General features: G+C 39.1%; 18 non-coding genes across 18 annotated transcripts; all 18 read right to left on the minus strand.

The window, feature by feature from the left end:
- Positions 1-102: 102 nt before the first annotated feature.
- Positions 103-175, minus strand: TRNAF-GAA (transfer RNA phenylalanine (anticodon GAA)). Its single transcript has one exon. It is a non-coding gene; the product is annotated as a tRNA-Phe (tRNA).
- Positions 176-1,848: 1,673 nt separating this feature from the next.
- TRNAF-GAA (transfer RNA phenylalanine (anticodon GAA)) lies at positions 1,849-1,921 on the minus strand. Its single transcript has one exon. It is a non-coding gene; the product is annotated as a tRNA-Phe (tRNA).
- Positions 1,922-2,429: 508 nt separating this feature from the next.
- Positions 2,430-2,502, minus strand: TRNAF-GAA (transfer RNA phenylalanine (anticodon GAA)). Its single transcript has one exon. It is a non-coding gene; the product is annotated as a tRNA-Phe (tRNA).
- Positions 2,503-4,744: 2,242 nt separating this feature from the next.
- TRNAF-GAA (transfer RNA phenylalanine (anticodon GAA)) lies at positions 4,745-4,817 on the minus strand. The gene has a single exon. It is a non-coding gene; the product is annotated as a tRNA-Phe (tRNA).
- Positions 4,818-7,650: 2,833 nt separating this feature from the next.
- Positions 7,651-7,723, minus strand: TRNAF-GAA (transfer RNA phenylalanine (anticodon GAA)). Its single transcript has one exon. It is a non-coding gene; the product is annotated as a tRNA-Phe (tRNA).
- A 3,990-nt stretch (positions 7,724-11,713) lies between these two features.
- TRNAF-GAA (transfer RNA phenylalanine (anticodon GAA)) lies at positions 11,714-11,786 on the minus strand. The gene has a single exon. It is a non-coding gene; the product is annotated as a tRNA-Phe (tRNA).
- A 1,674-nt stretch (positions 11,787-13,460) lies between these two features.
- TRNAF-GAA (transfer RNA phenylalanine (anticodon GAA)) lies at positions 13,461-13,533 on the minus strand. The gene has a single exon. It is a non-coding gene; the product is annotated as a tRNA-Phe (tRNA).
- A 508-nt stretch (positions 13,534-14,041) lies between these two features.
- Positions 14,042-14,114, minus strand: TRNAF-GAA (transfer RNA phenylalanine (anticodon GAA)). Its single transcript has one exon. It is a non-coding gene; the product is annotated as a tRNA-Phe (tRNA).
- Positions 14,115-18,110: 3,996 nt separating this feature from the next.
- On the minus strand, positions 18,111-18,183 carry TRNAF-GAA (transfer RNA phenylalanine (anticodon GAA)). Its single transcript has one exon. It is a non-coding gene; the product is annotated as a tRNA-Phe (tRNA).
- Positions 18,184-25,076: 6,893 nt separating this feature from the next.
- TRNAF-GAA (transfer RNA phenylalanine (anticodon GAA)) lies at positions 25,077-25,149 on the minus strand. Its single transcript has one exon. It is a non-coding gene; the product is annotated as a tRNA-Phe (tRNA).
- A 1,668-nt stretch (positions 25,150-26,817) lies between these two features.
- On the minus strand, positions 26,818-26,890 carry TRNAF-GAA (transfer RNA phenylalanine (anticodon GAA)). The gene has a single exon. It is a non-coding gene; the product is annotated as a tRNA-Phe (tRNA).
- Positions 26,891-28,564: 1,674 nt separating this feature from the next.
- TRNAF-GAA (transfer RNA phenylalanine (anticodon GAA)) lies at positions 28,565-28,637 on the minus strand. The gene has a single exon. It is a non-coding gene; the product is annotated as a tRNA-Phe (tRNA).
- A 4,561-nt stretch (positions 28,638-33,198) lies between these two features.
- Positions 33,199-33,271, minus strand: TRNAF-GAA (transfer RNA phenylalanine (anticodon GAA)). Its single transcript has one exon. It is a non-coding gene; the product is annotated as a tRNA-Phe (tRNA).
- Positions 33,272-44,812: 11,541 nt separating this feature from the next.
- Positions 44,813-44,885, minus strand: TRNAF-GAA (transfer RNA phenylalanine (anticodon GAA)). Its single transcript has one exon. It is a non-coding gene; the product is annotated as a tRNA-Phe (tRNA).
- A 1,672-nt stretch (positions 44,886-46,557) lies between these two features.
- On the minus strand, positions 46,558-46,630 carry TRNAV-GAC (transfer RNA valine (anticodon GAC)). The gene has a single exon. It is a non-coding gene; the product is annotated as a tRNA-Val (tRNA).
- Positions 46,631-48,878: 2,248 nt separating this feature from the next.
- TRNAF-GAA (transfer RNA phenylalanine (anticodon GAA)) lies at positions 48,879-48,951 on the minus strand. The gene has a single exon. It is a non-coding gene; the product is annotated as a tRNA-Phe (tRNA).
- Positions 48,952-57,987: 9,036 nt separating this feature from the next.
- On the minus strand, positions 57,988-58,060 carry TRNAF-GAA (transfer RNA phenylalanine (anticodon GAA)). The gene has a single exon. It is a non-coding gene; the product is annotated as a tRNA-Phe (tRNA).
- Positions 58,061-60,316: 2,256 nt separating this feature from the next.
- On the minus strand, positions 60,317-60,389 carry TRNAF-GAA (transfer RNA phenylalanine (anticodon GAA)). Its single transcript has one exon. It is a non-coding gene; the product is annotated as a tRNA-Phe (tRNA).
- Between the last annotated feature and the right edge of the window lie 559 nt (positions 60,390-60,948).

Consider the following 60,948-nt stretch of genomic DNA (forward strand, 5'->3'; position numbering starts at 1 on the left):
GATTGTGTTGTAGATCAGTTGGAAAAAATTTGATGAATAGAGAAAAAGTACTACAGCTGATTCCAAGACCTATTTTGTTAGAAGCAAGGAACCTCTCAACTGTGCCGAAACCCGGGATTGAACCAGGGACCTTTAGATCTTCAGTCTAACGCTCTCCCAACTGAGCTATTTCGGCCTGCTTATAGCTTTGGTCTTCATACTTTAATTTAAACCATTTAACAAAATAGATGCAGGGCCTGGATTTTTAACCTCATATGGTAGAGATATGTTTTAAGGAGTCCTGTATCATTCCGCAATTAACTGGTACAATGGGTAAATAGCATTTTTTGGATCCAGGTTAGGTAGTTGTTTTTTAACTCTGAATGGACTAGCACTATATTACCCAGATATATTTGGCATGAGTAGGTAAGCAATGTCATCTGACTACTGACATTTGTGTTCAAGGGGAAGTGGAAGGTAATGCAGACAAGAGTTTACTTTACAAAAAAGCATGAAATGGGAAATATTCATTGTCAAACCTGAAGGTAAGAGAGGTGGAAGCAAGTTTAGAAGGAGGATATAAAGCAAAGTCTATGTTAAATTTATTGTGTTGTAGATCAGTTGGAAAAAATTTAATGAATAGAGAAAAAGTACTACAGCTGATTCCAAGACCTATTTTGTTAGAAGCAAGGAACCTCTCAACTGTGCCGAAACCCGGGATTGAACCAGGGACCTTTAGATCTTCAGTCTAATGCTCTCCCAACTTAGCTATTTCGGCCTTCTGATAGCTGGGGTCTTCATACTTTAATTTGAACCATTTAAAAAAATAGATGCAGGACCTGGATTTTTAACCTCATATGGTAGAGATATGTTTTAAGGAGTCCTGTATCATTCCGCAATTAACTGGTACAATGGGTAAATAGCATTTTTTGGATCCAGGTTAGGTAGTTGTTTTTTTAACTCTGAATGGACTAGCACTATATTACCCAGATATATTTGGCATGAGTAGTTAAGCAATGTCATCTGACTACTGACATCTGTGTTCAAGGGGAAGTGGAATGTGATGCAGACAAGAGTTTACTTTACAAAAAAGGACGAAATGGGAAACATTCATTGTGAATCCTGAAGGCAAGATATGTGGATGAAAGTTTAAAAGGAGGACAGAAAGCAAAGTCTATGTTGAATTGATCATTTTGTAGATCAGTTGATAAAAATGTTAATAGAGAAAAAAGTACTACAGCTGATTCCAAGACCTATTTTGTTAGAAGCAAGGAACCTCTCAACTGTGCCGAAACCCGGGATTGAACCAGGGACCTTTAGATCTTCAGTCTTACGCTCTCCCAACTGAGCTATTGCGGCCTGCTTATAGCTGTGGTCTTCATACTTTAATTTAAATCATTTAACAAAATAGATGCAGGACCTGGATTTTTAACCTCATATGGTAGAGATATGTTTTAAGGAGTCCTGTATCATTCCGCAATTAACTGGTGCAATGGGCAAATAGCATTTTTGGGATCCAGGTTAGGTAGTTGTTTTTTTAACTCTGAATGGACTAGCACTATATTACCCAGATATATTTGGCATGAGTAGGTAAGCAATGTCATCTGACTACTGACATCTGTGTTCAAGGGGAAGTGGAAGGTAATGCAGACAAGAGTTTACTTTACAAAAAAGCATGAAATGGGAAATATTCATTGTCAAACCTGAAGGTAAGAGAGGTGGAAGCAAGTTTAGAAGGAGGACATAAAGCAAAGTCTATGTTAAATTGATTGTGTTGTAGATCAGTTGGAAAAAAATTGATGAATAGAGAAAAAGTACTACAGCTGATTCCAAGACCTATTTTGTTAGAAGCAAGGAACCTCTCAACTGTGCCGAAACCCGGGATTGAACCAGGGACCTTTAGATCTTCAGTCTAACGCTCTCCCAACTGAGCTATTTCGGCCTTCTGATAGCTGGGGTCTTCATACTTTAATTTGAACCATTTAACAAAATAGATGCAGGACCTGGATTTTTAACCTCATATGGTAGAGATATGTTTTACGGAGTCCTGTATCATTCCCCAGTTAACTGGTGCAATGGGTAAATAGCATTTTTGGGATCCAGGTTAGGTAGTTGTTTTTTTAACTCTGAATGGACTAGCACTATATTACCCAGATATATTTGGCATGAGTAGGTAAGCAATGTCATCTGACTACTGACATCTGTGTTCAAGGGGAAGTGGAATGTGATGCAGACAAGAGTTTACTTTACAAAAAAGGACAAAATGGAAAACATTCATAGTCAAACCTGAAGGCAAGATAGGTGGAAGAAAGTTTAAAAGGAGGACAGAAAGCAAAGTCTATGTTGAATTGATCATTTTGTAGATCAGTTGATAAAAATGTTGATAGAGAAAAAAGTACTACGGCTGATTCCAAGACCTATTTTTTTAGAAGCAAGGAACCTCTCAACTGTGCCGAAACCCGGGATTGAACCAGGGACCTTTAGATCTTCAGTCTAACGCTCTCCCAACTGAGCTATTTCGGCCTTCTGATAGCTGGGGTCTTCATACTTTAATTTGAACCATTTAACAAAATAGATGCAGGACCTGGATTTTTAACCTCATATGGTAGAGATATGTTTTAAGGAGTCCTGTATCATTCCCAATTAACTGGTGCAATGGGTAAATAGCATTTTTGGGATCCAGGTTAGGTAGTTGTTTTTTTAACTCTGAATGGACTAGCACTATATTACCTAGATATATTTGGCATGAGTAGTTAAGCAATGTCATCTGACTACTGACATCTGTGTTCAAGGGGAAGTGGAATGTGATGCAGACAAGAGTTTACTTTACAAAAAAGGACGAAATGGGAAACATTCATTGTGAAACCTGAAGGCAAGATAGGTGGAAGAAAGTTTAAAAGGAGGACAGAAAGCAAAGTCTATGTTGAATTGATCATTTTGTAGATCAGTTGATAAAAATGTTGATAGAAAAAAAAGTACTACAGCTGATTCCAAGACCTATTTTGTTAGAAGCAAGGAACCTCTCAACTGTGCCGAATCCCGGGATTGAACCAGGGACCTTTAGATCTTCAGTCTTACGCTCTCCCAACTGAGCTATTGCGGCCTGCTTATAGCTGTGGTCTTCATACTTTAATTTAAATCATTTAACAAAATAGATGCAGGACCTGGATTTTTAACCTCATATGGTAGAGATATGTTTTAAGGAGTCCTGTATCATTCCGCAATTAACTGGTGCAATGGGCAAATAGCATTTTTGGGATCCAGGTTAGGTAGTTGTTTTTTTAACTCTGAATGGACTAGCACTATATTACCCAGATATATTTGGCATGAGTAGGTAAGCAATGTCATCTGACTACTGACATCTGTGTTCAAGGGGAAGTGAAAGGTAATGCAGACAAGAGTTTACTTTACAAAAAAGCATGAAATGGGAAATATTCATTGTCAAACCTGAAGGTAAGAGAGGTGGAAGCAAGTTTAGAAGGAGGACATAAAGCAAAGTCTATGTTAAAACGATTGTGTTGTAGATCAGTTGGAAAAAATTTGATGAATAGAGAAAAAGTACTACAGCTGATTCCAAGACCTATTTTGTTTGAAGCAAGGAACCTCTCAACTGTGCCGAAACCCGGGATTGAACCAGGGACCTTTAGATCTTCAGTCTAACGCTCTCCCAACTGAGCTATTTCAGCATTCTGATAGCTGGGGTCTTCATACTTTAATTTGAACCATTTAACAAAATAGATGCAGGACCTGGATTTTTAACCTCATATGGTAGAGATATGTTTTAATGAGTCCTGTATCATTCCCCAGTTAACTGGTGCAATGGGTAAATAGCATTTTTGGGATCCAGGTTAGGTAGTTGTTTTTTTAACTCTGAATGGACTAGCACTATATTACCTAGATATATTTGGCATGAGTAGGTAAGCAATGTCATCTGACTACTGACATCAGTGTTCAAGGGGAAGTGGAATGTGATGCAGACAAGAGTTTACTTTCCAAAAAAGGACGAAGTGGGAAACATTCATTGTCAAACCTGAAGGCAAGATAGGTGGAAGAAAGTTTAAAAGGAGGACAGAAAGCAAAGTCTATGTTGAATTGATCATTTTGTAGATCAGTTGATAAAAATGTTGATAGAGAAAAAAGTACTACAGCTGATTCCAAGACCTATTTTGTTAGAAGCAAGGAACCTCTCAACTGTGCCGAAACCCGGGACCTTTAGATCTTCAGTCTAACGCTCTCCCACCTGAGCTATTTCGGCCTGCTTATAGCTGTGGTCTTCATACTTTAATTTAAACCATTTAACAAAATAGATGCAGGACCTGGATTTTTAACCTCATGTGGTAGAGATATGTTTTAAGGAGTCCTGTATCATTCCCCAGTTAACTGGTGCAATGGGTAAATAGCATTTTTGGGATCCAGGTTAGGTAGTTGTTTTTTTAACTCTGAATGGACTAGTACTATATTACCCAGATATATTTGGCATGAGTACGTAAGCAATGTCATCTGACTACTGACATCTGTGTTCAAGGGGAAGTGGAAGGTAATGCAGACAAGAGTTTACTTTACAAAAAAGCATGAAATGGGAAATATTCATTGTCAAACCTGAAGGTAAGAGAGGTGGAAGCAAGTTTAGAAGGAGGACATAAAGCAAAGTCTATGTTAAATTGATTGTGTTGTAGATCAGTTGGAAAAAATTTGATGAATAGAGAAAAAGTACTACAGCTGATTCCAAGACCTATTTTGTTAGAAGCAAGGAACGTCTCAACTGTGCCGAAACCCGGGATTGAACCAGGGACCTTTAGATCTTCAGTCTAACGCTCTCCCAACTGAGCTATTTCGGCCTTCTGATAGCTGGGGTCTTCATACTTTAATTTGAACCATTTAACAAAATAGATGCAGGACCTGGATTTTTAACCTCATATGGTAGAGATATGTTTTAAGGAGTCCTGTATCATTCCCCAGTTAACTGGTGCAATGGGTAAATAGCATTTTTGGGATCCAGGTTAGGTAGTTGTTTTTTTAACTCTGAATGGACTAGCACTATATTACCCAGATATATTTGGCATGAGTAGGTAAGCAATGTCATCTGACTACTGACATCTGTGTTCAAGGGGAAGTGGAATGTGATGCAGACAAGAGTTTACTTTACAAAAAAGGACGAAATGGGAAACATTCATTGTCAAACCTGAAGGCAAGATAGGTGGAAGAAAGTTTAAAAAGAGGACAGAAAGCAAAGTCTATGTTGAATTGATCATTTTGTAGATCAGTTGATAAAAATGTTGATAGAGAAAAAAGTACTACAGCTTATTCCAAGACCTATTTTGTTAGAAGCAAGGAACCTCTCAACTGTGCCGCAACCCGGGATTGAACCAGGGACCTTTAGATCTTCAGTCTAACGCTCTCCCAACTGAGCAATTTCAGCCTTCTGATAGCTGTGGTCTTCATACTTTAATTTGAACCATTTAACAAAATAGATGCAGGACCTGGATTTTTAACCTCATATGGTAGAGATATGTTTTAAGGAGTCCTGCATCATTCCCCAGTTAACTGGTGCAATGGGTAAATAGCATTTTTGGGATCCAGGTTAGGTAGTTGTTTTTTTAACTCTGAATGGACTAGCACTATATTACCTAGATATATTTGGCATGAGTAGGTAAGCAATGTCATCTGACTACTGACATCTGTGTTCAAGGGGAAGTGGAATGTGATGCAGACAAGAGTTTACTTTACAAAAAAGGACGAAATGGGAAACATTCATTGTCAAACCTGAAGGCAAGATAGGTGGAAGAAAGTTTAAAAAGAGGACAGAAAGCAAAGTCTATGTTGAATTGATCATTTTGTAGATCAGTTGATAAAAATGTTGATAGAGAAAAAAGTACTACAGCTTATTCCAAGACCTATTTTGTTAGAAGCAAGGAACCTCTCAACTGTGCCGAAACCCGGTACTGAACCAGGGACCTTTAGATCTTCAGTCTAACGCTCTCCCAACTGAGCTATTTCGGCCTGCTTATAGCTATGGTCTTCATACTTTAATTTAAACCATTTAACAAAATAGATGCAGGACCTGGATTTTTAACCTCATATGGTAGAGATATGTTTTAAGGAGTCCTGTATCATTCCCCAGTTAACTGGTGCAATGGGTAAATAGCATTTTTGGGATCCAGGTTAGGTAGTTGTTTTTTTAACTCTGAATGGACTAGCACTATATTACCTAGATATATTTGGCGTGAGTAGGTAAGCAATGTCATCTGACTACTGACATCTGTGTTCAAGGGGAAGTGGAATGTGATGCAGACAAGAGTTTACTTTACAAAAAAGGACGAAATGGGAAACATTCATTGTCAAACCTGAAGGCAAGATAGGTGGAAGAAAGTTTAAAAGGAGGACAGAAAGCAAAGTCTATGTTGAATTGATCATTTTGTAGATCAGTTGATAAAAATGTTGATAGAGAAAAAAGTACTACAGCTGATTCCAAGACCTATTTTGTTAGAAGCAAGGAACCTCTCAACTGTGCCGAAACCCGGGATGGAACCAGGGACTTTTTGATCTTCAGTCTAACGCTCTCCCAACTGAGCTATTTCAGCCTGCTTATAGCTGTGGTCTTCATACTTTAATTTAAACCATTTAACAAAATAGATGCAGGACCTGGATTTTTAACCTCATATGGTAGAGATATGTTTTAAGGAGTCCTGTATCATTCCGCAATTAACTGGTGCAATGGGCAAATAGCAGTTTTGGGATCCAGGTTAGGTAGTTGTTTTTTTAACTCTGAATGGACTAGCACTATATTACCCAGATATATTTGGCATGAGTAGGTAAGCAATGTCATCTGACTACTGACATCTGTATTCAAGGGGAGGTGGAAGGTAATGCAGACAAGAGTTTACTTTACAAAAAAGCATGAAATGGGAAATATTCATTGTCAAACCTGAAGGTAAGAGAGGTGGAAGCAAGTTTAAAAGGAGGACATAAAGCAAAGTCTATGTTAAATTGATTGTGTTGTAGATCAGTTGGAAAAAATTTGATGAATAGAGAAAAAGTACTACAGCTGATTCCAAGACCTATTTTGTTAGAAGCAAGGAACCTCTCAACTGTGCCGAAACCCGGGATTGAACCAGGGACGTTTAGATGTTCAGTCTAACGCTCTCCCAACTGAGCTATTTCGGCCTGCTTATAGCTGTGGTCTTCATACTTTAATTTAAACCATTTAACAAAATAGATGCAGGACCTGGATTTTTAACCTCATATGGTAGAGATATGTTTTAAGGAGTCCTGTATCATTCCGCAATTAACTGGTACAATGGGTAAATAGCATTTTTTGGATCCAGGTTAGGTAGTTGTTTTTTTAACTCTGAATGGACTAGCACTATATTACCCAGATATATTTGGCATGAGTAGGTAAGCAATGTCATCTGACTACTGACATCTGTGTTCAAGGGGAAGTGGAATGTGATGCAGACAAGAGTTTACTTTACAAAAAAGGACGAAATGGAAAACATTCATAGTCAAACCGGAAGGCAAGAGAGGTGGAAGAAAGTTTAAAAGGAGGACAGAAAGCAAAGTCTATGTTGAATTGATCATTTCGTAGATCAGTTGACAAAAATGTTAATAGAGAAAAAGTACTACAGCTGATTCCAAGACCTATTTTGTTAGAAGCAAGGAACCTCTCAACTGTGCCGAAACCCGGGATTGAACCAGGGACCTTTAGATCTTCAGTCTAACGCTCTCCCAACTGAGCTATTTCGGCCTTCTGATAGCTGTGGTCTTCATACTTTAATTTGAACCATTTAACAAAATAGATGCAGGACCTGGATTTTTAACCTCATATGGTAGAGATATGTTTTAAGGAGTCCTGTATCATTCCCCAGTTAACTGGTGCAATGGGTAAATAGCATTTTTGGGATCCAGGTTAGGTAGTTGTTTTTTTAACTCTGAATGGACTAGCACTATATTACCTAGATATATTTGGCATGAGTAGGTAAGCAATGTCATCTGACTACTGACATCTGTGTTCAAGGGGAAGTGGAATGTGATGCAGACAAGAGTTTACTTTACAAAAAAGGACGAAATGGGAAACATTCATTGTCAAACCTGAAGGCAAGATAGGTGGAAGAAAGTTTAAAAAGAGGACAGAAAGCAAAGTCTATGTTGAATTGATCATTTTGTAGATCAGTTGATAAAAATGTTGATAGAGAAAAAAGTACTACAGCTTATTCCAAGACCTATTTTGTTAGAAGCAAGGAACCTCTCAACTGTGCCGAAACCCGGGATTGAACCAGGGACCTTTAGATCTTCAGTCTAACGCTCTCCCAACTGAGCTATTGCGGCCTGCTTATAGCTATGGTCTTCATACTTTAATTTAAACCATTTAACAAAATAGATGCAGGACCTGGATTTTTAACCTCATATGGTAGAGATATGTTTTAAGGAGTCCTGTATCATTCCGCAATTAACTGGTACAATGGGTAAATAGCATTTTTTGGATCCAGGTTAGGTAGTTGTTTTTTTAACTCTGAATGGACTAGCACTATATTACCCAGATATATTTGGCATGAGTAGGTAAGCAATGTTATCTGACTACTGACATCTGTGTTCAAGGGGAAGTGGAAGGTAATGCAGACATGAGTTTACTTTACAAAAAAGCATGAAATGGGAAATATTCATTGTCAAACCTGAAGGTAAGAGAGGTGGAAGCAAGTTTAGAAGGAGGACATAAAGCAAAGTCTATGTTAAATTGATTGTGTTGTAGATCAGTTGGAAAAAATTTGATGAATAGAGAAAAAGTACTACAGCTGATTCCAAGACCTATTTTGTTAGAAGCAAGGAACCTCTCAACTGTGCCGAAACACGGGATTGAACCAGGGACCTTTAGATCTTCAGTCTAACGCTCTCCCAACTGAGCTATTTCAGCCTTCTGATAGCTGTGGTCTTCATACTTTAATTTGAACCATTTAACAAAATAGATGCAGGACCTGGATTTTTAACCTCATATGGTAGAGATCTGTTTTAAGGAGTCCTGTATCATTCCGCAATTAACTGGTACAATGGGTAAATAGCATTTTTTGGATCCAGGTTAGGTAGTTGTTTTTTTAACTCTGAATGGACTAGCACTATATTACCCAGATATATTTGGCATGAGTAGGTAAGCAATGTCATCGGACTACTGACATCTGTGTTCAAGGGGAAGTGGAAGGTAATGCAGACAAGAGTTTACTTTACAAAAAAGCATGAAATGGGAAATATTCATTGTCAAACCTGAAGGTAAGAGAGGTGGAAGCAAGTTTAGAAGGAGGACATAAAGCAAAGTCTATGTAAAATTGATTGTGTTGTAGATCAGTTGGAAAAAATTTGATGAATAGAGAAAAAGTACTACAGCTGATTCCAAGACCTATTTTGTTAGAAGCAAGGAACCTCTCAACTGTGCCGAAACCCGGGATTGAACCAGGGACCTTTAGATTTTCAGTCTAACACTCTCCCAACTGAGCTATTTCAGCCTTCTGATAGCTGTGGTCTTCATACTTTAATTTGAACCATTTAACAAAATAGATGCATGACCTGGATTTTTAACCTCATATGGTAGAGATATGTTTTAAGGAGTCCTGTATCATTCCCCAATTAACTGGTGCAATGGGTAAATAGCATTTTTGGGATCCAGGTTAGGTAGTTGTTTTTTTAACTCTGAATGGACTAGCACTATATTACCTAGATATATTTGGCATGAGTAGGTAAGCAATGTCATCTGACTACTGACATCTGTGTTCAAGGGGAAGTGGAATGTGATGCAGACAAGAGTTTACTTTACAAAAAAGGACGAAATGGGAAACATTCATTGTCAAACCTGAAGGCAAGATAGGTGGAAGAAAGTTTAAAAAGAGGACAGAAAGCAAAGTCTATGTTGAATTGATCATTTTGTAGATCAGTTGATAAAAATGTTGATAGAGAAAAAAGTACTACAGCTTATTCCAAGACCTATTTTGTTAGAAGCAAGGAACCTCTCAACTGTGCCGAAACCTGGTATTGAACCAGGGACCTTTAGATCTTCAGTCTAACGCTCTCCCAACTGAGCTATTGCGGCCTGCTTATAGCTGTGGTCTTCATACTTTAATTTAAACCATTTAACAAAATAGATGCAGGACCTGGATTTTTAACCTCATATGGTAGAGATATGTTTTAAGGAGTCCTGTATCATTCCGCAATTAACTGGTGCAATGGGAAAATAGCAGTTTTGGGATCCAGGTTAGGTAGTTGTTTTTTTAACTCTGAATGGACTAGCACTATATTACCCAGATATATTTGGCATGAGTAGGTAAGCAATGTCATCTGACTACTGACATCTGTATTCAAGGGGAGGTGGAAGGTAATGCAGACAAGAGTTTACTTTACAAAAAAGCATGAAATGGGAAATATTCATTGTCAAACCTGAAGGTAAGAGAGGTGGAAGCAAGTTTAGAAGGAGGACATAAAGCAAAGTCTATGTTAAATTGATTGTGTTGTAGATCAGTTGGAAAAAATGTGATGAATAGAGAAAAAGTACTACAGCTGATTCCAAGACCTATTTTGTTAGAAGCAAGGAACCACTCAACTGTGCCGAAACCCAGGATTGAACAAGGGACCTTTACATCTTCAGTCTAACGCTCTCCCAACTGAGCTATTTCGACCTGCTTATAGCTGTGGTCTTCATACTTTAATTTAAACCATTTAACAAAATAGATGCAGGACCTGGATTTTTAACCTCATATGGTAGAGATATGTTTTAAGGAGTCCTGTATCATTCCCCAGTTAACTGGTGCAATGGGTAAATAGCATTTTTGGGATCCAGGTTAGGTAGTTGTTTTTTTAACTCTGAATGGACTAGCACTATATTACCTAGATATATTTGGCATGAGTAGGTAAGCAATGTCATCTGACTACTGACATCTGTGTTCAAGGGGAAGTGGAATGTGATGCAGACAAGAGTTTACTTTACAAAAAAGGACGAAATGGGAAACATTCATTGTCAAACCTGAAGGCAAGATAGGTGGAAGAAAGTTTAAAAGGAGGACAGAAAGCAAAGTCTATGTTGAATTGATCATTTTGTAGATCAGTTGATAAAAATGTTGATAGAGAAAAAAGTACTACAGCTGATTCCAAGACCTATTTTGTTAGAAGCAAGGAACCTCTCAACTGTGCCGAAACCCGGGACATTTAGATCTTCAGTCTAACGCTCTCCCAACTGAGCTATTGCGGCCTGCTTATAGCTGTGGTCTTCATACTTTAATTTAAACCATTTAACAAAATAGATTCAGGACCTGGATTTTTAACCTCATATGGTAGAGATATGTTTTAAGGAGTCCTGTATCATTCCGCAATTAACTGGTGCAATGGGCAAATAGCAGTTTTGGGATCCAGGTTAGGTAGTTGTTTTTTTAACTCTGAATGGACTAGCACTATATTACCCAGATATATTTGGCATGAGTAGGTAAGCAATGTCATCTGACTACTGACATCTGTATTCAAGGGGAGGTGGAAGGTAATGCAGACAAGAGTTTACTTTACAAAAAAGCATGAAATGGGAAATATTCATTGTCAAACCTGAAGGTAAGAGAGGTGGAAGCAAGTTTAGAAGGAGGACATAAAGCAAAGTCTATGTTAAATTGATTGTGTTGTAGATCAGTTGGAAAAAATTTGATGAATAGAGAAAAAGTACTACAGCTGATTCCAAGACCTATTTTGTTAGAAGCAAGGAACCTCTCAACTGTGCCGAAACCCGGGATTGAACCAGGGACCTTTAGATCTTCAGTCTAACGCTCTCCCAACTGAGCTATTTCGGCCTGCTTATAGCTTTGGTCTTCATACTTTAATTTAAACCATTTAACAAAATAGATGCAGGGCCTGGATTTTTAACCTCATATGGTAGAGATATGTTTTAAGGAGTCCTGTATCATTCCGCAATTAACTGGTACAATGGGTAAATAGCATTTTTTGGATCCAGGTTAGGTAGTTGTTTTTTTAACTCTGAATGGACTAGCACTATATTACCCAGATATATTTGGCATGAGTAGGTAAGCAATGTCATCTGACTACTGACATTTGTGTTCAAGGGGAAGTGGAAGGTAATGCAGACAAGAGTTTACTTTACAAAAAAGCATGAAATGGGAAATATTCATTGTCAAACCTGAAGGTAAGAGAGGTGGAAGCAAGTTTAGAAGGAGGATATAAAGCAAAGTCTATGTTAAATTTATTGTGTTGTAGATCAGTTGGAAAAAATTTAATGAATAGAGAAAAAGTACTACAGCTGATTCCAAGACCTATTTTGTTAGAAGCAAGGAACCTCTCAACTGTGCCGAAACCCGGGATTGAACCAGGGACCTTTAGATCTTCAGTCTAATGCTCTCCCAACTTAGCTATTTCGGCCTTCTGATAGCTGGGGTCTTCATACTTTAATTTGAACCATTTAAAAAAATAGATGCAGGACCTGGATTTTTAACCTCATATGGTAGAGATATGTTTTAAGGAGTCCTGTATCATTCCGCAATTAACTGGTACAATGGGTAAATAGCATTTTTTGGATCCAGGTTAGGTAGTTGTTTTTTTAACTCTGAATGGACTAGCACTATATTACCCAGATATATTTGGCATGAGTAGTTAAGCAATGTCATCTGACTACTGACATCTGTGTTCAAGGGGAAGTGGAATGTGATGCAGACAAGAGTTTACTTTACAAAAAAGGACGAAATGGGAAACATTCATTGTGAATCCTGAAGGCAAGATATGTGGATGAAAGTTTAAAAGGAGGACAGAAAGCAAAGTCTATGTTGAATTGATCATTTTGTAGATCAGTTGATAAAAATGTTAATAGAGAAAAAAGTACTACAGCTGATTCCAAGACCTATTTTGTTAGAAGCAAGGAACCTCTCAACTGTGCCGAAACCCGGGATTGAACCAGGGACCTTTAGATCTTCAGTCTTACGCTCTCCCAACTGAGCTATTGCGGCCTGCTTATAGCTGTGGTCTTCATACTTTAATTTAAATCATTTAACAAAATAGATGCAGGACCTGGATTTTTAACCTCATATGGTAGAGATATGTTTTAAGGAGTCCTGTATCATTCCGCAATTAACTGGTGCAATGGGCAAATAGCATTTTTGGGATCCAGGTTAGGTAGTTGTTTTTTTAACTCTGAATGGACTAGCACTATATTACCCAGATATATTTGGCATGAGTAGGTAAGCAATGTCATCTGACTACTGACATCTATGTTCAAGGGGAAGTGGAAGGTAATGCAGACAAGAGTTTACTTTACAAAAAAGCATGAAATGGGAAATATTCATTGTCAAACCTGAAGGTAAGAGAGGTGGAAGCAAGTTTAGAAGGAGGACATAAAGCAAAGTCTATGTTAAATTGATTGTGTTGTAGATCAGTTGGAAAAAAATTGATGAATAGAGAAAAAGTACTACAGCTGATTCCAAGACCTATTTTGTTAGAAGCAAGGAACCTCTCAACTGTGCCGAAACCCGGGATTGAACCAGGGACCTTTAGATCTTCAGTCTAACGCTCTCCCAACTGAGCTATTTCGGCCTTCTGATAGCTGGGGTCTTCATACTTTAATTTGAACCATTTAACAAAATAGATGCAGGACCTGGATTTTTAACCTCATATGGTAGAGATATGTTTTACGGAGTCCTGTATCATTCCCCAGTTAACTGGTGCAATGGGTAAATAGCATTTTTGGGATCCAGGTTAGGTAGTTGTTTTTTTAACTCTGAATGGACTAGCACTATATTACCCAGATATATTTGGCATGAGTAGGTAAGCAATGTCATCTGACTACTGACATCTGTGTTCAAGGGGAAGTGGAATGTGATGCAGACAAGAGTTTACTTTACAAAAAAGGACAAAATGGAAAACATTCATAGTCAAACCTGAAGGCAAGATAGGTGGAAGAAAGTTTAAAAGGAGGACAGAAAGCAAAGTCTATGTTGAATTGATCATTTTGTAGATCAGTTGATAAAAATGTTGATAGAGAAAAAAGTACTACGGCTGATTCCAAGACCTATTTTGTTAGAAGCAAGGAACCTCTCAACTGTGCCAAAACCCGGGATTGAACCAGGGACCTTTAGATCTTCAGTCTAACGCTCTCCCAACTGAGCTATTTCGGCCTTCTGATAGCTGGGGTCTTCATACTTTAATTTGAACCATTTAACAAAATAGATGCAGGACCTGGATTTTTAACCTCATATGGTAGAGATATGTTTTAAGGAGTCCTGTATCATTCCCAATTAACTGGTGCAATGGGTAAATAGCATTTTTGGGATCCAGGTTAGGTAGTTGTTTTTTTAACTCTGAATGGACTAGCACTATATTACCTAGATATATTTGGCATGAGTAGTTAAGCAATGTCATCTGACTACTGACATCTGTGTTCAAGGGGAAGTGGAATGTGATGCAGACAAGAGTTTACTTTACAAAAAAGGACGAAATGGGAAACATTCATTGTGAAACCTGAAGGCAAGATAGGTGGAAGAAAGTTTAAAAGGAGGACAGAAAGCAAAGTCTATGTTGAATTGATCATTTTGTAGATCAGTTGATAAAAATGTTGATAGAGAAAAAAGTACTACAGCTGATTCCAAGACCTATTTTGTTAGAAGCAAGGAACCTCTCAACTGTGCCGAATCCCGGGATTGAACCAGGGACCTTTAGATCTTCAGTCTTACGCTCTCCCAACTGAGCTATTGCGGCCTGCTTATAGCTGTGGTCTTCATACTTTAATTTAAATCATTTAACAAAATAGATGCAGGACCTGGATTTTTAACCTCATATGGTAGAGATATGTTTTAAGGAGTCCTGTATCATTCCGCAATTAACTGGTGCAATGGGCAAATAGCATTTTTGGGATCCAGGTTAGGTAGTTGTTTTTTTAACTCTGAATGGACTAGCACTATATTACCCAGATATATTTGGCATGAGTAGGTAAGCAATGTCATCTGACTACTGACATCTGTGTTCAAGGGGAAAAGAAAGGTAATGCAGACAAGAGTTTACTTTACAAAAAAGCATGAAATGGGAAATATTCATTGTCAAACCTGAAGGTAAGAGAGGTGGAAGCAAGTTTAGAAGGAGGACATAAAGCAAAGTCTATGTTAAAACGATTGTGTTGTAGATCAGTTGGAAAAAATTTGATGAATAGAGAAAAAGTACTACAGCTGATTCCAAGACCTATTTTGTTTGAAGCAAGGAACCTCTCAACTGTGCCGAAACCCGGGATTGAACCAGGGACCTTTAGATCTTCAGTCTAACGCTCTCCCAACTGAGCTATTTCAGCATTCTGATAGCTGGGGTCTTCATACTTTAATTTGAACCATTTAACAAAATAGATGCAGGACCTGGATTTTTAACCTCATATGGTAGAGATATGTTTTAATGAGTCCTGTATCATTCCCCAGTTAACTGGTGCAATGGGTAAATAGCATTTTTGGGATCCAGGTTAGGTAGTTGTTTTTTTAACTCTGAATGGACTAGCACTATATTACCTAGATATATTTGGCATGAGTAGGTAAGCAATGTCATCTGACTACTGACATCTGTGTTCAAGGGGAAGTGGAATGTGATGCAGACAAGAGTTTACTTTCCAAAAAAGGACGAAGTGGGAAACATTCATTGTCAAACCTGAAGGCAAGATAGGTGGAAGAAAGTTTAAAAGGAGGACAGAAAGCAAAGTCTATGTTGAATTGATCATTTTGTAGATCAGTTGATAAAAATGTTGATAGAGAAAAAAGTACTACAGCTTATTCCAAGACCTATTTTGTTAGAAGCAAGGAACCTCTCAACTGTGCCGCAACCCGGGATTGAACCAGGGACCGTTAGATCTTCAGTCTAACGCTCTCCCAACTGAGCTATTTCAGCCTTCTGATAGCTGTGGTCTTCATACTTTAATTTGAACCATTTAACAAAATAGATGCAGGACCTGGATTTTTAACCTCATATGGTAGAGATATGTTTTAAGGAGTCCTGTATCATTCCCCAGTTAACTGGTGCAATGGGTAAATAGCATTTTTGGGATCCAGGTTAGGTAGTTGTTTTTTTAACTCTGAATGGACTAGCACTATATTACCTAGATATATTTGGCATGAGTAGGTAAGCAATGTCATCTGACTACTGACATCTGTGTTCAAGGGGAAGTGGAATGTGATGCAGACAAGAGTTTACTTTACAAAAAAGGACGAAATGGGAAACATTCATTGTCAAACCTGAAGGCAAGATAGGTGGAAGAAAGTTTAAAAAGAGGACAGAAAGCAAAGTCTATGTTGAATTGATCATTTTGTAGATCAGTTGATAAAAATGTTGATAGAGAAAAAAGTACTACAGCTTATTCCAAGACCTATTTTGTTAGAAGCAAGGAACCTCTCAACTGTGCCGAAACCCGGTACTGAACCAGGGACCTTTAGATCTTCAGTCTAACGCTTTCCCAACTGAGCTATTTCGGCCTGCTTATAGCTATGGTCTTCATACTTTAATTTAAACCATTTAACAAAATAGATGCAGGACCTGGATTTTTAACCTCATATGGTAGAGATATGTTTTAAGGAGTCCTGTATCATTCCCCAGTTAACTGGTGCAATGGGTAAATAGCATTTTTGGGATCCAGGTTAGGTAGTTGTTTTTTTAACTCTGAATGGACTAGCACTATATTACCTAGATATATTTGGCGTGAGTAGGTAAGCAATGTCATCTGACTACTGACATCTGTGTTCAAGGGGAAGTGGAATGTGATGCAGACAAGAGTTTACTTTACAAAAAAGGACGAAATGGGAAACATTCATTGTCAAACCTGAAGGCAAGATAGGTGGAAGAAAGTTTAAAAGGAGGACAGAAAGCAAAGTCTATGTTGAATTGATCATTTTGTAGATCAGTTGATAAAAATGTTGATAGAGAAAAAAGTACTACAGCTGATTCCAAGACCTATTTTGTTAGAAGCAAGGAACCTCTCAACTGTGCCGAAACCCGGGATGGAACCAGGGACTTTTTGATCTTCAGTCTAACGCTCTCCCAACTGAGCTATTTCAGCCTGCTTATAGCTGTGGTCTTCATACTTTAATTTAAACCATTTAACAAAATAGATGCAGGACCTGGATTTTTAACCTCATATGGTAGAGATATGTTTTAAGGAGTCCTGTATCATTCCGCAATTAACTGGTGCAATGGGCAAATAGCAGTTTTGGGATCCAGGTTAGGTAGTTGTTTTTTTAACTCTGAATGGACTAGCACTATATTACCCAGATATATTTGGCATGAGTAGGTAAGCAATGTCATCTGACTACTGACATCTGTATTCAAGGGGAGGTGGAAGGTAATGCAGACAAGAGTTTACTTTACAAAAAAGCATGAAATGGGAAATATTCATTGTCAAACCTGAAGGTAAGAGAGGTGGAAGCAAGTTTAAAAGGAGGACATAAAGCAAAGTCTATGTTAAATTGATTGTGTTGTAGATCAGTTGGAAAAAATTTGATGAATAGAGAAAAAGTACTACAGCTGATTCCAAGACCTATTTTGTTAGAAGCAAGGAACCTCTCAACTGTGCCGAAACCCGGGATTGAACCAGGGACGTTTAGATGTTCAGTCTAACGCTCTCCCAACTGAGCTATTTCGGCCTGCTTATAGCTGTGGTCTTCATACTTTAATTTAAACCATTTAACAAAATAGATGCAGGACCTGGATTTTTAACCTCATATGGTAGAGATATGTTTTAAGGAGTCCTGTATCATTCCGCAATTAACTGGTACAATGGGTAAATAGCATTTTTTGGATCCAGGTTAGGTAGTTGTTTTTTTAACTCTGAATGGACTAGCACTATATTACCCAGATATATTTGGCATGAGTAGGTAAGCAATGTCATCTGACTACTGACATCTGTGTTCAAGGGGAAGTGGAATGTGATGCAGACAAGAGTTTACTTTACAAAAAAGGACGAAATGGAAAACATTCATAGTCAAACCGGAAGGCAAGAGAGGTGGAAGAAAGTTTAAAAGGAGGACAGAAAGCAAAGTCTATGTTGAATTGATCATTTCGTAGATCAGTTGACAAAAATGTTAATAGAGAAAAAGTACTACAGCTGATTCCAAGACCTATTTTGTTAGAAGCAAGGAACCTCTCAACTGTGCCGAAACCCGGGATTGAACCAGGGACCTTTAGATCTTCAGTCTAACGCTCTCCCAACTGAGCTATTTCGGCCTTCTGATAGCTGTGGTCTTCATACTTTAATTTGAACCATTTAACAAAATAGATGCAGGACCTGGATTTTTAACCTCATATGGTAGAGATATGTTTTAAGGAGTCCTGTATCATTCCGCAATTAACTGGTACAATGGGTAAATAGCATTTTTTGGATCCAGGTTAGGTAGTTGTTTTTTTAACTCTGAATGGACTAGCACTATATTACCCAGATATATTTGGCATGAGTAGGTAAGCAATGTTATCTGACTACTGACATCTGTGTTCAAGGGGAAGTGGAAGGTAATGCAGACAAGAGTTTACTTTACAAAAAAGCATGAAATGGGAAATATTCATTGTCAAACCTGAAGGTAAGAGAGGTGGAAGCAAGTTTAGAAGGAGGACATAAAGCAAAGTCTATGTTAAATTGATTGTGTTGTAGATCAGTTGGAAAAAATTTGATGAATAGAGAAAAAGTACTACAGCTGATTCCAAGACCTATTTTGTTAGCAGCAAGGAACCTCTCAACTGTGCCGAAACACGGGATTGAACCAGGGACCTTTAGATCTTCAGTCTAACGCTCTCCCAACTGAGCTATTTCAGCCTTCTGATAGCTGTGGTCTTCATACTTTAATTTGAACCATTTAACAAAATAGATGCAGGACCTGGATTTTTAACCTCATATGGTAGAGATATGTTTTAAGGAGTCCTGTATCATTCCCCAGTTAACTGGTGCAATGGGTAAATAGCATTTTTGGGATCCAGGTTAGGTAGTTGTTTTTTTAACTCTGAATGGACTAGCACTATATTACCCAGATATATTTGGCATTAGTAGGTAAGCAATGTCATCTGACTACTGACATCTGTGTTCAAGGGGAAGTGGAATGTGATGCAGACAAGAGTTTACTTTACAAAAAAGGACGAAATGGAAAACAGTCATAGTCAAACCTGAAGGCAAGATAGGTGGAAGAAAGTTTAAAAGGAGGACAGAAAGCAAAGTCTATGTTGAATTGATCATTTTGTAGATCAGTTGATAAAAATGTTGATAGAGAAAAAAGTACTACAGCTGATTCCAAGACCTATTTTGTTAGAAGCAAGGAACCTCTCAACTGTGCCGAAACCCAGGATTGAACCAGGGACCTTTAGATCTTCAGTCTAACGCTCTCCCAACTTAGCTATTTCAGCCTGCTTATAGCTGTGGTCTTCATACTTTAATTTAAACCATTTAACAAAATAGATGCAGGACCTGGATTTTTAACCTCATATGGTGAGATATGTTTTAAGGAGTCCTGTATCATTCCGCAATTAACTGGTGCAATGGGTAAATAGCATTTTTGGGATCCAGGTTAGGTAGTTGTTTTTTTAACTCTGAATGGACTAGCACTATATTACCCAGATATATTTGGCATGAGTAGGTAAGCAATGTCATCTGACTACTGACATCTGTTTTCAAGGGGAGGTGGAAGGTAATGCAGACAAGAGTTTACTTTACAAAAAAGCATGAAATGGGAAATATTCATTGTCAAACCTGAAGGTAAGAGAGGTGGAAGCATGTTTAGAAGGAGGACATAAAGCAAAGTCTATGTTAAATTGATTGTGTTGTAGATCAGTTGGAAAAAATTTGATGAATAGAGAAAAAGTACTACAGCTGATTCCAAGACCTATTTTGTTAGAAGCAAGGAACCTCTCAACTGTGCCGAAACCCGGGATTGAACCAGGGACCTTTAGTCTAACGCTCTCCCAACTGAGCTATTTCAGCCTGCTTATAGCTGTGGTCTTCATACTTTAATTTAAACCATTTAACAAAATAGATGCAGGACCTGGATTTTTAACCTCATATGGTAGAGATATGTTTTAAGGAGTCCTGTATCATTCCGCAATTAACTGGTACAATGGGTAAATAGCATTTTTTGGATCCAGGTTAGGTAGTTGTTTTTTTAACTCTGATTGGACTAGCACTATATTACCCAGATATATTTGGCATGAGTAGGTAAGCAATGTCATCTGACTACTGACATCTGTGTTCAAGGGGAAGTGGAAGGTAATGCAGACAAGAGTTTACTTTACAAAAAAGCATGAAATGGGAAATATTAATTGTCAAACCTGAAGGTAAGAGAGGTGGAAGCAAGTTTAGAAGGAGGACATAAAGCAAAGTCTATGTTAAATTGATTGTGTTGTAGATCAGTTGGAAAAAAATTGATGAATAGAGAAAAAGTACTACAGCTGATTCCAAGACCTATTTTGTTAGAAGCAAGGAACGTCTCAACTATGCCGAAAGCCGGGATTGAACCAGGGACCTTTAGATCTTCAGTCTAACGCTCTCCCAACTGAGCTATTTGGGCCTTCTGATAGCTGGGGTCTTCATACTTTAATTTGAACCATTTAACAAAATAGATGCAGGACCTGGATTTTTAACCTCATATGGTAGAGATATGTTTTAAGGAGTCCTGTATCATTCCCCAGTTAACTGGTGCAATGGGTAAATAGCATTTTTGGGATCCAGGTTAGGTAGTTGTTTTTTTAACTCTGAATGGACTAGCACTATATTACCCAGATATATTTGGCATGAGTAGGTAAGCAATGTCATCTGACTACTGAAAATCTGTGTTCAAGGGGAAGTGGAATGTGATGCAGACAAGAGTTTACTTTACAAAAAAGGACGAAATGGAAAACATTCATAGTCAAACCTGAAGGCAAGATAGGTGGAAGAACGTTTAAAAGGAGGACAGAAAGCAAAGTCTATGTTGAATTGATCATTTTGTAGATCAGTTGATAAAAATGTTAATAGAGAAAAAAGTACTACAGCTGATTCCAAGACCTATTTTGTTAGAAGCAAGGAACCTCTCAACTGTGCCGAAACCCGGGATTGAACCAGGGACCTTTAGATCTTCACTCTAACGCTCTCCCAACTGAGCTATTTCGGCCTTCTGATAGCTGGGGTCTTCATACTTTAATTTGAACCATTTAACAAAATAGATGCAGGACCTGGATTTTTAACCTCATATGGTAGAGATATGTTTTAAGGAGTCCTGTATCATTCCCCAGTTAACTGGTGCAATGGGTAAATAGCATTTTTGGGATCCAGGTTAGGTAGTTGTTTTTTTAACTCTGAATGGACTAGCACTATATTACCCAGATATATTTGGCATGAGTAGGTAAGCAATGTCATCTGACTACTGACATCTGTGTTCAAGGGGAAGTGGAATGTGATGCAGACAAGAGTTTACTTTACAAAAAAGGACGAAATGGAAAACATTCATAGTCAAACCTGAAGGCAAGATAGGTGGAAGAAAGTTTAAAAGGAGGACAGAAAGCAAAGTCTATGTTGAATTGATCATTTTGTAGATCAGTTGATAAAAATGTTGATAGAGAAAAAAGTACTACAGCTGATTCCAAGACCTATTTTGTTAGAAGCAAGGAACCTCTCAACTGTGCCGAAACCCGGGATGGAACCAAGGACCTTTCGATCTTCAGTCTAACGCTCTCCCAACTGAGCTATTGCGGCCTGCTTATAGATGTGGTCTTCATACTTTAATTTAAACCATTTAACAAAATAGATGCAGGACCTGGATTTTTAACCTCATATGGTAGAGATATGTTTTAAGGAGTCCTGTATCATTCCGCAATTAACTGGTGCAATGGGCAAATAGCAGTTTTGGGATCTAGGTTAGGTAGTTGTTTTTTTAACTCTGAATGGACTAGCACTATATTACCCAGATATATTTGGCATGAGTAGGTAAGCAATGTCATCTGACTACTGACATCTGTTTTCAAGGGGAGGTGGAAGGTAATGCAGACAAGAGTTTACTTTACAAAAAAGCATGAAATGGGAAATATTCATTGTCAAACCTGAAGGTAAGAGAGGTGGAAGCATGTTTAGAAGGAGGACATAAAGCAAAGTCTATGTTAAATTGATTGTGTTGTAGATCAGTTGGAAAAAATTTGATGAATAGAGAAAAAGTACTACAGCTGATTCCAAGACCTATTTTGTTAGAAGCAAGGAACCTCTCAACTGTGTCGAAACCCGGGATTGAACCAGGGACCTTTAGTCTAATGCTCTCCCAACTGAGCTATTTCAGCCTGCTTATAGCTGTGGTCTTCATACTTTAATTTAAACCATTTAACAAAATAGATGCAGGACCTGGATTTTTAACCTCATATGGTAGAGATATGTTTTAAGGAGTCCTGTATCATTCCGCAATTAACTGGTACAATGGGTAAATAGCATTTTTTGGATCCAGGTTAGGTAGTTGTTTTTTTAACTCTGAATGGACTAGCACTATATTACCCAGATATATTTGGTATGAGTAGGTAAGCAATGTCATCTGACTACTGACATCTGTGTTCAAGGGGAAGTGGAAGGTAATGCAGACAAGAGTTTACTTTACAAAAAAGCATGAAATGGGAAATATTCATTGTCAAACCTGAAGGTAAGAGAGGTGGAAGCAAGTTTAGAAGGAGGACATAAAGCAAAGTCTATGTTAAATTGATTGTGTTGTAGATCAGTTGGAAAAAATTTGATGAATAGAGAAAAAGTACTACAGCTGATTCCAAGACCTATTTTGTTAGAAGCAAGGAACGTCTCAACTGTGCCAAAAGCCGGGATTGAACCAGGGACCTTTAGATCTTCAGTCTAACGCTCTCCCAACTGAGCTATTTGGGCCTTCTGATAGCTGGGGTCTTCATACTTTAATTTGAACCATTTACCAAAATAGATGCAGGAACTGGATTTTTAACCTCATATGGTAGAGATATGTTTTAAGGAGTCCTGTATCATTCCCCAGTTAACTGGTGCAATGGGTAAATAGCATTTTTGGGATCCAGGTTAGGTAGTTGTTTTTTTAACTCTGAATGGACTAGCACTATATTACCCAGATATATTTGGCATGAGTAGGTAAGCAATGTCATCTGACTACTGACATCTGTGTTCAAGGGGAAGTGGAATGTGATGCAGACAAGAGTTTACTTTACAAAAAAGGACGAAATGGAAAACATTCATAGTCAAACCTGAAGGCAAGATAGGTGGAAGAAAGTTTAAAAGGAGGACAGAAAGCAAAGTCTATGTTGAATTGATCATTTTGTAGATCAGTTGATAAAAATGTTAATAGAGAAAAAAGTACTACAGCTGATTCCAAGACCTATTTTGTTAGAAGCAAGGAACCTCTCAACTGTGCCGAAACCCGGGATTTAACCAGGGACCTTTAGATCTTCACTCTAACGCTCTCCCAACTGAGCTATTTCGGCCTTCTGATAGCTGGGGTCTTCCTACTTTAATTTGAACCATTTAACAAAATAGATGCAGGACCTGGATTTTTAACCTCATATGGTAGAGATATGTTTTAAGGAGTCCTGTATCATTCCCCAGTTAACTGGTGCAATGGGTAAATAGCATTTTTGGGATCCAGGTTAGGTAGTTGTTTTTTTAACTCTGAATGGACTAGCACTATATTACCCAGATATATTTGGCATGAGTAGGTAAGCAATGTCATCTGACTGCTGACATCTGTGTTCAAGGGGAAGTGGAATGTGATGCAGACAAGAGTTTACTTTACAAAAAAGGACGAAATGGAAAACATTCATAGTCAAACCTGAAGGCAAGATAGGTGGAAGAAAGTTTAAAAGGAGGACAGAAAGCAAAGTCTATGTTGAATTGATCATTTTGTAGATCAGTTGATAAAAATGTTAATAGAGAAAAAAGTACTACAGCTGATTCCAAGACCTATTTTGTTAGAAGCAAGGAACCTCTCAACTGTGCCGAAACCCGGGATTGAACCAGGGACCTTTAGATCTTCACTCTAACGCTCTCCCAACTGAGCTATTTCGGCCTTCTGATAGCTGGGGTCTTCCTACTTTAATTTGAACCATTTAACAAAATAGATGCAGGACCTGGATTTTTAACCTCATATGGTAGAGATATGTTTTAAGGAGTCCTGTATCATTCCCCAGTTAACTGGTGCAATGGGTAAATAGCATTTTTGGGATCCAGGTTAGGTAGTTGTTTTTTTAACTCTGAATGGACTAGCACTATATTACCCAGATATATTTGGCATGAGTAGGTAAGCAATGTCATCTGACTACTGACATCTGTGTTCAAGGGGAAGTGGAATGTGATGCAGACAAGAGTTTACTTTACAAAAAAGGACGAAATGGAAAACATTCATAGTCAAACCTGAAGGCAAGATAGGTGGAAGAAAGTTTAAAAGGAGGACAGAAAGCAAAGTCTATGTTGAATTGATCATTTTGTAGATCAGTTGATAAAAATGTTGATAGAGAAAAAAGTACTACAGCTGATTCCAAGACCTATTTTGTTAGAAGCAAGGAACCTCTCAACTGTGCCGAAACGCAGGATTGAACCAGGGACCTTTAGATCTTCAGTCTAACGCTCTCCCAACTTAGCTATTTCAGCCTGCTTATAGCTGTGGTCTTCATACTTTAATTTAAACCATTTAACAAAATGGATGCAGGACCTGGATTTTTAACCTCATATGGTGAGATATGTTTTAAGGAGTCCTGTATCATTCCGCAATTAACTGGTGCAATGGGTAAATAGCATTTTTGGGATCCAGGTTAGGTAGTTGTTTTTTTAACTCTGAATGGACTAGCACTATATTACCCAGATATATTTGGCATGAGTAGGTAAGCAATGTCATCTGACTACTGACATCTGTGTTCAAGGGGAAGTGGAAGGTAATGCAGACAAGAGTTTACTTTACAAAAAAGCATGAAATGGGAAATATTCATTGTCAAACCTGAAGGTAAGAGAGGTGGAAGCAAGTTTAGAAGGAGGATATAAAGCAAAGTCCATGTTAAATTGATTGTGTTGTAGATCAGTTGGAAAAATTTGATGAATAGAGAAAAAGTACTACAGCTGATTCCAAGACCTATTTTGTTAGAAGCAAGGAACCTCTCAACTGTGCCGAAACCCGGGATTGAACCAGGGACCTTTAGATCTTCAGTCTAACGCTCTCCCAACTGAGCTATTTCGGCCTTCTGATAGCTGTGGTCTTCATACTTTAATTTGAACCATTTAACAAAATAGATGCAGGACCTGGATTTTTAACCTCATATGGTAGAGATATGTTTTAAGGAGTCCTGTATCATTCCCCAGTTAACTGGTGCAATGGGTAAATAGCATTTTTGGGATCCAGGTTAGGTAGTTGTTTTTTTAACTCTGAATGGACTAGCACTATATTACCTAGATATATTTGGCATGAGTAGGTAAGCAATGTCATCTGACTACTGACATCTGTGTTCAAGGGGAAGTGGAATGTGATGCAGACAAGAGTTTACTTTACAAAAAAGGACGAAATGGGAAACATTCATTGTCAAACCTGAAGGCAAGATAGGTGGAAGAAAGTTTAAAAGAGGACAGAAAGCAAAGTCTATGTTGAATTGATCATTTTGTAGATCAGTTGATAAAAATGTTGATAGAGAAAAAAGTACTACAGCTGATTCCAAGACCTATTTTGTTAGAAGCAAGGAACCTCTCAACTGTGCCGAAACCCGGGATTGAACCAGGGACCTTTAGATCTTCAGTCTAACGCTCTCCCAACTGAGCTATTGCAGCCTGCTTATAGATGTGGACTTCATTCTTTAATTTAAACCGTTTAACAAAATAGATGCAGGACCTGGATTTTTAACCTCATATGGTAGAGATATGTTTTAAGGAGTCCTGTATCATTCCGCAATTAACTGGTGCAATGGGCAAATAGCAGTTTTGGGATCCAGGTTAGGTAGTTGTTTTTTTAACTCTGAATGGACTAGCACTATATTACCCAGATATATTTGGCATGAGTAGGTAAGCAATGTCATCTGACTACTGACATCTGTATTCAAGGGGAGGTGGAAGGTAATGCAGACAAGAGTTTACTTTACAAAAAAGCATGAAAAAGGGGAAATATTCATTGTCAAACCTGAAGGTAAGAGAGGTGGAAGCAAGTTTAGAAGGAGGACATAAAGCAAAGTCTATGTTAAATTGATTGTGTTGTAGATCAGTTGGAAAAAATTTGATGAATAGAGAAAAAGTACTACAGCTGATTCCAAGACCTATTTTGTTAGAAGCAAGGAACCTCTCAACTGTGCCGAAACCCGGGATTGAACCAGGGACCTTTAGATCTTCAGTCTAACGCTCTCCCAACTGAGCTATTTTGGCCTGCTTTTAGCTGTGGTCTTCATACTTTAATTTAAACCATTTAACAAAATAGATGCAGGACCTGGATTTTTAACCTCATATGGTAGAGAAATCTTTTAAGGAGTCCTGTATCATTCCCCAGTTAACTGGTGCAATGGGTAAATAGCATTTTTGGGATCCAGGTTAGGTAGTTGTTTTTTTAACTCTGAATGGACTAGCACTATATTACCCAGATATATGTGGCATGAGTAGGTAAGCAATGTCATCTGAATACTGACATCTGTGTTCAAGGGGAAGGTAATTCAGACAAGAGTTTACTTTACAAAAAAGCATGAAATGGGAAATATTCATTGTCAAACCTGAAGGTAAGAGAGGTGGAAGCAAGTTTAGAAGAGGACATAAAGCAAAGTCTATGTTAAATTGATTGTGTTGTAGATCAGTTGGAAAAAATTTGATGAATAGAGAAAAAGTACTACAGCTGATTCCAAGACCTATTTTGTTAGAAGCAATGAACCTCTCATCTGTGCCGAAACCCGGGATTGAACCAGGGACCTTTAGATCTTCAGTCTAACGCTCTCCCAACTGAGCTATTTCGGCCTTCTGATAGCTGGTGTCTTCATACTTTAATTTGAACCATTTAACAAAATAGATGCAGGACCTGGATTTTTAACCTCATATGGTAGAGATATGTTTTAAGGAGTTCTGTATCATTCCCCAGTTAACTGGTGCAATGGGTAAATAGTATTTTTGGGATCCAGGTTAGGTAGTTGTTTTTTTAACTCTGAATGGACTAGCACTATATTACCTAGATATATTTGGCATGAGTAGGTAAGCAATGTCATCTGACTACTGACATCTGTGTTCAAGGGGAAGTGGAATGTGATGCAGACAAGAGTTTACTTTACAAAAAAGGACGAAGTGGGAAACATTCATTGTCAAACCTGAAGGCAAGATAGGTGGAAGAAAGTTTAAAAGGAGGACAGAAAGCAAAGTCTATGTTGAATTGATCATTTTATAGATCAGTTGATAAAAATGTTGATAGAGAAAAAAGTACTACAGCTGATTCCAAGACCTATTTTGTTAGAAGCAAGGAACCTCTCAACTGTGCCAAAACCCGGGATGGAACCAGGGACCTTTAGATCTTCAGTCTAACGCTCTCCCAACTGAGCTATTGCGGCCTGCTTATAGATGTGGTCTTCATACTTTAATTTAAACCATTTGACAAAATAGATGCAGGACCTGGATTTTTAACCTCATATGGTAGAGATATGTTTTAAGGAGTCCTGTATCATTCCGCAATTAACTGGTGCAATGGGCAAATAGCAGTTTTGGGATCTAGGTTAGGTAGTTGTTTTTTTAACTCTGAATGGACTAGCACTATATTACCCAGATATATTTGGCATGAGTAGGTAAGCAATGTCATCTGACTACTGACATATGTTTTCAAGGGGAGGTGGAAGGTAATGCAGACAAGAGTTTACTTTACAAAAAAGCATGAAATGGGAAATATTCATTGTCAAACCTGAAGGTAAGAGAGGTGGAAGCAAGTTTAGAAGGAGGACATAAAGCAAAGTCTATGTTAAATTGATTGTGTTGTAGATCAGTTGGAAAAAATTTGATGAATAGAGAAAAAGTACTACAGCTGATTCCAAGACCTATTTTATTAGAAGCAAGGAACCTCTCAACTGTGCCGAAACCCAGGATTGAACCAGGGACCTTTAGATCTTCAGTCTAAAGCTCTCCCAACTGAGCTATTTCAGCCTGCTAATAGCTGTGGTCTTCATACTTTAATTTAAACCATTTAACAAAATAGATGCAGGACCTGGATTTTTAACCTCATATGGTAGAGATATGTTTTAAGGAGTCCTGTATCATTCCGCAATTAACTGGTACAATGGGTAAATAGCATTTTTTGGATCCAGGTTAGGTAGTTGTTTTTTTAACTCTGAATGGACTAGCACTATATTACCCAGATATATTTGGCATGAGTAGGTAAGCAATGTCATCTGACTACTGACATCTGTGTTCAAGGGGAAGTGGAAGGTCTTGCAGACAAGAGTTTACTTTACAAAAAAGCATGAAATGGGAAATATTCATTGTCAAACCTGAAGGTAGGAGAGGTGGAAGCAAGTTTAGAAGGAGGACATAAAGCAAAGTCTATGTTAAATTGATTGTGTTGTAGATCAGTTGGAAAAAATTTGATGAATAGAGAAAAAGTACTACAGCTGATTCCAAGACCTATTTTGTTAGAAGCAAGGAACGTCTCAACTGTGCCGAAACCCGGGATTGAACCAGGGACCTTTAGATCTTCAGTCTAACGCTCTCCCAACTGAGCTATTTCGGCCTGCTTATAGCTGTGGTCTTCATACTTTAATTTAAACCATTTAACAAAATAGATGCAGGGCCTGGATTTTTAACCTCATATGGTAGAGATATGTTTTAAGGAGTCCTGTATCATTCCGCAATTAACTGGTGCAATGGGTAAATAGCATTTTTGGGATCCAGGTTAGGTAGTTGTTTTTTTAACTCTGAATGGACTAACACTATATTACCTAGATATATTTGGCATGAGTAGGTAAGCAATGTCATCTGACTACTGACATCTGTGTTCAAGGGGAAGTGGAATGTGATGCAGACAAGAGTTTACTTTACAAAAAAGGACGAAGTGGGAAACATTCATAGTCAAACCTGAAGGCAAGATAGGTGGAAGAAAGTTTAAAAGGAGGACAGAAAGCAAAGTCTATGTTGAATTGATCATTTTGTAGATCAGTTGATAAAAATGTTGATAGAGAAAAAAGTACTACAGCTGATTCCAAGACCTATTTTGTTAGAAGCAAGGAACTTCTCAACTGTGCCGAAACCCAGGATTGAACCAGGGACCTTTAGATCTTCAGTCTAACGCTCTCCCAACTTAGCTATTTCAGCCTGCTTATAGCTGTGGTCTTCATACTTTAATTTGAACCATTTAAGAAAATAGATGCAGGACCTGGATTTTTAACCTCATATGGTAGAGATATGTTTTAAGGAGTCCTGTATCATTCCCCAGTTAACTGGTGCAATGGGTAAATAGCATTTTTGGGATCCAGGTTAGGTAGTTGTTTTTTTAACTCTGAATGGACTAGCACTATATTACCCAGATATATTTGGCATGAGTAGGTAAGCAATGTCATCTGACTACTGACATCTGTGTTCAAGGGGAAGTGGAATGTGATGCAGACAAGAGTTTACTTTACAAAAAAGGACGAAATGGAAAACATTCATAGTCAAACCTGAAGGCAAGATAGGTGGAAGAAAGTTTAAAAGGAGGACAGAAAGCAAAGTCTATGTTGAATTGATCATTTTGTAGATCAGTTGATAAAAATGTTAATAGAGAAAAAAGTACTACAGCTGATTCCAAGACCTATTTTGTTAGAAGCAAGGAACCTCTCAACTGTGCCGAAACCCGGGATCTTTAGATCTTCACTCTAACGCTCTCCCAACTGAGCTATTTCGGCCTTCTGATAGCTGGGGTCTTCATACTTTAATTTGAACCATTTAACAAAATAGATGCAGGACCTGGATTTTTAACCTCATATGGTAGAGATATGTTTTAAGGAGTCCTGTATCATTCCCCAGTTAACTGGTGCAATGGGTAAATAGCATTTTTGGGATCCATGTTAGGTAGTTGTTTTTTTAATGCTGAATGGACTAGCACTATATTACCCAGATATATTTGGCATTAGTAGGTAAGCAATGTCATCTGACTACTGACATCTGTGTTCAAGGGGAAGTGGAATGTGATGCAGACAAGAGTTTACTTTACAAAAAAGGACGAAATGGAAAACAGTCATAGTCAAACCTGAAGGCAAGATAGGTGGAAGAAAGTTTAAAAGGAGGACAGAAAGCAAAGTCTATGTTGAATTGATCATTTTGTAGATCAGTTGATAAAAATGTTGATAGAGAAAAAAGTACTACAGCTGATTCCAAGACCTATTTTGTTAGAAGCAAGGAACCTCTCAACTGTGCCGAAACCCAGGATTGAACCAGGGACCTTTAGATCTTCAGTCTAACGCTCTCCCAACTTAGCTATTTCAGCCTGCTTATAGCTGTGGTCTTCATACTTTAATTTAAACCATTTAACAAAATAGATGCAGGACCTGGATTTTTAACCTCATATGGTGAGATATGTTTTAAGGAGTCCTGTATCATTCCGCAATTAACTGGTGCAATGGGTAAATAGCATTTTTGGGATCCAGGTTAGGTAGTTGTTTTTTTAACTCTGAATGGACTAGCACTATATTACCCAGATATATTTGGCATGAGTAGGTAAGCAATGTCATCTGACTACTGACATCTGTGTTCAAGGGGAAGTGGAAGGTAATGCAGACAAGAGTTTACTTTACAAAAAAGCATGAAATGGGAAATATTCATTGTCAAACCTGAAGGTAAGAGAGGTGGAAGCAAGTTTAGAAGGAGGATATAAAGCAAAGTCCATGTTAAATTGATTGTGTTGTAGATCAGTTGGAAAAAATTTGATGAATAGAGAAAAAGTACTACAGCTGATTCCAAGACCTATTTTGTTAGAAGCAAGGAACCCCTCAACTGTGCCGAAACCCGGGATTGAACCAGGGACCATAAGATCTTCAGTCTAACGCTCTCCCAACTGAGCTATTTCGGCCCACTGATAGCTGTGGTCTTCATACTTTAATTTGAACCATTTAACAAAATAGATGCAGGACCTGGATTTTTAACCTCATATGGTAGAGATATGTTTTAAGGAGTCCTGTATCATTCCCCAGTTAACTGGTGCAATGGGTAAATAGCATGTTTGGGATCCAGGTTAGGTAGTTGTTTTTTTAACTCTGAATGGACTAGCACTATATTACCTAGATATATTTGGCATGAGTAGGTAAGCAATGTCATCTGACTACTGACATCTGTGTTCAAGGGGAAGTGGAATGTGATGCAGACAAGAGTTTACTTTACAAAAAAGGACGAAATGGGAAACATTCATTGTCAAACCTGAAGGCAAGATAGGTGGAAGAAAGTTTAAAAAGAGGACAGAAAGCAAAGTCCATGTTGAATTGATCATTTTGTAGATCAGTTGATAAAAATGTTGATAGAGAAAAAAGTACTACAGCTGATTCCAAGACCTATTTTGTTAGAAGCAAGGAACCTCTCAACTGTGCCGAAACCCGGGATGGAACCAGGGACCTTTAGATCTTCAGTCTAATGCTCTCCCAACTGAGCTATTGCGGCCTGCTTATAGATGTGGTCTTCATACTTTAATTTAAACCATTTAACAAAATAGATGCAGGACCTGGATTTTTAACCTCATATGGTAGAGATATGTTTTAAGGAGTCCTGTATCATTCCGCAATTAACTGGTGCAATGGGCAAATAGCAGTTTTGGGATCCAGGTTAGGTAGTTGTTTTTTTAACTCTGAATGGACTAGCACTATATCACCCAGATATATTTGGCATGAGTAGGTAAGCAATGTCATATGACTACTGACATCTGTGTTCAAGGGGAAGGTAATGCAGACAAGAGTTTACTTTGCAAAAAAGCATGAAATGGGAAATATTCATTGTCAAACCTGAAGGTAAGAGAGGTGGAAGCAAGTTTAGAAGGAGGACATAAAGCAAAGTCTATGTTAAATTGATTGTGTTGTAGATCAGTTGGAAAAAATTTGATGAATAGAGAAAAAGTACTACAGCTGATTCCAAGACCTATTTTGTTAGAAGCAAGGAACCTCTCAACTGTGCCGAAACGCGGGATTAAACCAGGGACCTTTAGATCTTCAGTCTAACGCTCTCCCAACTGAGCTTTTTCGGCCTGCTTATAGCTGTGGTCTTCATACTTTAATTTAAACCATTTAACAAAATAGATGCAGGACCTGGATTTTTAACCTCATATGGTAGAGATATGTTTTAAGGAGTCCTGTATCATTCCCCAGTTAACTGGTGCAATGGGTAAATAGCATTTTTGGGATCCAGGTTAGGTAGTTGTTTTTTTAACTCTGAATGGACTAGCACTATATTACCTAGATATATTTGGCATGAGTAGGTAAGCAATGTCATCTGACTACTGACATCTGTGTTCAAGGGGAAGTGGAATGTGATGCAGACAAGAGTTTACTTTACAAAAAAGGACGAAATGGGAAACATTCATTGTGAAACCTGAAGGCAAGATAGGTGGAAGAAAGTTTAAAAGGAGGACAGAAAGCAAAGTCTATGTTGAATTGATCATTTTGTAGATCAGTTGATAAAAATGTTGATAGAGAAAAAAGTACTACAGCTGATTCCAAGACCTATTTTGTTAGAAGCAAGTAACCTCTCAACTGTGCCGAAACCCGGGATTGAACCAGGGACCTTTAGATCTTCAGTCTAACGCTCTCCCAACTGAGCTATTGCGGCCTGCTTATATCTGTGGTCTTCATACTTTAATTTAAATCATTTAACAAAATAGATGCAGGACCTGGATTTTTAACCTCATATCTAGAGATATGTTTTAAGGAGTCCTGTATCATTCCGCAATTAACTGGTGCAATGGGCAAATAGCATTTTTGGGATCCAGGTTAGGTAGTTGTTTTTTTAACTCTGAATGGACTAGCACTATATTACCCAGATATATTTGGCATGAGTAGGTAAGCAATGTCATCTGACTACTGACATCTGTGTTCAAGGGGAAGTGGAAGGTAATGCAGACAAGAGTTTTCTTTACAAAAAAGCATGAAATGGGAAATATTCATTGTCAAACCTGAAGTTAAGAGAGGTGGAAGCAAGTTTAGAAGGAGGACATAAAGCAAAGTCTATGTTAAATTGATTGTGTTGTAGATCAGTTGGAAAAAATTTGATGAATAGAGAAAAAGTACTACAGCTGATTCCAAGACCTATTTTGTTAGAAGCAAGGAACCTCTCAACTGTGCCGAAACCCGGGATTGAACCAGGGACCTTTAGATCTTCAGTCTAACGCTCTCCCAACTGAGCTATTTCGGCATTCTGATAGCTGGGGTCTTCATACTTTAATTTGAACCATTTAACAAAATAGATGCAGGACCTGGATTTTTAACCTCATATGGTAGAGATATGTTTTAAGGAGTCCTGTATCATTCCCCAGTTAACTGGTGCAATGGGTAAATAGCATTTTTGGGATCCAGGTTAGGTAGTTGTTTTTTTAACTCTGAATGGACTAGCATTATATTACCCAGATATATTTGGCATGAGTAGGTAAGCAATGTCATCTGACTACTGACATCTGTGTTCAAGGGGAAGTGGAATGTGATGCAGACAAGAGTTTACTTTACAAAAAAAGACGAAATGGGAAACATTCATAGTCAAACCTGAAGGCAAGATAAGTGGAAGAAAGTTTAAAAGGAGGACAGAAAGCAAAGTCTTTTTTTTTACGTGATCATTTTGTGGATCAGTTGATAAAGAAAAAAGTACTACAGCTGATTCCAAGACTTATTTTGTGAGAAGCAAGGAACTCTCAACAGTGCCGAAACCCGGGATTAAACCAGGGACCTTTAGATCTTCAGTCTAACGCTCTCCCAACTGAGCTATTTCTGCCTCCTGCTAGCTGTAGTCTTCATACTTTGATTTGAACCATTTAACAAAATAGATGCATGACCTGGATATTTGACCTTATAGGTTAGAGATATGTTTTAAGGAGTCCTGTATCATTCAGCAGTTAACTGGTGCAATGGGTAAATACTATTTTTGGGATCAAGGTTAGGTCATTTTTTTTTAACTCCGAATGGACTAGCACTATATTACCCAGACGTATTTTGCCTGAGTCGGTAAGCAATGTCATCTGACCACTGACATCTGTGTTCAAGGGGAAGTGGAAGGTAATGCAGACCAGAGTTTACTTTACAAAAAAGCATGACATGGGAAACATTCATAGTCAAACCTGAAGGCAAGAGAGGTGGAAGCAAGTCTAGAAGGAGGACAGAAAGCAAAGTCTATGTTAAATTGATTGTGTTGTAGATCATTTGGAAAAAAATTGATGAATACAGAAAAAGGACAACAGCTGATTCTAAGACCTATTTTGTTAGAAGCAAGGAACCTCTCAACAGTGCCGAAACCCGGGATTGAACAAGGGACCTTTAGATCTTCAGTCTAACACTCTCCCAACTGAGCTATTTCGGCCTGCTGATATCTGTGGTCTTCATACTTTAATTTGAACCATTTAACAAAATAGATGCAGGACCTGGATTTCTAACCTCATATGGTAGTGATATGTTTTAAGGAGTCCTGTATCATTCCCCAGTTAACTGGTGCAATGGTTAAATAGCATATTTGGGATCCAGGTTAGGTAGTTGTTTTTTTAACTCTGAATGGACTAGCACTATATTACCCAGATATATTTGGCATGAGTAGGTAAGCAATGTCATCTGACCAGCAGCGGTGCGTCCATTGGGGCGTAGGGGCGTAGCCCCACCAGCCACCATGGACGCATCGCGGCCGCCAGCCTATCTAATTAAAAGACATTGCGCTGAACAATCAGCCGCCTCGAATGTGCAGGGGGGGTGGCCTGCTGCAGCTTGAGTGACAGACACTCAGGCTGCAGCAGACCGTAGTGGGCAGTCCCGCTGGGGAACTTATAGTGCGCATGCTTGGGAAAGTTGGGTACTTCCTCAAGCATGCGCACTGTAAGATCCCCAGCGGGACCCAGGGGTGCCGTTCGCCTGCCACAGCCCGGGTTTACAGAGGGCCACAGGGCGAGCAGAAAATATGCCACGCTAGCCAATCCTGGCGCAGCTGGTCCACCGGTGCAGCATCCCATTGGATGCCGCGCTTGGGGGTGGCACACACACTGTCTGACGCACGCACTGCGAGGATGTCGGCGCCACGGTAAGAAAACTTTGGGAACCTTTCTCCCGTTATTGTTTTTAGTCTGCAGCATTTAGAATTAATTTTCAGCGAGCACTGCGAGGATGTCGGCGCCACGGTAAGAAAACTTTGGGAACCTTTCTCCCATTATTGTTTTTAGTCTGCAGCATTTAGAATTAATTTTCAGCGACTTTCATTTTCGGCTCGGCTCTCCTATTCATTAGAATCCCATAGCTCAGAAGACGCCGGCCCTCTATGTCAGTCAGCCACTGGAGACGGAAAAGGTCACACAAACTAAGCGTCAATAAATGAACACGTCGTGCCACAAATTCCCTGTGCTCAGAAAAAAAACCGGCTGCGCCTCTCTCTATTTTACTCTGAAACGCAATAAAACAGGAAAGGATGGTATTTATGCTCGCAAAGGCTAGACGGTAATAATGACTAGGTTCCATGTAAGTGTCCGGCGGATGATGAAGAACTGCTCCCTGCATGCACCATCGCTTTGGCGCTGACCCGGCTTTTTAAATTTATTTATTTATGCAAATTTATATAGCGCGGACTTTACCCGAAGGTGTCAGAGCGCTTCACAAAAGGACCAATAATGATACACGAGGGAGAGCGGGTGTGGTGTGCGTATGAGCGTTAGCAGTTGACCGTCTTAGGGTTTCGGGCGTTTTGTATGGGATCAGTTAGCTTGTTTGTATATGCTGTACTTTCTGTTGCCCTGCTACATGTCATTTTTTGCTGGAGGTCCTTTTCGGTGGCACAGTGTGTTGTCTCGACTACTCCAACCAGAAACAAATAATGCCTTTACTGGAATGTGTGTGTATATTTGTGAGATAAATAAAGGAAGCCTGTTAGATATGCTCGGATTACAAACTGCCAACTGTAGTGATGAAGAATGAAGTATCGGAGGGTTATGAATAAAACTCCGAAAGGTTTAAATTGTATTAAAATGTATTTATTAAATTACCAAAAGGCCAACCAGCAGCCAGCAAGGAGCGCGACTGCCAGTTGAGCAGTTGACAGGGAAAGAATGTAAGGCATTCGATGACGTCACCTATTTACAAACAGAGGGCTCCATTGCGCGTCACGATAGAACCAGCAAGTGTGAATGTTGTGTTGCGCAAACAAGGGCGATTGAATACTTTATGAAGACCATAGAGGTACAGCACCTCCCTTTCCTAACGGTAACAATTCAAGCCTACAGACATTTTACCCTGCATAGGAGCTGAGGTACAGAGATTAGTAGGTGTTCCTTTGCTAACCTGCTCATATGAGTCAACAGGCATCCATAAATAATCATTTTCAGATTTTGAATTGTTGCTCATGGACTCTGCAATAAGTTCTCGCTGACCAGGTTTGAGTTTGGCAACATCACTTTTACTTCTCAATCCTAACTTGTCCAAAAGGACAGAGCTATGAGTGGCTTCCATTACTTCTGAGGGGTTTGTGTACTTGGATTCACATTTTTGAACTTTAACTGTTTTTTGTTTACAATGACCCAGTCACCTTTTGTTATGTCTTGGCTCATTGATACACGAGTAACAAAATATAAAAGCAAACATTAAGTTACATGGATCAAAAGTGACACTAGTGAGCGACCAAAATACATGAGGTAGCAATCGGAGCATTACAGGAGAAATAAAAGTGACAGGCAATGGTGGCCGGGTGCAAGTATCTAAAGCAAACAAAATGTGCGAGGTAGCAAACAGTGTGTTACAAGACGCTTCGTAGCTCGTGTGTCTGCTTGTTGGGATTGGTGGTCAGTTTGTCTGGAGCCTGTTTTGTTCGTACTGTCCACAGTCACCTTCGTTGCCAACATTTACAGATATTCCTGATGTCCGTTGTTGCGAGGCAGTTCTATGGATAAGAACTTTCTACCCTATGTAGCGCCTGTTGTACACGGGCTGCTTGGTGAATAAAAGACTGCTGCTGAGATGAGATGATTTGGATGGCATAATTTCAAACCTGCAAGGCTGACTCAGCCTTCCACCCGTTCGATGACCTGTCTGCTGGCTATTGATTCGGCTGGGGTTCAGGCAGCCATCACTCGGATGCCTGCTCTCTGCAGCGATAAAACATGATTATCTGGAGCCCACGTGAGGATCTTCCATTACCGACATGTTAGGACGGGTGGAGGAAAGCACACTGTAAAATCAATCCGCTTCCTCGGTCACTGCATTTTATGTCTGATACATGATGATTGAAATGACAGCAGAAATAACAACACAGGTTTTAAATCGTGGTTTAAAAATCATTTCTTTCTACCAATCCCAACAATTACCATAGGGCATGTGAGCAAATTTTAGTACATAAGGTTGTTTGACAACAAACAGTTTGCTTTTAGTTGCACAAAAATTACGTGAGTAATACAGTATTACTAAACTGGGTAATGGCAACAGCTGGTATTTACAGCGGCTTAGAAACAGCACAAGAGCGGTATGAAGCGCTTTATTAAAAGGAAATTATGGTTATTACACTGAAAAAATAGGTTTCTTCTACACTGTGGTATGTCCATGTTTATAATATGACCAACATCTCAGGGGAGTAAAAAAATATTAATTTGACTTTAAAGAATAAGTGATTATGTCTGCTCATAGATAAAAGCTGGCATTTTGAACGTACACAGATGATACATTTACAAAAATGGCTTTGATCCGAATGCCTCAAAGCACTTTCCTCTTACACCAGGTGATTAAGCCACCATTCTGTAGGCATGCTTGTGCTTCACCTCCTTAAAGGTGAAAACCACATGCTCCCCTCAATAGCCGTTTGCACGAGTCCTCGTGTCCGCTGCTACAGGTCAACGTTTACTCAAACCCTATTAAAGCGGCCAAATGAAAACAGCTGACCTTAACAAATGTGCTGCTAGCTGGTGGCTTAGAGTTATCAAAGATTTGCAGAATATTGGCAACGCTAATACCGGGTGCGAGGGCACGGACTTCCAGGTCATGCCATTGCCCCGACTTGATGCGACTACAAAGCTGCTGGTTTGAGCAAGACATGGGTCCAGATTCCATTTTGACATTATGTGATTTGGGGCATATCTATCTCAATGTGCACAGAACTGTAAATGTATATGTTGATGTGCTTTGAGTTACGTGCCGACTCGAGTTATATGCCAAGTACATGTTACTGCGTCTCTTCCATTGAATCTTCTCAGCACACATCATGCTGTTGTAGCTACCGCACCCCATACCCAGCATTTTTATGGTAGAGCGTTTCAGGGCCTTTCAACATGGCAGTGCAAAAATAAATTTGCAGATGTGTGTACCAGCGATGAGGTTGATCAAATCCATGTGTTGTGAGGCAGGAGGTGGGTCTTGCAGTGGGGTTAAAGGAACAGGGGCAGCGGGACCCATGGGAGTAGGAATGTTACCAGCATCTGAAAGTGATCCCATGCAGTAGTCTGAGCTTGGTGTGGTGTGTTCTTGTTTGCAGAACTGCTGGCGAGAGTTGTCTGTAAGCCCTGTCTGCGCAGTTTTTATATGTACGTCATGTTTGCTGTCAGTTGACCTCTGTTGCAAATGTATATTAAACAGTTTTGGATGGGAAGGGAGTTCTGCCGAATCCTAGGATAGTACCTATTGTATTACGAGGGAAACTGGGAATTGCATTTATATAGCGCCTACTACCCCTGGCCATTCGTTGGTGCGCTACACTGCATGTATCCAGTTGTTCCGACTACCGTCCTCAATGTAGCATCCTTGTTGGCTAGGCTACCCCGGCATTCGATGGCGGCTGTATAACTAGTTATTTTTATGTAATTAAAATGATAATGGAATCAATTAGTCGTTGACTGCGAAAAGCAGAATTTGTATGATTTCCAAAGTCGTCCTAAAGAACATTGTAACAGAAAGGTGTTTTTTTTCTCACCAGTGCACTTAAATTGGTGTGAAATCCCCTTTTATTTAGCTCTGCGGGTTAATACATCTGCTGCAGAAATATGCAAGTGCAGATCGATTTGAAGCGCCCCAAAGGGCTGACTAAGAGGTTCGTTCTTCTGTACTTAGGAAGATTTCCTTTTTTTACTAAGGGGGGCGAGTATATCTTTTGCGACCGATACCCACATCTGGGTACATTGCCTTCCTTCCCAAAATCCCATCAGTGCCCGATAAATGAGCCGAACAAAGGGTTAACACAAGCGTCTGTAAATACGCGATGATATGTAGAATGCAGGAAAGCGATTATCAGCTTTACTTTGAGACGCCTTCACCGCACCTTGGTGTAAAGGTCACTTCTGGGATTGTGATGGTTCTTTCGAGCTTGTGCCGCATACTTGGCTCTGGAATCGACTAGAAAAGTCCGGGGTGTCTGAGAGCGCGAGTGAGTGGGTGTGTGAAAATTAGATGCACGCTGCTTCCAGCGCTGCAGCCGCGCCATGTGATCTTGTGCATGCCCATCCCCCACTGTGACCCCTGTCATTCTTTGTGCATGCTTTCTGTAGTTCGTTGTCACACTTGTTTCGCTTTTGCCAAGAGGGACATGTTTTTAACGTGCCTTTTTATTCTTCCTTTTTAGTTTGAAAGATTGGAAAGCCCGCATGAACTACTTCCTGCAGCATTCCCCCGCTTCCAACGACTCCCCGAAAACCGTCCAGGGCAAGAAGGGCAAAAAGTACGCCTATTGCAGGTAAGAGTGCCACTACCTTGTGTGTACATATTGCATCTCGGGTGCTGAAGTGCACTTTATACTTTGCTTTTGGGTGACACCAAGTATTGCTGGTTTAATTGGATTCAGTTTGCTGACTTGTGATGCACGGCTTGATGGGTGCATGCGTTTGTTTTCCTGTGACTAGTTTGTTCTGATATAATTGTCTTATTTGCAATAGTTTTCAGTACACAATTTGCTCAATCAGTTATGATTTTGTGTGACTACCTGGATTCCTGGAGTGCCTCTGACTTCGTTCTGTTTCTTTACTTTTTGTGACTGTTGGTCCTGCGGGGAAACATTTTCAATTTATGTTGTCTTGTTTACTGGGAGCATTGCTTTTATTTTCCTTTAGTGTAATAGGCTGGCTGGTGAAGTGCACTTCCCATAGTGTGCAGTCACTTCAATTTGCCTTTAGGTGACTACCTGGCTTGATGGTGGTTTTCTATTTGATTTCATGTAAATCCTTGTCTTGATGAGTGCATTGGTTTTAGTTTGTTTGAGGTAACTGCTTCACATGCTGGTTTCATCACACAGCTGACACCCACCCTGAGAAAGCCAGAGCTGCCCTGTTAGTGGTATCAACACCAGTGCGCTTAGGTTCCTTACAGCTCCTTCACTTGAAGTGGGTTACCACCTACCCATTACTTTTTGTATCCTGCTCGTACCAAGTCAGATCCAGACCCAGACCAGTCCCCACAGTTGCTCCGGATTAAGGGACATTGTCATGTCATCTCAGGCGCGATGTAAAGACTCCCAGTGAGCTGAGGACTCTTGGCTCAAGAACCAACCAGATGGAGACACTTGTGGTTGTTTAAAGATTTAGGATCAGCCTGTAACTCAGTCTTGAGCTGGGTGGGTGACCTCGATTACAAAGTGGCTGTGCCAGATGTCCCATTATGACCCCTTTTGCCTGTCTCCCCTTCAGACACACAGGGCATAAAAGTGGGGGGTGCTCAACCCTGCCAAAAAACTGAGGGGTGACCCTAAGAGCACAGCTGCCATCCTATCAGTGGTGGGATGCTTTGGTGTGCTGGTCTGGTTTTCTGGATGCATTGGCTCAAGTTTTTTCCCATGTAATTGATTGGGTGTCTTGGTAAGTTGCTTTTATGTGAATGTCTGACTAATGACTGCGCATTCCTTTCAGTGTGCACTTGCTTCAGTTTACTTTTTGAGTCACTGTCTAGTTTGCTGGATGTATTGCTTTCATTTTTCTTTCATTAAACTGTTTGACTTGCTTGGTGCTTTTATGTTGGTGCCTGCATGCTGAGGTGTACTCTTCTTCAGTTTAAATGTATGTGACTGGCCTGTTGACTAGCACCCTGCTTTCAAAGTGAAGGTTCACAGGTTCACACTTGCTTTAGTTTACTTTTGTATGGTTGACTGCATGCACAGTTTTGCTGGATGCATTGCTTTAAGTTACTACTTGATGCATTGCTTTCAGTTTGCTTTCAAGTAATTGCCTCTCATTTTCCCAATGCTTGTGAAGGCTGTTTCCCAACTGCTGTGCAACTTCTTCTACTCTTAGAGCTGAGATTTTCATGAAAGTCTTATAGTCTGAATTCAGCACCTGAGCGTAATAGGACGGAATGTATGAAGCTCTGTGGTTATACTGAATAAGCAGCTACCTATGTTATGCCATCTATTAATGTAATAACTGCACTTTCACAATGGCTTTATTAACCTTCCTGCTTTCTCAAATATGCTTGAAAATGCACGATTTGTCTTCTTTTTTTTCAAAATTTTCTTGGGGGGGGTTATCCCCCCAAACCCCCCTTTTGGGGTTCCGGCTCGCTCGCTGCGCTCGATCGCTACGGTGCTGGATGCTAATTACTTTGCGCCCCACCACTTTCAAATGTCACCCACCGCTACTGCATCTGACTACTGACATCTGTGTTCAAGGGGAAGTGGAATGTGATGCAGACAAGAGTTTACTTTACAAAAAAGGACGAAATGGGAAACATTCATAGTCAAACCTGAAGGCAAGATAGGTGGAAGAAAGTTTAAAAGGAGGACAGAAAGCAAAGTCTATGTTTAATTGATCATTTTGTAGATCAGTTGATAAAAATGTTGATAGAGAAAAAAGTACTACAGCTGATTCCAAGACCTATTTTGTTAGAAGCAAGGAACCTCTCAACTGTGCCGAAACCCGGGATTGAAACAGGGACCTTTGGATCTTCGGTCTAACGCTCTCCCAACTGAGCTATTTCGGCCTGCTTATAGCTGTGGTCTTCATACTTTAATTTAAACCATTTAACAAAATAGATGCAGGACCTGGATTTTTAACCTCATATGGTAGAGATATGTTTTAAGGAGTCCTGTATCATTCCCCAGTTAACTGGTGCAATGGGTAAATAGCATTTTTGGGATCCAGGTTAGGTAGTTGTTTTTTTAAGTCTGAATGGACTAGCACTATATTACCCAGATATATTTGGCATGAGTAGGTAAGCAATGTCATCTGACTACTGACATCTGTGTTCAAGGGGAAGTGGAATGTGATGCAGACAAGAGTTTACTTTACAAAAAAGGACGAAATGGGAAACATTCATAGTCAAACCTGAAGGCAAGATAGGTGGAAGAAAGTTTAAAAGGAGGACAGAAAGCAACGTCTATGTTGAATTGATCACTTTGTAGATCAGTTGATAAAAATGTTGATAGAGAAAAAAGTACTACAGCTGATTCCAAGACTTACTTTGTTAGAAACAAGGAACCTCTCAACAGTGCCAAAACCCGGGATTGAACCAGGGACCTTTAGATCTTCAGTCTAACGCTCTCCCAAATGAGCTATTTCGGCCTGCTGCTAGCTATAGTCTTCATACCTTAATTTGAACGATTTAACTAAATAGATGCATGACCTGGATATTTGACCTTATATGTTAGAGATATGTTTTAAGGAGTCCTGTATCATTCAGCAGTTAACTGGTGCAATGGGTAAATAATATTTTTGGGATCCAGGTTAGGTCATTTTTTTTTTTAACTCCGAATGGACTAGCACTATATCACCCAGACGTATTTGGCATGAGTAGGTAAGCAATGTCATCTGACTACTGACATCTGTGTTCAAGGGGAAGTGGAAGGTAATGCAGACAAGAATTTACTTCACAAAAAAGCATGAAATGGGAAATATTCATTGTCAAACCTGAAGGTAAGAGAGGTGGAAGCAAGTTTAGAAGGAGGACATAAAGCAAAGTCTATGTTAAATTGATTGTGTTGTAGATTAGTTGGAAAAAATGTGATGAATAGAGAAAAAGTACTACAGCTGATTCCAAGACCTATTTTGTTAGAAGCAAGGAACCTCTCAACTGTGCCGAAACCCAGGATTGAACCAGGGACCTTTAGATCTTCAGTCTAACGCTCTCCCAACTGAGCTATTTCGGCCTTCTGATAGCTGGTGTCTTCATACTTTAATTTGAACCATTTAACAAAATAGATGCAGGACCTGGATTTTTAACCTCATATGGTAGAGATATGTTTTAAGGAGTTCTGTATCATTCCCCAGTTAACTGGTGCAATGGGTAAATAGTATTTTTGGGATCCAGGTTAGGTAGTTGTTTTTTTAACTCTGAATGGACTAGCACTATATTACCTAGATATATTTGGCATGAGTAGGTAAGCAATGTCATCTGACTACTGACATCTGTGTTCAAGGGGAAGTGGAATGTGATGCAGACAAGAGTGAACTTTACAAAAAAGGACGAAGTGGGAAACATTCATTGTCAAACCTGAAGGCAAGATAGGTGGAAGAAAGTTTAAAAGGAGGACAGAAAGCAAAGTCTATGTTGAATTGATCATTTTATAGATCAGTTGATAAAAATGTTGATAGAGAAAAAAGTACTACAGCTGATTCCAAGACCTATTTTGTTAGAAGCAAGGAACCTCTCAACTGTGCCAAAACCCGGGATGGAACCAGGGACCTTTAGATCTTCAGTCTAACGCTCTCCCAACTGAGCTATTGCGGCCTGCTTATAGATATGGTCTTCATACTTTAATTTAAACCATTTGACAAAATAGATGCAGGACCTGGATTTTTAACTTCATATGGTAGAGATATGTTTTAAGGAGTCCTGTATCATTCCGCAATTAACTGGTGCAATGGGCAAATAGCAGTTTTGGGATCTAGGTTAGGTAGTTGTTTTTTTAACTCTGAATGGACTAGCACTATATTACCCAGATATATTTGGCATGAGTAGGTAAGCAATGTCATCTGACTACTGACATATGTTTTCAAGGGGAGGTGGAAGGTAATGCAGACAAGAGTTTACTTTACAAAAAAGCATGAAATGGGAAATATTCATTGTCAAACCTGAAGGTAAGAGAGGTGGAAGCAAGTTTAGAAGGAGGACATAAAGCAAAGTCTATGTTAAATTGATTGTGTTGTAGATCAGTTGGAAAAAATTTGATGAATAGAGAAAAAGTACTACAGCTGATTCCAAGACCTATTTTATTAGAAGCAAGGAACCTCTCAACTGTGCCGAAACCCAGGATTGAACCAGGGACCTTTAGATCTTCAGTCTAACGCTCTCCCAACTGAGATATTTCAGCCTGCTAATAGCTGTGGTCTTCATACTTTAATTTAAACCATTTAACAAAATAGATGCAGGACCTGGATTTTTAACCTCATATGGTAGAGATATGTTTTAAGGAGTCCTGTATCATTCCGCAATTAACTGGTACAATGGGTAAATAGCATTTTTTGGATCCAGGTTAGGTAGTTGTTTTTTTAACTCTGAATGGACTAGCACTATATTACCCAGATATATTTGGCATGAATAGGTAAGCAATGTCATCTGACTACTGACATCTGTGTTCAAGGGGAAGTGGAAGGTCTTGCAGACAAGAGTTTACTTTACAAAAAAGCATGAAATGGGAAATATTCATTGTCAAACCTGAAGGTAGGAGAGGTGGAAGCAAGTTTAGAAGGAGGACATAAAGCAAAGTCTATGTTAAATTGATTGTGTTGTAGATCAGTTGGAAAAAATTTGATGAATAGAGAAAAAGTACTACAGCTGATTCCAAGACCTATTTTGTTAGAAGCAAGGAACGCCTCAACTGTGCCGAAACCCGGGATTGAACCAGGGACCTTTAGATCTTCAGTCTAACGCTCTCCCAACTGAGCTATTTCGGCCTGCTTATAGCTGTGGTCTTCATACTTTAATTTAAACCATTTAACAAAATAGATGCAGGGCCTGGATTTTTAACCTCATATGGTAGAGATATGTTTTAAGGAGTCCTGTATCATTCCGCAATTAACTGGTGAAATGGGTAAATAGCATTTTTGGGATCCAGGTTAGGTAGTTGTTTTTTTAACTCTGAATGGACTAACACTATATTACCTAGATATATTTGGCATGAGTAGGTAAGCAATGTCATCTGACTACTGACATCTGTGTTCAAGGGGAAGTGGAATGTGATGCAGACAAGAGTTTACTTTACAAAAAAGGACGAAGTGGGAAACATTCATAGTCAAACCTGAAGGCAAGATAGGTGGAAGAAAGTTTAAAAGGAGGACAGAAAGCAAAGTCTATGTTGAATTGATCATTTTGTAGATCAGTTGATAAAAATGTTGATAGAGAAAAAAGTACTACAGCTGATTCCAAGACCTATTTTGTTAGAAGCAAGGAACTTCTCAACTGTGCCGAAACCCAGGATTGAACCAGGGACCTTTAGATCTTCAGTCTAACGCTCTCCCAACTTAGCTATTTCAGCCTGCTTATAGCTGTGGTCTTCATACTTTAATTTAAACCATTTAAGAAAATAGATGCAGGACCTGGATTTTTAACCTCATATGGTAGAGATATGTTTTAAGGAGTCCTGTATCATTCCCCAGTTAACTGGTGCAATGGGTAAATAGCATTTTTGGGATCCAGGTTAGGTAGTTGTTTTTTTAACTCTGAATGGACTAGCACTATATTACCCAGATATATTTGGCATGAGTAGGTAAGCAATGTCATCTGACTACTGACATCTGTGTTCAAGGGGAAGTGGAATGTGATGCAGACAAGAGTTTACTTTACAAAAAAGGACGAAAGGGAAAACATTCATAGTCAAACCTGAAGGCAAGATAGGTGGAAGAAAGTTTAAAAGGAGGACAGAAAGCAAAGTCTATGTTGAATTGATCATTTTGTAGATCAGTTGATAAAAATGTTAATAGAGAAAAAAGTACTACAGCTGATTCCAAGACCTATTTTGTTAGAAGCAAGGAACCTCTCAACTGTGCCGAAACCCGGGATTGAACCAGGGACTTTTAGATCTTCACTCTAACGCTCTCCCAACTGAGCTATTTCGGCCTTCTGATAGGTGGGGTCTTCATACTTTAATTTGAACAATTTAACAAAATAGATGCAGGACCTGGATTTTTAACCTCATATGGTAGAGATATGTTTTAAGGAGTCCTGTATCATTCCCCAGTTAACTGGTGCAATGGGTAAATAGCATTTTTGGGATCCATGTTAGGTAGTTGTTTTTTTAACTCTGAATGGACTAGCACTATATTACCCAGATATATTTGGCATGAGTAGGTAAGCAATGTCATCTGACTACTGACATCTGTGTTCAAGGGGAAGTGGAAGGTAATGCAGACAAGAGTTTACTTTACAAAAAAGCATGAAATGGGAAATATTCATTGTCAAACCTGAAGGTAAGAGAGGTGGAAGCAAGTTTAGAAGGAGGATATAAAGCAAAGTCCATGTTAAATTGATTGTGTTGTAGATCAGTTGGAAAAAATTTGATGAATAGAGAAAAAGTACTACAGCTGATTCCAAGACCTATTTTGTTAGAAGCAAGGAACCTCTCAACTGTGCCGAAACCCGGGATTGAACCAGGGACCATAAGATCGTCAGTCTAACGCTCTCCCAACTGAGCTATTTCGGCCCTCTGATAGCTGTGGTCTTCATACTTTAATTTGAACCATTTAACAAAATAGATGCAGGACCTGGATTTTTAACCTCATATGGTAGAGATATGTTTTAAGGAGTCCTGTATCATTCCCCAGTTAACTGGTGCAATGGGTAAATAGCATGTTTGGGATCCAGGTTAGGTAGTTGTTTTTTTAACTCTGAATGGACTAGCACTATATTACCTAGATATATTTGGCATGAGTAGGTAAGCAATGTCATCTGACTACTGACATCTGTGTTCAAGGGGAAGTGGAATGTGATGCAGACAAGAGTTTACTTTACAAAAAAGGACGAAATGGGAAACATTCATTGTCAAACCTGAAGGCAAGATAGGTGGAAGAAAGTTTAAAAAGAGGACAGAAAGCAAAGTCCATGTTGAATTGATCATTTTGTAGATCAGTTGATAAAAATGTTGATAGAGAAAAAAGTACTACAGCTGATTCCAAGACCTATTTTGTTAGAAGCAAGGAACCTCTCAACTGTGCCGAAACCCGGGATGGAACCAGGGACCTTTAGATCTTCAGTCTAATGCTCTCCCAACTGAGCTATTGCGGCCTGCTTATAGATGTGGTCTTCATACTTTAATTTAAACCATTTAACAAAATAGATGCAGGACCTGGATTTTTAACCTCATATGGTAGAGATATGTTTTAAGGAGTCCTGTATCATTCCGCAATTAACTGGTGCAATGGGCAAATAGCAGTTTTGGGATCCAGGTTAGGTAGTTGTTTTTTTAACTCTGAATGGACTAGCACTATATTACCCAGATATATTTGGCATGAGTAGGTAAGCAATGTCATATGACTACTGACATCTGTGTTCAAGGGGAAGGTAATGCAGACAAGAGTTTACTTTGCAAAAAAGCATGAAATGGGAAATATTCATTGTCAAACCTGAAGGTAAGAGAGGTGGAAGCAAGTTTAGAAGGAGGACATAAAGCAAAGTCTATGTTAAATTGATTGTGTTGTAGATCAGTTGGAAAAAATTTGATGAATAGAGAAAAAGTACTACAGCTGATTCCAAGACCTATTTTGTTAGAAGCAAGGAACCTCTCAACTGTGCCGAAACGCGGGATTGAACCAGGGACCTTTAGATCTTCAGTCTAACGCTCTCCCAACTGAGCTTTTTCGGCCTGCTTACAGCTGTGGTCTTCATACTTTAATTTAAACCATTTAACAAAATAGATGCAGGACCTGGATTTTTAACCTCATATGGTAGAGATATGTTTTAAGGAGTCCTGTATCATTCCCCAGTTAACTGGTGCAATGGGTAAATAGCATTTTTGGGATCCAGGTTAGGTAGTTGTTTTTTTAACTCTGAATGGACTAGCACTATATTACCTAGATATATTTGGCATGAGTAGGTAAGCAATGTCATCTGACTACTGACATCTGTGTTCAAGGGGAAATGGAATGTGATGCAGACAAGAGTTTACTTTCCAAAAAAGGACGAAATGGGAAACATTCATTGTGACACCTGAAGGCAAGATAGGTGGAAGAAAGTTTAAAAGGAGGACAGAAAGCAAAGTCTATGTTGAATTGATCATTTTGTAGATCAGTTGATAAAAATGTTGATAGAGAAAAAAGTACTACAGCTGATTCCAAGACCTATTTTGTTAGAAGCAAGTAACCTCTCAACTGTGCCGAAACCCGGGATTGAACCAGGGACCTTTAGATCTTCAGTCTAACGCTCTCCCAACTGAGTTATTGCGGCCTGCTTATAGCTGTGGTCTTCATACTTTAATTTAAATCATTTAACAAAATAGATGCAGGACCTGGATTTTTAACCTCATATCTAGAGATATGTTTTAAGGAGTCCTGTATCATTCCGCAATTAACTGGTGCAATGGGCAAATAGCATTTTTGGGATCCAGGTTAGGTAGTTGTTTTTTTAACTCTGAATGGACTAGCACTATATTACCCAGATATATTTGGCATGAGTAGGTAAGCAATGTCATCTGACTACTGACATCTGTGTTCAAGGGGAAGTGGAAGGTAATGCAGACAAGAGTTTTCTTTACAAAAAAGCATGAAATGGGAAATATTCATTGTCAAACCTGAAGTTAAGAGAGGTGGAAGCAAGTTTAGAAGGAGGACATAAAGCAAAGTCTATGTTAAATTGATTGTGTTGTAGATCAGTTGGAAAAAATTTGATGAATAGAGAAAAAGTACTACAGCTGATTCCAAGACCTATTTTGTTAGAAGCAAGGAACCTCTCAACTGTGCCGAAACCCGGGATTGAACCAGGGACCTTTAGATCTTCAGTCTAACGCTCTCCCAACTGAGCTATTTCGGCATTCTGATACCTGGGGTCTTCATACTTTAATTTGAACCATTTAACAAAATAGATGCAGGACCTGGATTTTTAACCTCATATGGTAGAGATATGTTTTAAGGAGTCCTGTATCATTCCCCAGTTAACTGGTGCAATGGGTAAATAGCATTTTTGGGATCCAGGTTAGGTAGTTGTTTTTTTAACTCTGAATGGACTAGCATTATATTACCCAGATATATTTGGCATGAGTAGGTAAGCAATGTCATCTGACTACTGACATCTGTGTTCAAGGGGAAGTGGAATGTGATGCAGACAAGAGTTTACTTTACAAAAAAAGACGAAATGGGAAACATTCATAGTCAAACCTGAAGGCAAGATAAGTGGAAGAAATTTTAAAAGGAGGACAGAAAGCAAAGTCTTTTTTTTTAATTGATCATTTTGTGGATCAGTTGATAAAGAAAAAAGTACTACAGCTGATTCCAAGACTTATTTTGTGAGAAGCAAGGAACTCTCAACAGTGCCGAAACCCGGGATTAAACCAGGGACCTTTAGATCTTCAGTCTAACGCTCTCCCAACTGAGCTATTTCTGCCTCCTGCTAGCTGTAGTCTTCATACTTTGATTTGAACCATTTAACAAAATAGATGCATGACCTGGATATTTGACCTTATAGGTTAGAGATATGTTTTAAGGAGTCCTGTATCATTCAGCAGTTAACTGGTGCAATGGGTAAATACTATTTTTGGGATCCATGTTAGGTCATTTTTTTTAACTCCGAATGGACTAGCACTATATTACCCAGACGTATTTTGCCTGAGTCGGTAAGCAATGTCATCTGACCACTGACATCTGTGTTCAAGGGGAAGTGGAAGGTAATGCAGACCAGAGTTTACTTTACAAAAAAGCATGACATGAGAAACATTCATAGTCAAACCTGAAGGCAAGAGAGGTGGAAGCAAGTCTAGAAGGAGGACAGAAAGCAAAGTCTATGTTAAATTGATTGTGTTGTAGATCATTTGGAAAAAAATTGATGAATACAGAAAAAGGACAACAGCTGATTCTAAGACCTATTTTGTTAGAAGCAAGGAACCTCTCAACAGTGCCGAAACCCAGGATTGAACAAGGGACCTTTAGATCTTCAGTCTAACACTCACCCAACTGAGCTATTTCGGCCTGCTGATATCAGTGGTCTTCATACTTTAATTTGAACCATTTAACAAAATAGATGCAGGACCTGGATTTCTAACCTCATATGGTAGTGATATGTTTTAAGGAGTCCTGTATCATTCCCCAGTTAACTGGTGCAATGGTTAAATAGCATATTTGGGATCCAGGTTAGGTAGTTGTTTTTTTAACTCTGAATGGACTAGCACTATATTACCCAGATATATTTGGCATGAGTAGGTAAGCAATGTCATCTGACTACTGACATCTGTGTTCAAGGGGAAGTGGAATGTGATGCAGACAAGAGTTTACTTTACAAAAAAGGACGAAATGGGAAACATTCATAGTCAAACCTGAAGGCAAGATAGGTGGAAGAAAGTTTAAAAGGAGGACAGAAAGCAAAGTCTATGTTTAATTGATCATTTTGTAGATCAGTTGATAAAAATGTTGATAGAGAAAAAAGTACTACAGCTGATTCCAAGACCTATTTTGTTAGAAGCAAGGAACCTCTCAACTGTGCCGAAACCCGGGATTGAAACAGGGACCTTTGGATCTTCAGTCTAACGCTCTCCCAACTGAGCTATTTCGGCCTGCTTATAGCTGTGGTCTTCATACTTTAATTTAAACCATTTAACAAAATAGATGCAGGACCTGGATTTTTAACCTCATATGGTAGAGATATGTTTTAAGGAGTCCTGTATCATTCCCCAGTTAACTGGTGCAATGGGTAAATAGCATTTTTGGGATCCAGGTTAGGTAGTTGTTTGTTTAAGTCTGAATGGACTAGCACTATATTACCCAGATATATTTGGCATGAGTAGGTAAGCAATGTCATCTGACTACTGACATCTGTGTTCAAGGGGAAGTGGAATGTGATGCAGACAAGAGTTTACTTTACAAAAAAGGACGAAATGGGAAACATTCATAGTCAAACCTGAAGGCAAGATAGGTGGAAGAAAGTTTAAAAGGAGGACAGAAAGCAACGTCTATGTTGAATTGATCACTTTGTAGATCAGTTGATAAAAATGTTGATAGAGAAAAAAGTACTACAGCTGATTCCAAGACTTACTTTGTTAGAAACAAGGAACCTCTCAACAGTGCCAAAACCCGGGATTGAACCAGGGACCTTTAGATCTTCAGTCTAACGCTCTCCCAAATGAGCTATTTCGGCCTGCTGCTAGCTATAGTCTTCATACCTTAATTTGAACGATTTAACTAAATAGATGCATGACCTGGATATTTGACCTTATATGTTAGAGATATGTTTTAAGGAGTCCTGTATCATTCAGCAGTTAACTGGTACAATGGGTAAATAATATTTTTGGGATCCAGGTTAGGTCATTTTTTTTTTTAACTCCGAATGGACTAGCACTATATCACCCAGACGTATTTGGCATGAGTAGGTAAGCAATGTCATCTGACTACTGACATCTGTGTTCAAGGGGAAGTGGAAGGTAATGCAGACAAGAATTTACTTCACAAAAAAGCATGAAATGGGAAATATTCATTGTCAAACCTGAAGGTAAGAGAGGTGGAAGCAAGTTTAGAAGGAGGACATAAAGCAAAGTCTATGTTAAATTGATTGTGTTGTAGATTAGTTGGAAAAAATGTGATGAATAGAGAAAAAGTACTACAGCTGATTCCAAGACCTATTTTGTTAGAAGCAAGGAACCTCTCAACTGTGCCGAAACCCAGGATTGAACCAGGGACCTTTAGATCTTCAGTCTAACGCTCTCCCAACTGAGCTATTTCCGCCTTCTGATAGCTGTGGTCTTCATACTTTAATTTGAACCATTTAACAAAAGAGATGCAGGACCTGGATTTTTAACCTCATGTGGTAGAGATATGTTTTAAGGAGTCCTGTATCATTCCCAAGTTAACTGGTGCAATGGGTAAATAGCATTTTTGGGATCCAGGTTAGGTAGTTGTTTTTTTAACTCTGAATGGACTAGCACTATATTACCCAGATATATTTGGCATGAGTAGGTAAGCAATGCCATCTGACTACTGACATCTGTGTTCAAGGGGAAGTGCAATGTGATGCAGACAAGAATTTACTTTACAAAAAAGGACGAAATGGGAAACATTCATAGTCAAACCTGAAGGCAAGATAGGTGGAAGAAAGTTTAAAAGGAGGACAGAAAGCAAAGTCTATGTTGAATTGATCATTTTGTAGATCAGTTGATAAAGAAAAAAGTACTACAGCTGATTCCAAGACCTATTTTGTTAGAAGCAAGGAACCTCTCAACTGTGCCGAAACCCAGGATTGAACCAGGGACCTTTAGATCTTCAGTCTCACGCTCTCCCAACTGAGCTATTTCAGCCTGCTTATAGCTGTGGTCTTCATACTTTAATTTAAACCATTTAACAAAATAGATGCAGGACCTGGATTTTTAACCTCATATGGTAGAGATATGTTTTAAGGAGTCCTGTATCATTCCGCAGTTAACTGGTGCAATGGGTAAATAGCATTTTTGGGATCCAGGTTAGGTAGTTGTTTTTTTAACTCTGAATGGACTAGCACTATATTACCCAGATATATTTGGCATGAGTAGGTAAGCAATGTCATCTGACTACTGACATCTGTGTTCAAGGGGAAGTGGAAGGTAATGCAGACAAGAGTTTACTTTACAAAAAAGCATGAAATGGGAAATATTCTTTGTCAAACCTGAAGGTAAGAGAGGTGGAAGCAAGTTTAGAAGGAGGACATAAAGCAAAGTCTATGTTAAATTGATTGTGTTGTAGATCAGTTGGAAAAAATTTGATGAATAGAGAAACAGTACTACAGCTGATTCCAAGAGCTATTTTGTTAGAAGCAAGGAACCTCTCAACTGTGCCGAAACCCGGGATTGAACCAGGGACCTTTAGATCTTCAGTCTAACGCTCGCCCAACTGAGCTATTTCGGCCTTCTGATAGGCATGAGCGAATTTTGCGGATCTCGCGTTCGCAAATTTTGCGGATTTGCGGATTCACAATCCGCAAAATCCGCGAATTCCCGCAAATTTGCGGATTTTTTTTTTTGTGTTCGCCCGTGTTTCTGCCAGTTCGCGAGGGTTTTGTACACTTTCGCAAATTGCGAACTTACCTGTCGGGTCGCAAGTTTCGCGAACTTGTTGTTTCTACGTGTCCAGCCTGTTTGGGACACTCTTCTTCATCACTGCCACTCTCTGTCACCACTGCCACTCTCTGACTACTCATGCCACCCTCTGGCCCACCCATGCCACCCTCTGTTTCATCACCACACCCTCTGGTTGTCCAGTGTACATTATTTTCGGCAAAGCAAAGCACACCTTCCCTGCCTCAAGTGACCTGAATTAATTTGGGGCTGATTAATGTGTCACAGAATATTTTTTTAGCTGGCACCTGCTTCCTTAGTGCGCCCTGATTAGTGATCTTTTGCACTTGCTAAGTGCTTTCATTGTTGCAAAATTAGTTACAACACCTGCCCTGCCCCAACTGACAATAATGAATTAGGGGCTGATTAATGGATTTTAACTTCCAGCCTGGCTCCTGCTTGTCTCCCTTAGCTGTAATTCAGGACCTTTGTGGCATATGTGTAACTATTCTGAGGTTCAGAGCAGGGTCACATAATAGTTTCAACTGGCAACTGAACTCTGGAGGGGCCCCTCAGGAAGCACTACAGGAAATGGCTACTAATGATGAGCCTGAACTTTTGAACCTGGTAAGTAGTTACTTTCAGTTTTGCTAAGATCGTATTTCTGCAATTTTGCACTTATTCGCGGGGCGCGAACTCACGCAAACTCCCGCGAACAGTGCGAGCAGTGCGAGCAAAATCCACTGCTCGCGGATTTGCGGATTTTGCGGGAGATTCGCAAATCTCGCGGATTGCGGATTTCCCGAAAATCCGCAAAATCCGCGAGCGGAACGGATTTTCCGCCCACCCCTGGTCTTCATACTTTAATTTGAACCATTTAACAAAATAGATGCAGGACCTTGATTTTTAACCTCATATGGTAGAGATATGTTTTAAAGAGTCCTGTATCATTCCCCAGTTAACTGGTGCAATGGGTAAATAGCATTTTTGGGATCCAGGTTAGGTAGTTGTTTTTTTAACTCTGAATGGACTAGCACTATATTACCCAGATATATTTGGCATGAGTAGGTAAGCAATGTCATCTGACTACTGACATCTGTGTTCAAGGGGAAGTGGAATGTGATGCAGACAAGAGTTTACTTTACAAAAAAGGACGAAATGGAAAACATTCATAGTCAAACCTGAAGGCAAGATAGGTGGAAGAAAGTTTAAAAGGAGGACAGAAAGCAAAGTCTATGTTGAATTGATCATTTTGTAGATCAGTTGATAAAAATGTTGATAGAGAAAAAAGTACTACAGCTGATTCCAAGACTTATTTTGTGAGAAGCAAGGAACCTCTCAACAGTGCCGAAACCCGGGATTGAACCAGGGACCTTTAGATCTTCAGTCTAACGTTCTCCCAACTGAGCTATTTCGGCCTCCTGCTAGCTGTAGTCTTCATACTTTGATTTGAACCATTTAACAAAATAGATGCATGACCTGGACATTTGACCTTATAGGTTAGAGATATGGTTTAAGGAGTCCTGTATCATTCAGCAGTTAACTGGTGCAATGGGTAAATACTATTTTTGGGATCCAGGTTAGGTCGTATTTTTTTTAACTCCGAATGGACTACAACTATATTACCCAGACGTACCTTGCCTGAGTAGGTAAGCAATGTCATCTGACCACTGACATCTGTGTTCAAGGGGAAGTGGAAGGTAATGCAGACCAGAGTTTACTTTACTAAAAAGCATGACATGGGAAACATTCATAGTCAAACCTGAAGGCAAGAGAGGTGGAAGCAAGTCTAGAAGGAGGACAGAAAGCAAAGTCTATGTTAAATTGATTGTGTTGTAGATCAGTTGGAATAAATTTGATGAATAGAGAAACAGTACTACAGCTGATTCCAAGACCTATTTTGTTAGAAGCAAGGAACCTCTCAACTGTGCCGAAACCCGGGATTGAACCAGGGACCTTTAGATCTTCAGTCTAACGCTCGCCCAACTGAGCTAATTCGGCCTTCTGATAGCTGGGGTCTTCATACTTTAATTTGAACCATTTAACAAAATAGATGCAGGACCTTGATTTTTAACCTCATATGGTAGAGATATGTTTTAAGGAGTCCTGTATCATTCCCCAGTTAACTGGTGCAATGGGTAAATAGCATTTTTGGGATCCAGGTTAGGTAGTTGTTTTTTTAACTCTGAATGGACTAGCACTATATTACCCAGATATATTTGGCATGAGTAGGTAAGCAATGTCATCTGACTACTGACATCTGTGTTCAAGGGGAAGTGGAATGTGATGCAGACAAGAGTTTACTTTACAAAAAAGGACGAAATGGGAAACATTCATAGTCAAACCTGAAGGCAAGATAGGTGGAAGAAAGTTTAAAAGGAGGACAGAAAGCAAAGTCTATGTTGAATTGATCATTTTGTAGATCAGTTGATAAAAATGTTGATAGAGAAAAAAGTACTACAGCTGATTCCTAGACTTATTTTGTGAGATGCAAGGAACCTCTCAACAGTGCCGAAACCCAGGATTGAACCAGGGACCTTTAGATCTTCAGTCTAACGTTCTCCCAACTGAGCTATTTTGGCCTCCTGCTAGCTGTAGTCTTCATACTTTGATTTGAACCATTTAACAAAATAGATGCATGACCTGGACATTTGACCTTATAGGTTAGAGATATGGTTTAAGGAGTCCTGTATCATTCAGCAGTTAACTGGTGCAATGGGTAAATACTATTTTTGGGATCCAGGTTAGGTCATTTTTTTTTTAACTCCGAATGGACTAGCACTATATTACCCAGACGTACTTTGCCTGAGTAGGTAAGCAATGTCATCTGACCACTGACATCTGTGTTCAAGGGGAAGTGGAAGGTAATGCAGACCAGAGTTTACTTTACAAAAAAGCATGACATGGGAAACATTCATAGTCAAACCTGAAGGCAAGAGAGGTGGAAGCAAGTCTAGAAGGAGGACAGAAAGCAAAGTCTATGTTAAATTGATTATGTTGTAGATCAGTTGGAATAAATTTGATGAATACAGAAAAAGGACTACAGCTGATTCCAAGACCTATTTTGTTAGAAGCAAAGAACCTCTCAACAGTGCCGAAACCCGGTATTGAACAAGGGACCTTTAGATTTTCAGTCTAACACTCTCCCAACTGAGCTATTCCGGCCTGCTGATATCTGTGGTCTTCATACTTTAATTTGAACCATTTAACAAAATAGATGCAGGACCTGGATTTTTAACCTCATATGGTAGAGATATGTTTTAAGGAGTCCTGTATCATTCCCCAGTTAACTGGTGCAATGGGTAAATAGCATTTTTGGGATCCAGGTTAGGTAGTTGTTTTTTTAACTCTGAATGGACTAGCACTATATTACCCAGATATATTTGGCATGAGTAGGTAAGCAATGTCATCTGACTACTGACATCTGTGTTCAAGGGGAAGTGGAATGTGATGCAGACAAGAGTTTACTTTACAAAAAAGGACGAAATGGGAAACATTCATAGTCAAACCTGAAGGCAAGATAGGTGGAAGAAAGTTTAAAAGGAGGACAGAAAGCAAAGTCTATGTTGAATTGATCATTTTGTAGATCAGTTGATATAAATGTTGATAGAGAAAAAAGTACTACAGCTGATTCCAAGACCTATTTTGTTAGAAGCAAGGAACCTCTCAACTGTGCCGAAACCCGGGATTGAAACAGGGACCTTTAGATCTTCAGTCTAACGCTCTCCCAACTGAGCTATTTCGGCCTGCTAATAGCTGTGGTCTTCATACTTTAATTTAAACCATTTAACAAAATAGATGCAGGACCTGGATTTTTAACCTCATATGGTAGAGATATGTTTTAACGAGTCCTGTATCATTCCGCAATTAACTGGTGCAATCGGTAAATAGCATTTTTGGGATCCAGGTTAGGTAGTTGTTTTTTTAACTCTGAATGGGCTAGCACAATATTACCCAGATATATTTGGCATGAGTAGGTAAGCAATGTTAGCTGACTACTGACATCTGTGTTCAAGGGGAAGTGGAAGGTAATGCAGACAAGAGTTTACTTTACAAAAAAGCATGAAATGGGAAATATTCATTGTCAAACCTGAAGGTAAGAGAGGTGGAAGCAAGTTTAGAAGGAGGACATAAAGCAAAGTCTATGTTAAATTGATTGTGTTGTAGATCAGTTGGAAAAAATTTGATGAATGGAGAAAAAGTACTACAGCTGATTCCAAGACCTATTTTGCTAGAAGCAAGGAACGTCTCGACTGTGCCCGAAACCCGGGATTGAACCAGGGACCTTTAGATTTTCAGTCTAACGCTCTCCCAACTGAGCTATTTCAGCTTTCTGATAGCTGAGGTCTTCATACTTTAATTTGAACCATTTAACAAAATAGATGCAGGACCTGGATTTTTATCCTCATATAGTAGAGATATGTTTTAAGGAGTCCTGTATCATTCCCCAGTTAACTGGTGCAATGGGTAAATAGCATTTTTGGGATCCAGGTTAGGTAGTTGTTTTTTTAACTCTGAATGGACTAGCACTATATTACCCAGATATATTTGGCATGAGTAGGTAAGCAATGTCATCTGACTACTGACATCTGTGTTCAAGGGGAAGTGGAATGTGATGCAGACAAGAGTTTACTTTACAAAAAAGGATGAAATGGAAAACATTCATAGTCAAACCTGAAGGCAAGATAAGTGGAAGAAAGCTTAAAAGGAGGACAGAAAGCAAAGTCTATGTTGAATTGATCATTTTGTAGATCAGTTGATAAAAATGTTAATAGAGAAAAAAGTACTACAGCTGATTCCAAGACCTATTTTGTTAGTAGCAAGGAACCTCTCAACTGTGCCGAAACCCGGGATTGAACCAGGGACCTTTAGATCTTCAGTCTAACGCTCTCCCAACTGAGCTATTTCGGCCTGGTTATAGCTGTGGTCTTCATACTTTAATTTAAACCATTTAACAAAATAGATGCAGGACCTGGATTTTTAACCTCATATGGTAGAGATATGTTTTAAGGAGTCCTGTATCATTCCGCAATTAACTGGTGCAATGGGTAAATAGCAATTTTGGGATCCAGGTTAGGTAGTTGTTTTTTTAACTCTGAATGGACTAGCACTATATTACCCAGATATATTTGGCATGAGTAGGTAAGCAATGTAATCTGACTACTGACATCTGTGTTCAAGGGGAAGTGGAAGGTAATGCAGACAAGAGTTTACTTTACAAAAAAGCATGAAATGGGAAATATTCATTGTCAAGCCTGAAGGTAAGAGAGGTGGAAGCAAGTTTAGAAGGAGGATATAAAGCAAAGTCTATGTTAAATTGATTCTGTTGTAGATCAGTTGGAAAAAATTTGATGAATAGAGAAAAAGTACTACAGCTGATTCCAAGACCTATTTTGTTAGAAGCAAGGAACCTCTCAACTGTGCCGAAACCCGGGATTGAACCAGGGACCTTTAGATCTTCAGTCTAACGCTCGCCCAACTGAGCTATTTCAGCCTTCTGATAGGTGGGGTCTTCATACTTTAATTTGAACCATTTAACAAAATAGATGCAGGACCTGGATTTTTAACCTCATATGGTAGAGATATGTTTTAAGGAGTCCTGTATCATTCCCCAGTTAACTGGTGCAATGGGTAAATAGCATTTTTGGGATCCAGGTTAGGTAGTTGTTTTTTTAACTCTGAATGGACTAGCACTATATTACCTAGATATATTTGGCATGAGTAGGTAAGCAATGTCATCTGACTACTGACATCTGTGTTCAAGGGGAAGTGGAATGTGATGCAGACAAGAGTTTACTTTACAAAAAAGGACGAAATGGGAAACATTCATAGTCAAACCTGAAGGCAAGATAGGTGGAAGAAAGTTTAAAAGGAGGACAGAAAGCAAAGTCTATGTTGAATTGATCATTTTGTAGATCAGTTGATAAAAATGTTGATAGAGAAAAAAGTACTACAGCTGATTCCAAGACCTATTTTGTTAGAAGCAAGGAACCTCTCAACTGTGCCGAAACCCGGGATTGAAACAGGGACCTTTAGATCTTCAGTCTAACGCTCTCCCAACTGAGCTATTTCGGCCTGCTTATAGCTGTGGTCTTCATACTTTAATTTTAACCATTTAACAAAATAGATGCAGGACCTGGATTTTTAACCTCATATGGTAGAGATATGTTTTAACGAGTCCTGTATCATTCCGCAATTAACTGGTGCAATCGGTAAATAGCATTTTTGGGATCCAGGTTAGGTAGTTGTTTTTTTAACTCTGAATGGGCTAGCACAATATTACCCAGATATATTTGGCATGAGTAGGTAAGCAATGTTAGCTGACTACTGACATCGGTGTTCAAGGGGAAGTGGAAGGTAATGCAGACAAGAGTTTACTTTACAAAAAAGCCTGAAATGGGAAATATTCATTGTCAAACCTGAAGGTAAGAGAGGTGGAAGCAAGTTTAGAAGGAGGACATAAAGCAAAGTCTATGTTAAATTGATTGTGTTGTAGATCAGTTGGAAAAAATTTGATGAATGGAGAAAAAGTACTACAGCTGATTCCAAGACCTATTTTGCTAGAAGCAAGGAACGTCTCGACTGTGCCCGAAACCCGGGATTGAACCAGGGACCTTTACATTTTCAGTCTAACGCTCTCCCAACTGAGCTATTTCAGCTTTCTGATAGCTGGGGTCTTCATACTTTAATTTGAACCATTTAACAAAATAGATGCAGGACCTGGATTTTTATCCTCATATAGTAGAGATATGTTTTAAGGAGTCCTGTATCATTCCCCAGTTAACTGGTGCAATGGGTAAATAGCATTTTTGGGATCCAGGTTAGGTAGTTGTTTTTTTAACTCTGAATGGACTAGCACTATATTACCCAGATATATTTGGCATGAGTAGGTAAGCAATGTCATCTGACTACTGACATCTGTGTTCAAGGGGAAGTGGAATGTGATGCAGACAAGAGTTTACTTTACAAAAAAGGACGAAATGGAAAACATTCATAGTCAAACCTGAAGGCAAGATAAGTGGAAGAAAGCTTAAAAGGAGGACAGAAAGCAAAGTCTATGTTGAATTGATCATTTTGTAGATCAGTTGATAAAAATGTTAATAGAGAAAAAAGTACTACAGCTGATTCCAAGACCTATTTTGTTAGTAGCAAGGAACCTCTCAACTGTGCCGAAACCCGGGATTGAACCAGGGACCTTTAGATCTTCAGTCTAACGCTCTCCCAACTGAGCTATTTCGGCCTGCTTATAGCTGTGGTCTTCATACTTTAATTTAAACCATTTAACAAAATAGATGCAGGACCTGGATTTTTAACCTCATATGGTAGAGATATGTTTTAAGGAGTCCTGTATCATTCCGCAATTAACTGGTGCAATGGGTAAATAGCATTTTTGGGATCCAGGTTAGGTAGTTGTTTTTTTAACTCTGAATGGACTAGCACTATATTACCCAGATATATTTGGCATGAGTAGGTAAGCAATGTCATCTGACTACTGACATCTGTGTTCAAGGGGAAGTGGAAGGTAATGCAGACAAGAGTTTACTTTACAAAAAAAGCATGAAATGGGAAATATTCATTGTCAAGCCTGAAGGTAAGAGAGGTGGAAGCAAGTTTAGAAGGAGGATATAAAGCAAAGTCTATGTTAAATTGATTCTGTTGTAGATCAGTTGGAAAAAATTTGATGAATAGAGAAAAAGTACTACAGCTGATTCCGAGACCTATTTTGTTAGAAGCAAGGAACCTCTCAACTGTGCCGAAACCCGGGATTGAACCAGGGACCTTTAGATCTTCAGTCTAAC

The sequence above is a fragment of the Lissotriton vulgaris genome, chromosome 8 (genome assembly GCF_964263255.1).
Source record: "Lissotriton vulgaris chromosome 8, aLisVul1.2, whole genome shotgun sequence".
Classification (NCBI taxonomy): Eukaryota; Metazoa; Chordata; class Amphibia; order Caudata; family Salamandridae; genus Lissotriton; species Lissotriton vulgaris.